Genomic DNA, 70882 nt, shown 5'->3' on the forward strand with positions numbered 1-70882 from the left:
AATTTAGCTTCCTCCGATATAATTTCAGATTCTTTCTACTTTCTATAACACAATGGCACGTTTTCTGCCGTTGCATCTGTAAGAAAGTTATACATTCAGTAAATCTATACGCATATACACTCCACACATGATGGATGGTGCGGTGTCTTCTCAACTACAAGCGTTACATTGCAGGTCGACACTGAAGGACACTTATGATAAATTACGGCCACTAAGTCATCAAATTATCGACTCCCATTTGATTGTCTGCCGGCTATTCCCGGTGCCATTTAACACAGTGACCATATATCTGAGGAGGACAGGAGTCTTGTGGTTAAAAACACTTGCTGGCAGCGTTCCCATTGGTTTGAATGCCATCAGACCTAATGTCCCTCCAGGCGTCTCGCCGTTGTAAACAATGGGCTGCCAAGCAAACAGATGCCCCACTCTCGGCGCTCTTTGATTGAATCTCCTCATCCTCTCGGATGGACTAATTGAATTAGGTCTCCTAGCAGTACGCGCAGCTTTGCAGCAGGAACCTGTTGAGAGGCCTGCTGCGTGGGCTCTTTATTTGTGATTGTAAGTTAAGCCAAGCGCGGGATACGCAAGACGATTGAAATGGCAACAACACTTGATGAATGATACAACAATCAACTCCAGAAATTACTGGACACGTTTTTACAGGGATGGTCTTAGACGCACGCAATTGGCTGGCAACTAGTCCAGGGTGTACCCCGCCTACTGCCCGAAGACAGCTGGGACAGGCTCCAGCATGCCCGGGACCCTCGTGAGAATCAGAATCAGAATCAGAAATCCCTTTATTGTCATTGTACTCAAGTGTGCAACGAGATTAGAGAGGTGAAGCGGATCGGATGATGGATGGTTTGGAACGCAGCAACCTCTGCCAAATTGATTCAAAGTGATCGAAACTAAGAAGGTACATCTGATATAGGTCAATAAACAATCATGGCATTTTTCCAATCAGTTTCGGGTTCCATTAAAAATTTGGTATGGGACCCAAAATACTGCAACCTTTCACAAATGGATACTATTGGTCAGGCTATACTTATTTTTTACACATTATTAAGCAGTCTTTAGTGTTGAAGATCGCTTGAGAACAAACTGATTAACTCTCTTGAATGTTTGAAGTGTTGTAAAACAACAAATTTTTCCTCATTTTGCAGCCTTGTAGTATTTTGCGGCCTAAAGATCTGAAGCAGGGTTCTTCAATGCTGTTCTTCGTGGACTGGTGTATGTTGTAATGCTTTAATAAAGTAATATGCTAGTAAAGGTTTTATGATGATAGTTTACCCAATCACGCTATTTCCAAGAGAACGTCTTTCCAACTTTTCACAAATCCACACAACTCGGAGCATCTCGGAACAGATTACGTTCAACCTTGTAAGTTCTGTTGTAGCTTATTGATTTGCAAATCATGTTCTGGATTTAACAGAGGCGTCATAAAAAACCTACAGCAAAAAATAAAGAGTCAAGACAGTCTCTGATCAACTTGAGTTGACATACTTTCAATAAATCTGCAATGTCCCAATAAAAATTCAGTCAGTCAGTCAGCACGTTTAATGGTGACACATTTATAGTCGGTCTACAAAGAGGAAGAGGAGGAAGACAGATGGAGAGGAAAATGTGTGATGGTGAAATTGTTAAACAAGTGAGGACATTTCACGAATCAAAAAGTGTAACCAGCATTGTTGATGAAAAAAAAAGATCCTGCTGACTACAGAGGGTTTGTTCTTAACGTCAGCGCGTATAATTATTAGTTCAAGGGGGGGCGAGGGGGGGGGGTCATTATGCAACCAAATAGAGTGGCTCGTGACAAAAGAAAAGCACACCTGTCGACCATCGTGGATACACTGAGGATAATTCATTTGCATCCGTGTGTAAAATCCTTTCATCTGTCGCACCCCTCACAGTGCTAACCCCTTGTCCGGCGGCCTCGGGGCGTGACTGCATCAGGCCTCCTCCCCTCCCCTCGCGTCGCCTTCAAAGCTTTTTACAATCCATCTGACAGAATTGGAGAGCTCCATTCAAGACTCTCAGTGCCGTATTGTGTCTCATGAGCTGCTGGAGGCGAGCGAGTGACCCGTTTCGTAACCAGCCATCCATAAACATGAAGACATACTCTCTTTGCCATCGAGTAGCTTTTCTCCTGCCAGCCACAATGTTATGAAAAAGACACTACATCTGAATGGTGTTCCTGTCCTGTGCCACTTCCCACGACAATACAGGATCAGCTTTATACAAGACTCGGATATATTAAATTACTTGTTTGATTTGAATTATTAATATTAATTATTGATTAATTGGAGCAAAGGGTTTCTGGTCAGATGTCATTCTTGACACCAATCAGCGTTTCAGGACAGGTGACAACTTTTTCCTGAAGTTGAAGAATTGCAGATCAGCGCTAGTCTCGAAAGAAAATCACAAGTCTGGCCAATTCGAGAATGAGACAAGACCAAGACCTGCAAAATGCGGTATCGAGACCAAGACTGGTATTGTGGGTTTTAAGACTGCTAGCAAAGGCCCTCAGATGTTTTTCAAGAATGATAATCGATAATCATGATGGATAATTCAGCAGTGTGGAATATGTTGTAAGTGAATCCCCCCGCCCCCTGATCAGCTCAAAAAGTGACAATAACACAATTGATCTAAAAAGTCTGCATACTCCTGTTCAAATTTTTGTGAACTCAAGATATATCATTCCAATTTTGGGGGGGGGACCATTAATGGGACCTATAATCTGAACCACTCTTTGAAAATCTTCTCAAACTCAAGTTAGAAAGAGTCAGCACACAACTGCCACCTTAAAAGTGACCGAGTAACTCCAAATCAGTTTCTGATGTTCCAGTAGGCTTTTCCTGCCGTGATTTTTTTTGTTGTCAGTTTTAAGCTGCTGCCACCATGCCTTGTTGTATTCATGATTTTATTTTGGTGAAGAGTAGTCATGTTTCGCACTAAACACACTATAAGACCTGTAAGCACACACATTTTTTTATTTGGCACGTGTGGGGTCTAAAAAAAAAAAAAAAAAAAAACTGAAGACAAATAATCTTTCCCATATTCCATTAGAAAAAAGGAGAGTAATTACTAAGTAATTAATTACAGAGCATGCTATCAAGTGCCCCATACTATGTGTTTTTCTTAACCGTCACTTTGTCAATGAAATACGAACCAAACTTCAGACATGTCACTCGATTAAAACAAACGAACAAAAATCAGTCGCCAATGCACTATGAGCTATTTATTGAATGGAACAAGCAGTCAAACACACAAATGTAAGATGAAAACACTCACAAGGAGCATGAAGCAAACGCTAACATCCGACGTCACTCGCGACGCCAACCACTTAAAGGCGCATCAACAAACGAATGTACTTCTGTGTTTGCTTGTTAACATATAGCGAATAGCACTTTGGCATGCTTGCCTGTACATTTGCAGGGTCATGTGCCGGTGAGTAGCTAATAAATATTGGATGTGATTGAGCAGCGTTTCCCATCAGCAGGAGCCAAGGTTCATAACGCTAATAACACACCAAAATTAAACCGGGCCATACGCCTGACTACTTTTAGAGAGGATTTTATGACATACGACTCTTTAATTAAGGGTAGGGTATTCAACTGTGGACGAAAGCTGTCCTTAAATTTGGCAAACCATGAAATATTGGACACAAGTGAAATTTAATTTTGTGCTTTTGTGCTTGTAGCTCATTAAAACGAATGAACATACCATCGAGCGCCCCCTATACAATGTTATTCATTTAAAAAAAATTGTAATAATGTAATTTAGAAAAACATACATGACCAAATTCATTAGAATGTGCAGGATGAAACAGTTTTGGCCACATTTTCGCCACAATTGTGTGCCTTCTTTGGGAATGTAGTTTTGGCCACAAGGGGGCAGTAAAGTTGGGCAGAGACACGCGCGAAAAACAGTTTCACAACTGAGTCCGTAAGCTGCCGGGATATTGTTCACATTTCACAAAGCAAAATATATATATAATAACTGCTAGTATTGGTCGGTGGATGTCGGGCAAATATGTATTCAGGGTTATAACACCGCAACGCCAATGCTATTCGTTTGCCCATTTATGGCTTTTTGTTTCCAAACGGGCTGTTGTAAGTCAAAGGCAACCAACAATTTGGTACGGTAAAAAACTAAGCTAACACCACATCCACCAACAAAGACATACCATAACTGTACTTTTTGGTGAAAACGTGACTAAAGGTCTTATTTTTTTAACGCTTGACAAGCAAGTGGTATGTAAATGTAATTTCAAGTTAATAGAGAGTCGAGATTCAATTGTGTGATGATTGCATAACAACAAAAGTTGTTCCTGTTGACTCTCTCGCTGTCCAGTCCCGAATAAGCCTCATTATGTCGTTGGCCAATGGGGCAGCTATGAATGAGCCCTATGAAGCGTTGTGGAATTTTCATATTGACTTATGCACGACAGTGAGATTTAGTAGCTCGCGCTAATTGCAACTCACACCTCACAAGTGAATCCCCTGCGAGTTAAAGTCAAAAGCTAACGATTTAAGCGCTCACATTGTACGGCCCACCAACCAAGAGCCACAACCTGACTTCTCATTGGCCCGCGTCTCAAAATGTTGCTGAGTGTCCAAACTGTTAGTGCCATAAGTAGATTTTGTGCCGCCACAAAAACAAAATGAATGAACTGTTCTAGTCTTCTCGGTGGATTTGGAATATTAAAGTTAAAAACAATGCTCACAACAAAACTATGCATGCTTTCGTCTGTTCTCAGACCACACATAATTAAACACATGCACAAACTGTATGTGAAGTATGTTCGAAGAGTTCCAGGACTTGTGTCGCAGAAATTATATTTCAAACCCGGACTACAAATTATACGTTTTGTCCTTCAATGTGAGCCAGACGTTCAACCAGCACGTCTACAACAAGATCTTGCGCCATTTTCTTTGTTCATAGCGCGAAAAGAAGCTAGCGTTGTGGCAGGACAACTCATGGCTGCTTCTGCAATACTTCGAGCATCTGACAGTTCCTGGTTGACAAGATCTTTTCTGAGCTGGAACAACCTCCCTACTTACCCGACCTGGCTTAGGCCTGTGTGACTTTGTATATTCATATTCATATTTCCAGTTTTGATATATATATATATATATATATATATATATATATATATATATATATATATATATATATATATAGACACATGTTCCCTGTTCAAATATATACTTCAGAATGCCCAACTAAAAGTCTGTGGACTGTCTTGGTGCCATGACAGTGAGGTCTTGTCCTGTAAACAGTTGGCAAACAGAGTGGATTTTGAATCTAAAATGGTGGACCGCTCCCCTCTGCTGGTGGTTTGGCTCATTAACACTCCTCAAGTACTTAAAATTTTTAAGGACATCAGACCCATAGCAATGTTATCAAATGACATTATACAACATTGCACTCAATGTTTTTGATTGTAATGGCCGACTTAAGAGGTTCATGCCAATTAAGGCGTTAAAAGTACATCGACCAGATAGATATGAAAATACCAACTGTGTTTGCGTTTTATGCTTGCCGTTAAATGTGATTTAAATGAGATTTCCCTTTACTGCTGATTCACTGTACTAGTCGGAAACATTTCTGGCAATCCAGAAGAGCTGTGGCACCACACTCCCTTTCACAGGTCGGTTTTGGTGCGACGACAGACATCTGGTTTAGGGTGGAGACTCAGGATTGCCGTTGAGATATTGTTATTTGTGTAGTGTGCTGTCGGCCACCTCGAGAACACCACATACTACAAAAGCATGAGACAATTTTCCCCTAATGAGTTGGGTGTTGGTTAAGATGTTGAAAATCAGAACATGTGTACTCTGAAGGTCTACATATGTGGCAATGCTCTATTATGGTTCGCGCAGGACAGCTATCGTAGAAGCCACTCATTAACCGACTGGGGAACACTGGAGTCCATTTGAAGAATGGAAATCTCCTTCCTCTCCCGTCGCCTTCCTAACAATGCAGGCTTCCCACTCAGGACAGCCTGTGCAGCCACTCGCCAATCTGTATGAGAAGCACATCTCCTCTCAAGGTGGCACACATACAAACGTAGCGCTGCATGCAAACAAGGCTGTGCGAGGTTAAAAGACATGAGGGAGAAAGCGGGAGAGCAGAACAAGGTAGATGACGTAACATCACATCGGCCCACATCTGTGATGCTGAGTCAAGGTCATTCATTGATAGAATTGGAATGATTCTGCATCACGGAAGCAGGATTGCTCCATGTATATTTTAAAAATTAAATAAATACACATCAGCCTATCGGGACTCCTGCCAAAGTGTCTGCTTTGAGAGACGGAAGTGAGAATGATGGCTGATCACTTAGATTGAGTGACAGACAGATTGACATGATTTAATCTGGGAGCCTCCACACCCCCACAAAAAAAAAATCCAATAAAATAAAGTCATGCTGCATGACACTCATTAGACGACGACGCTTCATTCACAAACACAGAGACTCGAGTGTACAATGTGTCCTGCGTTGGACTCCCTAAGAATTTTGATGCGCCATTTAGGACAGGACCAGAAAAAAAAAAAAAAAACAAGCTCATATCTTTCATATTATTAGAACAAAAACTTTAAACATACACACGGAAATGAAAAGGGAGCCAAGCTGGGCTGTCACTCACCTAACTTTTGCCGCCACAGATGATATCGCGTCGTTTCTCAAATTCCTCCTTTTGGACGCAGCGGTTCCCATGCTGACATGGAAACGATGCAGACGGAAAGCAGATCATTCCCACCACTAATAATACAAAAAAAAATACAAATAAATACAAATGAAAAACACACACTCTCTCTTGCTCTTTCTTGGAATGGAGGAATGCGACAAAGAAGAAATCCACCGGAAAAAAAAGAAAAAGAAGGGAGCACGTGCGCAGGAGTCCGCGTGGAAATACACGCGTGGGATCCTCCTTGCTCTCTGTTCGGCGTTTCATTGACGTGGTCGCGCAAAGACAGAGCCAGAGAGGGAGAGAGAGAGGGAGAGGGAGAGAGAGAGGGAGAGAGAGGGAGGGAGAGAGAGAGAGAGAGAGGGAGAGAGAGGGAGGGAGAGAGAGAGAGAGAGAGAGAGAGAGAGAGAGAGCGGGTGGAGAGATCATCACACCATCACCAGCAGCAGCTGCAGCTGCAGCTGCAGCACAAAGGGGAGGGGCTGTGGAAGTGGCATGTGATGGACACGAGTGGTGGCATTCCCTGCAGGAACCCCTGCAACGTGTGCATTGGTTGGGAGCCCGAGTGTGTAATGCATCATCACGGTGGACGCTGGTTGATTTGATTTGTTTATATTCCCGCACAATTTTCTCCCACAGGAAATAATAAAAAATTGAATTTATCCGCGCCTGGGTCAAGCCATGGCCAGTGTAAAACCTTTATGAGCTGCATGGGCAATGTTGAAAGGCAGAGTTTGCAGAATATATCCTTGCTTCAGTTTAAAGGTGTCAAAACTAATCAATTAATTGACAACTAATCAATTATCAAATTAATTGAAAACTATTTTTGATAATCGAGTAATCGTTTATGGCAATTGTTTAACATGAAATTGTCAAAAACCTCTGATTTCAGCCTCTTAATAGTAATTACTTTCTGATTTCTGGAGTTTTGTTTTGTGTTGAATCAAAATAAGTCATTTGCAAACATCTACTTGGGAAAATAATGACCGAACCAGTAAGTGAATCAATTTCAAAACTGTTTCGGTGAGTAAACATCAATTACTCTGGAGTCGTATTGGTTAATTGCTCAGATGTTATTTTTTTTTAAATCACTAAACAATACCAAATAAACAATAATTCATTAATAAACAGTAATTGGGGGGGGAATTGTGGTGCAATACACTTTAATGCAAACTAAAATTTGACAAAACAATCGATACAACAATCGATTGTAAAAATATTCAATTGTGACAGGCTTACTGCAGTTCTTTCTTTTGTTGCTTCTTTGTTGTTTGCTCCTGTTTGCTAAATGTACATGTTTTTTACTTTTTTGTGTGGGGTGCGCCCATTATACTGTAAGTGTGCCTGCAAGTGCAAGTGCAATTGTCACATCACTGGCCACGCCTTCAGTGTTGGAGTGGTTGCTTTTTTTCAGGCACAATGGTTTCTTAAAAATCTCTTATTGGATGTACAAGATTGGGTCAGAGATGGTGGATTTTTGTCACCTTTTTTTCTGTGCTACTGTCATGTCATACTGATAGTTTATGATATGACAAAAAAAGTTGAATTTGTATTAATTTGGAAAATTGTAATTTCCACCTTTAAGGAAATTTTCAAACATTTCAAACAACCTTCACATGCAATGTTTTAAGTCGCGCCATCATTGTGCATGTGTATGACCACTGAATGACAAAATGAACAACAAAATAACTTTTGAAATACCGTTTGCACGTTTTGCTTAGGTGAGAGACATGCAAAATCACCAAGCCCTGTAGTGGCATAATGAAAAAAAAAACAATATATTGAACAAGAGCGGAAGTTGAGTACAACACTCATTTTTATCCTCCTCTGTAACTGTCAAACAAGTGTAAAAGGTAGATAAAATAAAAAATAAGTAAAACAAATCTATTCAAGTGCAAAAAGAAGTTACTAGCTGTACAATAAACCTATGCACCCTTTGATGTTATAGAAGATGCAAGCTTTGCTTTTTGTTTGTTTTTTAATATATTCTTGACTGTCATACTCATGGAAAAAACAAGTCAGCCAAATGTGCAGGGGTGGTTCATACCTGTACATAGTAGGTAAGGCTCTTCAAATGCACAGACTTTTGAAGCCGGGATTCATCCCCCATCATCCGACACACATACAATGATCTGATCTGGGCGTGTAAAAACAAAACACGTAGCCTATCTTGGCTGCCTCATGGGACCATCTGGGTGGGATTTCTCTGAGTAAATAAAATACAAAAGAATAAAAAAAACATTTTCTGTTGTTGCACGGTGCAGATATAATGACATAAGGGGCTAAAGGCTAAAGATAAACCACAGCTGATTTTTCAGTACATACAGGTAATATTCACACCGCTTCACTTTTTCCACATTTTGGATGAATGCAATACTTTCATTCATCGTGGAGTTCCTTTGGATTCAAAAGAATTGCCGTGACCGCTTAGTCACAAATCAATCATTTAAAATAAGCAAGTGTAGAACTAGAAAACTCTGGAGCAGTTCTTACATTTGGTACGAAAAAAAAAAAAATCCCAAATATGCACACACACACACACACACACACACACACACGTCATGCAAACCGATAACAGCCTGAGCAGGAGACAAATTGCGCCTTAACGGCCGATTAACCTTCGAGCATCAAAGCGAATACTCCTTCAACCCGCGGGTCAATTCAACGGCATCGCAAATTCACAAGATGTCCTTGAGCCTCTTATAGATTTTGCTATGTGCACAGCATGCACACACGCACACACCCACACCCCCACACACACGAAGCTGTACACAGAGACAGAGATGGGAATGAAAATCAATAAATAAAGCAGTCCCATTGGGGTGGTGTGAGCTCCTGTAGGCCATTAAGTAATAAATTATTTCAGGCGAGTTGGACCGAGACCGTGCACCGATGGACTGTAGATGAGGAGGGATGAATGAGGAGGAAAAGCAAGGGGGGAAAAAAAGAAAGAGGAAGAGAAATGTGAATGGGCATCAGGGGGCACAGAAAAGGGAGATGACCGTTTTAGTTTTCCTGCTCAAAATGTGGGCCATATGTGAAAAACAGAGAAAAGGGAAAGCTAGGTGGGAAATTCACATCGACCAAAGATATTCATGTCTCCTTTGACCCTGAGCAGTCAGCGCTTGACTGGTTGCAATACAGATCAATGGCAAAGTCTGCAGCAGTCACGACAGCAGTCAGTCAAGTGTAGCTTTCATTGGTTTGTTTTTATTTTTTCAAGTAACAACATCAACAGCAAAACTATCATTGGAAATGGACAAGTACCATTCAAAGAGGTGTTTTAAATACACTTGTGTGCGCGAGACTTTTTTTTTTTTTGAGTCTTTCACATGTATTATTATTCTACTTTATTGTGAGCAAAGAAAAACTACTAATGGTGTCCAGTGAAAAATTGATAAAATGACAAACTGTAAATACGCACCATTTTTTTTTTTTTTTTTTTTACAACCCACCATTTTTTTTTTTTTTACAAATACAGGCAAACTGCTGTTAAAAAAAAGCTGGATTTCATTTTAACACCCATAGCGGTCAATAAATTAACTTACATAACTCTGACAATAGTAATAGTAACACTAAATGTTGTTTTAATTGTGAGAGCTAAAAGAGTCCCAGTAAAAAAATAAATAATAAATAAGTGGTTGACAAAAATATTGCTGACTTGACTCTGTAGACTGAGTATTTTGTTGCAAAACATAGTGAGACAATTACTGCAAGAATGAAACAATTTCTGCAAATTTCAATAAGACCTACTTTACGTTTTGTGGCCTATTTCACATGAGCAAAGAGCTCGAGTTGTTTCCGGTTTCAAAGCAATCGTCTCCAGACTGTACAGAATGTATAAGCTCTTTCCACAGATGTTCAACAGGGATTGCCAGATTTACTGCATGCTAGTTGTAATTTTGCTAACCATTATTGCTCCTACCAGTCCGTTGAATGTGAATACCAAATCAAAAAAATATATAACCTGTCTCACCTGTCCAACACGGATCTTTGAAGATTTGTGCTATATTTCTGACACAAACATGAGCATGCGCCACTTAAAGTCAACCATTGTCACGCTGAAAGCCATTCTCATGACGAAGGCGGGCTGGAGATGAGGGATGATGCGAAATGATGAGTATTTGCAAGGACACAGTGAAGATTAAAAAAGGCGCAACATGGGCGCGAGGAGGAGTGGCATAGCATTAGGAGACTGATGTCTCGTGTGACTAGAAAGCCGCTGCATATTACAGTGGAAGTGAGGGCACGGTGCACGCTCAGCTGCCAAGGCGGAGGAGGGTCAGGTGAGATGGATGGCGGCCGTAGAGTGACACAAGTGAGGCATAGAAATGAAGTGCGCTGGTGGAAGGAGATGATTGATAGCGTAATCCGTCAGCAGGGTGGAGAAAACGTGTGTTTGTGTGTAGTTTGTCTGAATGCATATATTGTGAAGCTGAATCTGAGTGCTGAATACCCCCTCATAATCTCTATTATGCTAATATTGGGGGGGGATAAGTGAGGTGGGTTGATGTCACGCCGTGACAACGAAGACCATGGCATGAAAATAGCTGCAAGATATTTGTGAATATATTTGGTTTTGTGCATTGGGAAGCCCAAAAAAAGGCAATTCAGCTGGTCAAATAATAACAAAAGCAAAAAAAATAAAAATTCAAAAGGGCCTTCTCACATGCTGTGTTCTGGCTCTAAAAAGCACACATAACTATCCTTTGTCCTATCTCATAAATTCTTCCCTGAACCACTGATTTCTTGTTTTACCAAGCTCCACTCCCACCCATCTAGTCCAGCTGCAGAAGAAAAATCTCAAACAAGGTCAGCCAGCAGACATTTATCCCCTCTGTGTATGAGGACTCGTGCCAGCACATCAATTTTGCCATAAGAAGCGCGAGTGCATACAATTACAAAGGGAAGCCGTGATGGATAAACGGAGCGTGAAAGCGTCCAGAGGCAGGCAGTAAGCAGGCTTGCGAAGAAATAAAGTGCCATACAGGCAGATCCTTATCAAGAACTGCGAGTGGAGTGGGCACACACTTCATGTTTAGTAGAGCAGCTGCCAGCAGAAACCCATTACATGCGTGGACATGGAGCAAAACTTGCAAGGAGGTTAGCGTCTTGGTGAGGGGGCCACTCTCTAATTAATATACAAAGCTCTTACGATCACTTTATCTACCTAGACTGTTTACATTCATTTGCACTCAAATTTCTTCTACTATGTTTGGGCACCCCATTACTTTGAAATTTAGTTCAACCTGGGTTTTTGCTCAATATTTAAAGGTTGTAAAGTTTTCCCACTTTCTATACTGTGACAGGCCATAGGGGAAAGCCTACAGAGTCCAGGAGGCTCATTGGCGTACAAGGCCCGTGATCTACCGCAGCCGGTATGTTTTCTCTCAGCAGCTGATGGTAGCAGCAGAATGAATTCTACAAAAGAATGTTGACTGGTAATTTACAGGAAGGACCTAAAACAAAGAGCCAACACAAAAAGTGACTTCATCAGGGGGGAAAAGTGGAAGGTTTTCGACTGGCCAAGTTAAATGCCAGACCGTAACCCAATCGAGCATGCATTTTAAATCCTGAAGAATAGATTGAAGGGAGAACCCACCAGACACAAACAAGAACTGAATGAGGCTGTAGTAAAGGCTTGGAAAAGCATTTCATATGAAGAAAGGAACAGTCTGCTGAATTCAATGGGTTGCACGCCAGATGGACTTATTGCAATATTCGATGTTATTGAAACCTAAATGTCTTCCATATACAACAAAAACAAAGGAATTGAACTTGCCGTTGCAATACTTTTGGGGGAGGAGGGTGTATGTGCCCTGCGATTGGCTGGCGACTAGTCACGTTCAAAGTCTGCCGTGAGAATCTCCAGCTCACCCGTGACCCAAATTAGGTTAAACGCGACAAAAAAAAAAATGGATGGATGGGTCATGGATAGCTTTGTAGCCAGTAGGTAGGTGACAACAAGCTACTTAGCACAGGAAACTAACATAGCAGTCTACAGCTTCACTCAGGGCTCCTTCTCGTCAAACAGCAAAAACAAATGAGGCTCAACTGCAGCAGCCATCCCCCAAAAAAAAATAAAATAAAATCCCTTCAGTCACCAATAGTTCCAAACCAACTCCAGTCGACAGCTCTAGCAAGCCAACGGGAATGGACAAAACAGAAATTAGAAACCATGCAAAATTAGAGCAATAACAGGACTTAAACAACACTTCTGCCCAATCATTGACATAAGTGGTGGTCATCGCCTACGAGCTTGACACACAAACACTCGCTGGGCAAAAGTACTTGGACAGTGTCAAGTCTTTCTCGTCAAATAAGTCACATTGACGTTTGCTAAATTCTTCTTCTCCTCTTACCACTGCCACAAAAAGCAGTACAGGTGCGTTCTCTAGAACTTCCGGCTTGGGAGGAGAATTACATAAACTGAGATGAGAGAATATACAGTAAATTGAAGTACAGAGTAGGCGTCAACTACGTCCAAAATGCCTCACTCATTCCTCCAGCTTTTCCCATGCAGATCGGGAGCACATCTCGCAGCATTGAATCATTGTAGACAGCCAACCTGAACTCCCTCTCACGGTGGTGACTCATCTCTCTCTCTCTTTTCTCTCCCCTGTGCGTGCCAAAAGTCGGCTGGATGGTAATTGTCATTCCGCCTGGTTAACGGGAATCCCCGCAGTCACGGCGTCCACCCACCCCCGACCGGGTGACATTCAGCCGGCTGCGATAAATGAGCCTTGGAATCCCACAGTTGATGTGGGGGGAATAAAGGGTTTGAATTCGTAGGCATGATGAGGGCGAACACGTCGCAGAGAAAGAAAAAGAGCAGACGTCACCTTGACAATGAACATTAGTTATAGCTGAGATATTCCATTTTACCTTGAGTCCATCTTCCACTTGTGGTCATAAATCTTTCTTTTGTTGATTCCTATGCCGATTTTACTTCTTAAGACACTATGGACCACGAACGGGTTTATGACAGAATCACTAAAATAAAACAAATTCCTGTGGAAATGCTCAAGTCAAATACCCACTGAAATTGTTCAATGCGTAAAGAGAAGAATGCAAGATTAGGAGGAGAAGAAGCAACAGACGCCTCCCACCTGCTACTGGGCATACAATTACAAGAAGGTGGGGCAATACCACAATCCCAATAACATCCATTGTGCGTACTTACTTACGTTGGGCGCGTTCGTGAAGAAGAAGAAGTAAATTAGTCAGACAATGGTGTTTAAATTCATCTCTGCCGTTAGCATCTCGCGGGCGGTGGAGTCATGCAAGGATGCTTTTTTTGGGGTTAACAGGGTTCGGGGGCCGACAATTTTTATGACACCGGAGGGTCGAGGCTCGAACGGAACCGAGATCGTGGCCGGCAGGCGGGGGACTGACCGGCAAAAAAGGGTCAAGTGCCCAGCTGTGCCAATTTCTAAAGTCAAAACCAATTCATAAAATGGGAGAGAACCCACACATGAAGAAACAACTGTCAAGTGTGTTCTTGCTGCTCTTGTCGTGTTTGGTGCACTCAAGATGACCACCGTACAAAGTACGCACATAACAATATCTCAGCCGAAAAATCGTGAATGTCCTCCTCAAATACGACGTCCACCAAGGTTGCCCTGTGACAAGCAGGCCATCCGCATTCACAGAAAAATACAAAAAAGGAAGAGTAGCAGTAGATAATAGAAGAAGCTCGGCTAACGGTTAGCTGATCTGTTAGCATGTTAGCGACATCGCAGTTGCAACATCTTCTCATTTTGATTGTGGTGAAGTGTGACGAGTCCTAATTAAATACTCATTAAATTCTCAGTCAATTTCTACAAACAATGTGTGAACTGAACACATAATTTGTGCAGTGAATATAAACTACTTTGTATGTAGAAAGGAAGAAGAAAGAAAAGCCATCTGATGGGGAAATTGCCATAATTGCAGTTGCCATGGAAGTCGACTAACCCCCTACTTTCTTCCATTTATGTTTTGCTGTAATACAATATGTTCCTCCATAAGACAGTAGTGTATGGCCAAGCATTAGGCCACATATTCTCTTTCAGGCTACAATGTCCTCCCCTGTGTGTACAGTCGGTCATTTTACTTGTCCCCACAAGCACTCCATCTGTGCATGATCGCTGACAGCAAAGCGATGGATGGCCCTCTGGACTACAAAGGCGGCCATTACCGTCTCCTCTGTCATACAGACGCTCGTGGACAAAAGCGAGCTCCGCTCTTCTAAAAAGCTCCTTCAGTGTTAAGGTCAAACAGACGCGTTTCCACGGTGGTGCTTTTGTGATAGCAGAAGCTCTTAATTCACACTGACAGCTCCTGGCTGAATGGGAGGGTCACATGTGAGCTAACTTTGTGTTTATGTGGGTACAACGATTGCATTTCATTTGACCGTGGAAAATATTCTTCTCCATTTCACCCGTTTAACTGTATTTAATCAAATAACAAAGGTTGGATTCAACATGATGGCAAAAGTGGTAGCACTCAAAAGATACTAACAAGACCCTAAGTAGAAAGGCACTCGGCAGAACGCAGACTTTTATCAGTAACTCAAATGAATATGGTCTGCATAGCCGAGAATATTTTTAAAGAAACTTTATTTTTGTTCATTATTACCGGTATAAAAGAGAACTCCTTTCATTAACAAAATGGGCACAAAGGCATGCTGCCAAGTCTAAGGGCCATTTTGAAACAAGCCTTGTCATAGCAAAAGCCAAGGTGCCATCATTGAAAAATGTTTGGAACAGTGAACGTCATTATTTTTGTCTTATGTTGTAGTGTGTCAATGTGTACAAAAAGAAATGAAAATAATCTGCCATTTCCGGGGTGGAATATTTTAAAAGGCCATAATAATATCATTATTAAAGGTCATTTGAACACACACAGAAGTGTGGATCAAACTGGTAGCATTAATCACTTCCCATGAAGTGGCTCTCAGCTTCAAAATGTTGGTGATGTCGAGTCTAAATGAGAACTTCATCTGAATACAACTTCTAAAGCGTATTCATACTCAATTCTTCCAGGTCAAGATGACTGGCACACCTGAATAATCGCTAAGAACAACTGCTGGGTATTTGTTGAACAGTGATGCTATGAACAAAAGTATTGGGACGTGGAACATTTTTTTTTTTTTTATGCTCAAACTCATGTTAAATGGGAGTCAGTACACACCTGCTATGGAAGATTTTGTTATTTTTCAATTGAGTTGTATAGGTAGGTCCCATTAATGGTGGCTGAAGATCTTGGTTAAGGGGTAGACAAACTTCTTACATCAACCGTACATTAACGCAATGGGTCACCTGACCATTTGAACCACATGAAGTGAAATTGAAAAAAATATGGATTTGGTGATCATTTTTCTTTCACTTTGGACAGACTTTCTGAGTGTCTTTCAGAAAAAGGCCCTCCCCTGAATGGAGGACTGGAAGTGACAAAATTAAATAAAGAAATACAATTAAAATTGTCATTAATTAATTCATTGTTTCATCGATTCATTAAATATGGAATTAAATAAATCAGATAAATAAATAAATGCACCATTAAATAAATAAAAGTGTAATTTATTAATTATGTAATTAAATAAATCAATGTCATTAATCTATTGAATTTCCAATTATGATATTTAAATATATATAAATCATTATTTCCATATTTAATTAATTATTTCTGAGTTTAATTAATTATTTCATGGTCCCACGTTGCAGCGTTTCAGGAATATATTTGAACTGGCCCATCAGAGTTAGGGGCGGGGCTAACTCAAATCTTGTCACTTGTCACTTGAGCACTTTCATGAGCTCCCTTGATTGAACAGTCGAGGCATGCATTTAGTTGTTTTCCTTGAGGATTCAATCCAATGTAGAGGTGAATAGCGTCACTCAGTGTATCGAAATATTTTCACTAGACACTCAATCCATTATTCTGGAATTGATTTGCCTTGACTTGATGAGCAGCCCAACTAATCAGGTGTTAGGACCTGACAGATAAAATAAATCAATGAAAGACTGCAACGCGTGCCTATGAATTAATTAATTAAATCTAGAAATAATTATTTCAATTCAGAAATAATTATATATTTTTTTACAAAGAATTATTGGTCATTTAAATAATTGATAACACATTGATTTATTTAATTCCATATTTAATTAATAAATAAAACATTTAATCAATGACACTTTTATTTCATGGAGCATTTAGTTATTAATCTGATTCACTTAATGACTGAATGAAACAATTATTTAATGTAATTGAGGATTTTAATTAAACATTTCATGGTGTACTTATTTATTTAATTTTGGCACTTTCAGTTCTCCATACCCCCGAGCTTGATGATTCCATTGATTAAGTGTCGGGAGTTAATATCGAGTACTTTCACACCCTGAATGAAGCTCTGACTGTCTAATTTATATATTTGTCTGTATTATTGTTGTATTGCACTGGAGAGGGGAGCCCTCTAATCTCGTTGCACACTTGAGTACAATGACAATAAAGGGATTTCTAATTCTAATTCTAATTCTATGCAGTGTAAGGGAATTTGCCTGGTTCGTTAGTGGCGACATAACTCTTTTTAGAGTGGCAGCCCTGCAATCTCATTACTGATCCAGAAGACTAACGACATTGGCATTGGCTCTAGGTTTGACCCGTTGTGCGTGTATGTGTGTTGAGGGAGGCCTTCCTACGTGACAACCATGCCTATCCCCACCTTGACTCACCTTGCTACTCCTTCCAGTTTTCTTCCCCTCATAGCCTCCAACGCCTTCCCTCCCAGCTAGGCGACGTACTCCCGCTATGATTGCATAGCCAAAGGAGTCACTGCTTGAGAGCTTGGTGATAAGAATTTTGAGAAAGTGGATTGAAGCAGACAGAAAGGTGGAAATGACAGGGAGGGATGTTAGGTTGTGCATATAGCAATTCAAGTGGACCATCAAATGAGAACACAAAAGTGACTTTTGGTGATAAACAATCCAGCCATCCATTTTCGGTAAGGCTTGTCCACATTAGATTTATTCCTGAGAGAGAGAAAATCCTATCTGACAGGACCTGAGATTCACATCCTCGGAACTGCGGAGCGGATGTGCAGACCACCATTCCACGGTACTGCCCTTATACCACTTACGCAGTTTTCTGCGACTTTATCAATACCATGCGTTTAAATTGTTGTCCCCAAAGACACATCAATAGTCTCCAAAGCTACAAAATAATTGTTGGTACCATTAAAATGCTGATTTGTTGTATATTTATGACTACACTGTGTTTGTGCTCTTTAGTGATAATATATTTGGTGCAGCGTTAGCAGATAATGCACTGGTAAGACTTTGGGAAACTTCCAGCAGGTTTATTTAAGCTTACGACAGAAGTGGATGAATAAAGGAAGCAAGGCCAGCATTGGCTGTCGTACCTAAGGCGGCAAGATGAAAAGTCTAACGCCGGCCCAGTTGTAATCTTCATTTACTGAAAACAAAACTTACTGGAGTCATTCGTGTCCACTGAGGCCGAGAAAGAGAGTGGCAAATGATGGTGTCACCAGGAATGAGCTGACGTCCGTACACATGCATTCGTTCTACCTGCAATAGCTCACACAATGGTCCGACATTACACGCTATCATACTGACAACTATTTAATATATAAATTCACACACATGCAGCAAATTATGTTCATATAAATGTTGGACTATATTTACTGACAGAGAAATGTGAACAAAATAGCTAAATTTCAGGTCAAGTCAAATTCATTTGTAAAGCCCTTAGAAAGTCTCAAAGGGCTTCACATACCCACAGTCAACATCCGCTGATCTTTACCCCCAGGAGGGCAAGGAAAAACTCAAAACCCCATCTGGGGAAAAGTGAGAAACCTTGAGAAGGGACCACAAATGGGGGAATACCCCTTGCAAAAAATGATCAGGCTGCAATGGATGCAGAGTGGGCACAATCTGGATTTTAAAAAAGGCAAAGTATAAAAATGAGGCTTAAAATAATAATAATAATAAAAATAAATTAAAAAAAAAAAAAACAATCAAGACACTCTCTCTGCTCTAGAATGCTATGGGTGTCCGCTGAATGTGCTGAAATCACAGCCCGTTCATGTGTCAATCAAATATCACAAATGAAAAATAGCCTAAACTACAACTTGGAAAATCATCAAGCATCTTTTGTTTAAGATGTGCAACTCTACGCATTTAAAGCTTCTGGTGACTGGAATACATCCAACCGGGTAGTCTCAGAAATGTTTGACGCCGTGACAATGAGATGTTCCAAAGCAGTAGCATCTCTCATGGAAAACAAAAGCAAGCTTCTATTTGTAACAGAATGATGTTTTCTTGCTTATAGCATAAAAAAAACACTGGAATTATTAATCAACTTTCTAATGAGTTCGTTCAATCTCCTACTTTCCCCGGGGGAATTCCTCATCAGCCAATTATTCAGCACACAGGGGGACAATAAGCCACTGACGGCTGGGCGAAAAGGGTAGCGGTGATGCAAACTTGAATCAATATATCCCAAAATGTTGCTAAAATCCACAATGTGCTCATTATATAAAATTTGCTAAAAATCCCCAGCCGGTCAGTAAACTTGCAGTATTTTGCTGTTTGCAAGTTCATTGTATTCTTGCGGTTTATTTTTATATGAAAATATCAAGTTCCATTTTTATTTTTTAATTGTGTGTCAAATAAGGACATGTCAAATGCACCCTACCGTGATTTTGACTCAGGAGGTGTCAGATTAACAGCGTGTTGGTGGACAATGGCCTGGCCTCACTGCACAATTAGTGCAGACAGATTTGGAAGAATGGAGATGAGTTTGCGACCTTTAGACAGACAGACAACTTGCTTTATAGGTGGTTAAACAGAGCACTGCAAATACACACATAAATATCCCTGTCTCTACTTTTACTTGGCATCCTTTGTCATCCTCCAGCCGTTCCATTGCCTGCCATCCGTCTCCTTCTCCTGCCTTCAGGCTAGATGAGAAACGGACAAAAAGGACTGAAACAGGTAAATGGGTCACTCTTTTGTTCCCGCTTTAATGTAATGTGAGATAGCACAAAAACAACACTAAGTGTGCCTTCTCTGCAGGTTGACACTCCACTAATATAGTCATCTTTTCTGGAGCCCTTATAAATAAAAGCTTGTGACCTTTGTGTAGGAGTGCAGGTTGGATGTTCTGTTTTAAAAGAAAAATGCAATAAGCTCGTTTCGGCACTTCACTCTGGTTCAAACTACGTCACAGAGGGTGCTGACGGACGCTAAAAGGAGCTGAACAGAAATATTCACAGTGACATGAATAGTGCACTTCACAAAGGTGTTGTCAGGATTATTTTCTATAGAACGCAGGTGTCAAACACAAGGCCCGGGGGCCAGATATGGGCCACAGCCTCCTTTTATGAGGCCCGCGAAGGGCAAATCATGTGCATCAACTTCCTGTTGCACGAACATTTTCTTCACTGGCATGTGTTACCAATCCTCCCCTTTTGAAATAAATTGAATTGTTGGACAAAAGATCATTGACTTTCTTGTGATTTTAAAACTGGCTTCCCATCAATTTGTTGTGTGTATATGATAGCGCACATTTATATGGGTTCACAGTCATCCCGGCATAACTACAATGTGTCCCGTCCACAAAAATGAGTTTGATAGAGTGATGGTGTCTAATAAAACACGTTCACAGAGGTGGACTAATCGGAGAAGAGGGCTGAAACGGAATGAATATATATCAAGGCAAAAAACTTTAAAAAATACACGGCAGTGTCCAAACAGTGCAAATGCCAGTCGTGCTGCTCATTACTTCAAGTGAATCATTTATTTATCATAAACATACAAATTGCACACGTGGTTTGTTAGTAACACCTGATTATCTAAGACATAGAATACAACATAAATACTCATCAAGCCATGGAGTGTAGAAGGCATTACTGGTAAACGTTGTGTGCTTATCAATCAAAGCAAAAGGCTGAATGAGGGCACAAGTGGTTGCATTTCAGTTCCAGTCACCTGGCGTGCTTCCACACTTAGCATCAGCGTCTCATCCATCACCGTTTCAAACAAGCGGTGAAATACTCTCTCTGGCCAGACATCAATTTCTTTGTGCTTGGTGTTTTTGGAAACACCCCAAAAGTACAACACACCAAAAGTAACCCCCCTTGGCTCCAATTAAAGTGCATAGCAAAGCCTACACAACCCTGTTCAAATTCAAGAATTAATGTTTTGGATCATTCCAAAAGTTTAGCGTGACCTAACCAGTATCACTCATTGAAAATAACGGGAGTCAATACAACAGGGATGCAGCACTACGGAGTGCATCGTGGTAATCGGGTACCGCACCAAAGAGAAGTGTGTGGTCCGCTGTCGCACCGATGAAAAAGATCATTTCAGTTGTCCATCCCTGCTGTGTTGCATGTCAGTTCGATTTAATTCAGTTCAGTCATTAAAAGAAGAATTAAAGAAGATTTTCAAATGAGTTGTACAGGTCACATTAACTGTGGAAAAAGACTAATTGATCAGACTTGCTCTCATTTTTGTTTTTTTTTAACAAAACCTGGTTGAACAGGGGTGTGTAGACTTTATATCCACTGTAAATATGACATGGTTTTTTTTCAGAGTAAATGCACCTCCAAATTTACACCAAAGTTCAGAGTTTGAGCCGTTGCCATGCAAGAGTTTACACAAAGACGTCAGCATAACTCACAAGATTTCACTTTAGTTGGTTTTGGTGGGCTTTATTGCACTAAGGACTAGCCACAACAAATTAGCCAAGATGCGCATGATGAAGTTGGAGGTCTTCTATCACCGTTGAGGCTAGATTTGGCTCTTACGTTTTGCATTGCTTAATTTCTTTTTACGGCTGACAAATATGAGCTGCAAAAGGCAGCTAAAAGACATTTTGTCGTTGTTTATTTTACAGTAGTTAACCTGTTTGTTCATTCGTATGAAAATTTTTCACTCAAAAAAATGCACACAGTTAAAGATTTTATAAAGTTTGACCTTGTAAAAGATTGTTTTCCACCCTATTGGAATCAGACACGCATCCTATCAGCCTATCAGGGAATTGTATTTCTACTTTCGAGGTTGCTCTGTACTTGCTGTGGGCTCTGGACCCTCAGCATTAAGGCATTTACTTAATGTCAGAGTGATGAAAAATATGCACGTATTTGTTATCGCACTAGATGGACAACGGAATTTTTAAACTTGCATTGACTTAACAACAGCTAGATGTGATAGCGTGCATTAGTTCTCATTTGGACAATTCTAGATTTCCCTCGAATAAGCACAGTTTTGCAATCTACATTCAACTAAATGATTGTGCCAAAACAAATATAAAAAAAAGAGTAACATTGAGAGTTTGGTCAGTCTACAAAACAACAAAAACAAAACATTTGCATTGAAGTGCAGTCTGGAATGATGTGCGAGCTTGCTGTGCATCAAGGTTGAGGTTCGATATGTTCTAGTGCCGTTCGTCCACACTTCCACCATACATTTGTGATGTTGGTTCGGGGGGTGGAACAATAAATCTCGCTTGGCAAGTAGGAGGGGCGCATGCCCGCCAAAGACAGTCAAGAAAATCAAAAGCATTTTTTTCCAGTAACATTGTCAAAACAGCAACTCCATGGAAGCATAAAGGCATTCCGTATCGGAAAGTATCCTTTCGGGTGAGCCCGAACCACTTTGTTCGTTAAGAGGCAAAAGCAAGGCGTTTTTTGCTGGGGTTTTTTCCCATGAATTCTAGGATTAAGAAAAGCGTAAGGTATATTGTGGATCTTCCTATTTTTTTTTATTTTTTTTTAGTGCAACTATTCTGCTCTGTCCACATCGTCTTCAAGTATCAACATACGTTGTAACTTTTCTTTTTTTTTTTTAAATAGTAAATGAAAAGATTAATAGGAGTTATTAAGGCGTTACTGCACAGAAAAATACAAGACAAAATGTCATGAGAATAAAGTTGTTAAGACAAGTATATAATGCTACAAGAATGAAGTATAAGTAGCACTTTTAAAGGAGTTGCTGTGATCGGCTGCCACGCTGAACAGGATAAGCGGCTATGAAAAATGAATGGATGGCCTTTCATCTGTGACAGAAAGTCAACGCTTACAAGTGAAGTGCTCTTGATGTGTTTGGGTTTTTGCTGGACTTGTCAACGCAAAACAAATGTACTGAAGTTTTACAACTTCATTTTGATTCTTTTCTCTTAAGATGACATTCTGATACATCACATTAATAATAAGATAAGATAATATAATAAGATTATTAAGATTATTCTCAAAATTATTTCCTTTTTCTCAAATTAATATTTCAGTCTGGTAAAAATTATGATGACTTTTCTGGTCAACACATTTGTTACATAATTAAGACTTCATTATCCTAATTGTCCAACTTCTCAATGTCAAATTTTCCATCTTTTGAGTGTGGCCCTAATATTCCGTCATATGAATTAACCTGAGGCCACTTTTGCAATTCCTTGGCTTTGTGACTGATGCGATCCATTTAAAGCTCGACTATCTCAATAAGATAAATGATGATGGTTAGGAATGTGCAGGACTTGAAGCTGAATGAAGGTTAAATCATTATGAGTGTAATTGAGGCCAACGGTGGTGTAATGTTCCTTCGATATTGTACTCATTAACGTTTGGAAAGTACTTCCTGGCTGGCTGAGATGTTCAGTGGGTGTTCGTGGCTGGAAAGAGCATCAACACGTCGGATACTTCTATCATCCAGTTCTTCATCCTGAGGATTGCAAGGAAGTTCATTAAAAGGCTAGGTCACCATAAAAGCAGAAACAATTGTCCAATTGGATTCATATTGCATGTCCCATTTACTGTTATTTAAAAAAAAATACTAATCCTTCCAATTGTACAGAGCCCCTAAAGTGACATAGGAAAAAAAAAACAAATAAAATGATTTCTCGTCCAAATGTCTTTTTTTTTTCCCATGTCACTTTAGGGCAGGTGTGGGCAAACTACGGCCCGGGGGCCACATGCGGCCCATTAAACGTTATAATTCGGCCCGCCGAACTTGAAAAAAACTGAATGAATAAACCTTGTTAATGTTTTACTTTCTAAGTATTGTGGTTTTTCAAAGACATATATATTGTTGGAATGCTTTTGTTCACCTTCATTTAAAATGAAATGTATTTTTTTTTTCTTTGATAAGGTGAGGTTACCAAAACACTCCATCCATCTGCTTCTGGTCCGGCCCCTCTGTCAAATTTTAGAACCCATTGTGGCCCGCTAATCAAAAAGTTTGCCCACCCCGGCTTTAGGGGCTCCGTACAATTGGGCCTTTAATTTAAATGTTTTTTTTTTTTTTTATTATACACCATGATAATTAAATTAATATATTTTAAAAGACACAGGAATTAATCAAATAATACTGATTATGATGTGTTAATAGTTAATGAATAAAGTTTAAATATGAGAAATGGTAATACGGGAGAATTTCTTTTTGGATAAATTCCTCATGAAAAATAAATAATGACAGGAAATACTCAGTGGGCCTGAACGAGTTTAGGGAAAAAAATCGTTTCTGACAGATATTGCGATTTCGATACAATTTGCGATCTTCAGCACAATGTACAGTGACCTTTACAAACATGACAGAAAAATCCCATTATACCATTAAAAACAATTAAATCTATTATTGTAATAATGCAAGGACACTAAAGAGGTTTTGGGAGGGGGACAGTTCTTTCTCAAGTTTTTAAAAACTACTTTCTGTCAAGTATAATTTTGTATTTAAGTGTAATTTTGTATAGGAAAATGCATTTTTTAAACCCCAAAATATTTTACATCCCGTACTAATGTACATGTTCTTGGTACATAAATGTCAGACAATTATTCAATAAAACCATTGTCCTTTAGCAAAGTTAAATTGATCACAATATAAAATTTTGAGACCTGTTATTGTGTAGATCTCAAAACTCTGTGGAGCAAAATAGTGCAAATATTATTAATGCGATGATAAATATTTAATATACATCTCACATCAAACCGCTTCGTCATGATAACGTCAGCCGTTTCAGTGTTCCGGACTGAGAGCATCTGCTAAATTGCTAATGTAGCTGTTGTCTCATTTTATGTCTTGATACCTATTGATTTGAAATACAACATTTGTGCTGACTCTCCACCCCAACGTGATTCTAGCCAGACTTCTGTTTAAAGTAGACTGCACACCTAAGCACTTATTTTGGGTCTTTCCCGACGTTGTATTTCACTTAAGCGATTAGCACGCTTAGCGACCTCTTGTTCGCTCCCTCTTTTAAAACACTACTTGTTGGTGGGGTTGTTTATTTGTCATCACTCAGCTGCTGCTGCTGTGCACGGACTTACATATAGTACGAATAAAGTCCATACTGCAGTGGCACAAGATAACTTGGCGCCTAGCATTCAAGCAGCGGAGAAAGAAATTCCTTCTGAGACTACAGAGAGCGCAACACTTTTTTTTTTTAAATCAGTACTGCATGACCTGCTTTGTGAACGTGGGACACAAACCGCAGCTTTGACGATCTTAAAATCGTGCTGGCTGAGATTCTGATTTCAGTCCCAAAACGATAAATCATTCAGTCCTAATACATAGCATAAGCAATATATTAGCACATCTATATTAAAAATATATTTTGAAATGTCAGAAAAAAATTGCCTTATTTACTGCAAAATTTACTGTTTGCGTGAACAAAGCTGTAGAATAGTCATATTACAAGAGTGAATTTGGATTCAAAGAAAAAATGCCATATTTGGAGACTAAAGCCAAAAATTACTGAAAAAAATAACCGAACAAAAAGAACAGACAACCAAAACAATAACTATTCAAGGTTAAGTTGAAAAAGTTTTTAAAGCTTAACTCAAACTTCCAACTCCAAAGGAACTTGCGTTTAAATAAATTTGACATCCAGTACATGTGAGGGACATTTTCTATTTTAGCATAAACCACTTGCTGTTGAATGTGCCTGACAATAGTGAACATGTGACTCAGCGGTTGTAATGCTTGCAAGAGATCACCCGCCGAACGACCGGAGGCCCGCACCGTGTCCGCAGTTTCCTCCCCTTCAGTATGCTCTCCATAGTGACCGTATAGCTCCAGGTCAGACAGTGCGCTCTCCACTGCCTCCTCGTCATAGTCAGTGTGGTAGTCTGACTCCTCTGACGGGGAGGGAGGTGAGGAAAGGAGAAAAAAACAGATCACATTGTGGGGCTGTTGGGGAAGCGTGGAGGAGGGGACAGATGGGAGTGGGCGTGCAAGCGATGAGGTCGGAAGAGCAGAGAGGAATGAGAAACAATCCATGATTGGATGAATGCACACCATTGCTGCAGTGAAACCAAATTTGTCACTTATAGCTTTTGCTTCATTTGGAAGTACAGTGGAACCAAGGGTTGTGGGGGTGCTGGAGCCAATCCCAGCTGTCTTCGGACAGTAGGCGGGGTACACCCTGAACTGGTTGCCAATCATTTTTGAAAATCGATTAGACATTGACTATTTTTTTGGGAAGAAAAAAAAACTAAAACAAAAAAAATATACATATTTTTTGTCCTTTTTTTGCCCTTTGCATTTCTTTCTGACTGTTATGACGCAAACCAGTGACTGACTCTAAATTCATTTCCACATTAATTTTTGTTTTTGCATTATTTGCAGGGGCAATTTGAAATGTTTTTGAAAACATTTGTGTCATCCACACCACTGATTCTGTACAGAGTCGCCAGGGTGCTGGTGCCTATCCCAGCTGAGTATGGGCGAAAGGCGCAACACACCCTGAACTGGTCGCCAGCCAGTCGCAGGGCACACACAGACACAGTGACTGAGTGGGAACCGACCCCACGCTGCACGCACACAACTCGGAAAAGTGTAACCCTACGCCCTCAGTGACTTCTACGTTAGATTAATCGATTCTTAAAATTAAAGCTGGTTATAGCCCTATTTCTTATTTTAGAAACTGTGTAAGAAAATCTGAACCAGTCCAATTCCTCTGAGGCAGCAACAATTCACAATTTCATTGTTCTGGGGAGAAAATTGTTTGGATTGGTTTCCAAGTGACTAACATATTTTTGATCATCAATCTGAAGAATTTATTAAAAATGTATTGCCTGTACTGTCTTTTTAATGACAATACCAGATTAGTCCAATTTTCATAATTTGCAATACAAAAAAATAATATCCCTCCAAAAAAATGTGGCTGATCAACTTCCTGAAAGGGATTGTGTTGGACCAAGGTAGTTCCACTGTAAAAGGTTTCCGGTTATGTCTTTGAGGTACACATTCTGGTTGCAAAAAGCTATAAGTGAAGAGATCAAGCAGTCTATATAAAAAAGGAGGAAATGAGGATACAGAATAGGCATCAGCAAGTGTACTATGAGTGTGTGGGTCTACACATGCTAAAAATAAATAATATAGATAAATAAAACATTAAAAAAAAACAACAACAACAAGAAAAAAAAAACTAAAGCAAAGATGACTTCAGGTGGGGCAGATAGTGTTTGTGTTGCGTGTGTGGTTTTACCATCCACCAGAGCAGGTTTGACAGGCTCAATGCGGGACACGATTTCAGCCAAGTCAGTAAAGGAAGCGTTGGGGCATGTTAACACCTGGTAGAGACAAAGACAACTTTAGTGCATGGGGAATAAATGGCACAAACCTCCACCAAGACTTAAACATGCATTCCATGTACATCCATTAGTGGTGCAACAGATCATCTTTGATCCCTGATCCGTACGGATCAAGCACCTCAGTTGGTGCCTGGTACGATTAGCAAAATTGTTGGTGGGAAGAAAAAAAAATTAAAAATGCGCACGTTGACATTAAGGCAACATGATTACTGTAGTCCACATTCACTATAATAGCAGCAGAGGAAGTTGAAAACCCTCATGGATCACGTAAATCACATGCATGGGAGCATTTTGGTAACCTGGTGTGAAACGAGTCCTCAAATTAGTGACTTCTGCTTTCGACGTTTCAGCTTGCCTTGTCGCAGTAATTGATTGACAAAGTTCTCTTTTTCTTCTATTTATTTTTTTTTTTGTTGCAACATTACAGAGGGAACTGATCGGCCGTTTCTTTTTGGGCGAATGTTTGTTTGTTGCAATTATGACGACAACAGGAGGCTCTTGAGGCATCAGAAAAAGTAGTCCTAAAACTTCAGACATTTGGAACGAACAAGTATATTTTTGGTGCCGTCTTATAGCAGGTCAGATAACAATACTGCTATTGGAGATATAACAGGAAAGAAAAGCCGCAGTGATCCCTAAGCTTGAGAGCCAGGAGGCACTTTTGGTGCAAAAACAGAGTGCAGCATAAAAGCTGATTACAGTTGGTCTCAGAATGATGGAAAAAAGCCAATTATTGATGGAATGCCTCATCATAATGTCAAGTCTGCTTTGTCGTGCCGGAATCCTGTATTAAAGAGCAGCACTAAAAATCCAGCCGTGTCTAAAGGATTGTGATGTAAGACACTGAACGAAAGCCAAGTGACCAAGTGGGTGCTCACATTGTTCTTGCATTGCGTGTTGTGAAACTCCTCCTGGTGTCTGTCTTTCAGTATTTTGTCCACGACTCCACTGCGACTCCACACATCAAACACAGTCTTGCCGTGCTGGTATCCAACCTCCTAACATGACACAAAGTAGAGGTGATTTATTATTTTTTTTTTCAATGAAACAAAACAACGAACGACAGGATGACCGTGTTTCCGGAAACATACAGCAATCTCATCGAACTTCCCAAACTCCAACGTCCGATATCTGTCGATGGGGGGTCGGATATACTCGCAGTAGTCGCTGTTCTTCACTGACTCAAGGTGTCGAACGCAGCACACGTAGGCCAATCGGGTCTGAATCTCCGCCATGTTCAACACCTAAGCACACACAGGCGTGAGAAACCCCTCAAAGACGAACCCGCCTTCTGTGAAAATTGTATTCGATGACTCAAATCCAGCGAAGGTGTAATAAAATTGGTTTTTATTTTGACTCAATCCATTACCTTGACTTTTTCTGCCAGAGGGTTGAGGCGTTTCCATAGCAGCCACCAGCCGGACAGCGAGTCACCATAATTAGTGAGGTTGGTTTCATCGCGGCTCCCAACGTCGATAGCTATCACCACTTTGGCCCCCATGGAGCGCGCCACATCGGCTGGCAGTGACAAAAAAAAAAAAAAACACAAAGAAATGATTTGGAACTGAGTTGAAAGCTGACTAAGTCTCGGAAGATATCTGAAAAACCTGGCAGGTTGTTGATGTAACCTCCATCCATAAGCAGGTGTCCATCTTTCGGGTCACAGAGAGGAGGCAGGTACCCCGAAAGGGACATGCTGGCACGAACATACCTCCATAGAGAACCTCAAACAGCAAACAAAACGGTTTGATGCTTACAACATGTACCGTTGTTCGTCTTGGTTTGGGACTATCAAAAAGAGGAGAACTAGGGTCTCCTGTACTTGCATGCCTTTGCGTGACCAATTAAACACAATCATTGGGTACGCAGCATGCTTGCACCCTAGCTGACCAATTAAAAATAGATAGTACATGATGTTTCCAATTGAAATTTAAAAATGGTGAGTACAACAGCGCACATTTTTTAAATTTATTAATTTTAGACATTTTGGGGAGAAGAAAAAATATGTTTTTGTGTGTACATAGGGACAATAATAAGCTTCTCATGTGGAGTTTGCCTTGTGTTCTGCCTCTTGCCCATCAGGTGGGATAGCAACAATTACTACAGAAAATTGAGTCTTTTTTTTTTGTCTTTGGTCTTCAGAACAACTAGAATGGGTTTACAATGAGCAATAGTAATGCCACCTCTAGGTTTGGCATTATGAATGCATTTTCATGTGGGCAGAGATTGTTTTAATAAAATACTGTTAGTGTGGACACATTTTGTGTACACCTTGGAATGTAGCCTGAGACAAGTGTACACCTACCATCAGTGTGCACTCTCATTGCAGAGGCACTAATGTCAGCTGTGATATTGAAATACGGTATCCAGAGGTCCTGTACGTGCAAATAAAAACAGCTTTAAATTATACATTTACTGATACTGGCAACTAGCCTCCTTTCTGCAATGTATTTGTCATTCTATTGGTGCATCATTGAAATCACCTCAACTCACCTCAATTTGCTTGCTCTTGAAGACATTGCTGATGCTGGAGTTGAAGGCCGCGCCAGAAAACATGGATGTGACCGGGTATGTTAAATCTAGGACTTTCTTGAACACTGAAGTCATTTCCTGCAGCAAGAGAGAGTGAACATTTGTTTTGCTTTCATCCTTTCCTAATACAAACAGCATTTAATTAAGCTCAGTGCTTTCGTTGAAGGTGAAGTAGAATCTGCCAAATTGTTAATGTCATTTTTTTCCCATTTGTATTTCTTTTATCCGATGCACACAACAGCTTACTGTCAGGTTTGTTAGTACACTTTCATTACTTGATTAAAAAAATTCTGCAAAATGTGCATTAAAAAAAATAATTTTTTTTTCCATTTTTTGTGGCTAAGGAAAAACTTGTAAAGTTAGATTACATTCCCTGATCAGAACCTAGGACAGAGCCATGGAGTGAGAGGACAGATAACTGACCCATGTTAGCTCTCATCTTGCAACCCCAATGGAGTGCATATCGCAAAAACCTGAATACAGTTGTATTAAATAAAAAAATCCTCAAGAGAAACAAATTGAACCTTCATATATGATTTGAGATGAAATGATTTCCTGTTCAGAGTCACTTTTACAAAAAGGTACCGTCGACAGGCTGCAGAAAGTTACAAAACCACTTGAAATCATTCTAAAAGAGGAAGAGCTGAATATTAATGTTCTCATTCAACCCACATAAACAATTTGTTTGCTGCATTCATCTTCATGACGATATCTTCAAGTACGACATCAAGAGGGAAAAATCCCCATGGTCTGCAAGTCACCCCGCACAACGCAAATTCCTGAGGACGATGTGATCATCATCAAAGTTTCACCACAAGCGAATTCATTCCAGCATCTTCTCTTAATGAGGATGGAAATGGGGCTTTAAATGGCCTTTTGATGATATCTAGAATATGATTTGTTATACTCTCGGTGCCAAGATTCAAATAAGGCTCCCTCCTGGCTTTATTACATGACAGGGGTCCAAACCCAAGTGTAAATATGATTGTTATTTGACTTTAGTAATTAGGACTACAACACTGTCATGATTCACTATTCACAAATGAACCCTATGTGCATCTTTTATGTGGAACAACCCCCCAGCTAATTGTGAGAAAAACTCACCTATTTGCATTTTTTGTGCGCCAAAGTCCCATCGAAATAAGAAAGTAGTAAAGTAACAAGTATGTCTGTTCTACAGGGCTAGATTCCTCTTGCTACGTGTATTTCTATCTGCAAGTATTTATTATTGCTTCCGTAATCTATTTTAGTTTGCCAGAGTAACTTGTGTTGTAAGAATCTGCTTCTTCAGTACAATGTAATTACTTGTGGCATTTGACACCAATTGACCAATCAAAGACACGCAGGCAGACATGACCACAGCAAATCACATCACAAACTGAGGAACTCTCCCCATCCCCAGATGAAAATCTTTACCATTGCCCATTCTCGTGCCCTCATCCTCATGCGGCTATGGCTGCGATCTTCTGCGTAGAGCGCCCCCAACAGGGAGCCGATAGAAGTGCCGCCGACGAGGTCGACTGGGATGCCAGCTTCGCAGAGGGCTCGCAAGATCCCCACTTGGGAGCAACCTCTACAAAACAGGGAAGAGAACCAAGAGAAAGGGATGATGAAGATGAAAAGATTTTTAAAAATGTAATCCCTTTCAGCAGTTACAATAAAAATTAAATGTCTTAAAAAGCTACATTGACTCGACAGTTAGAGGTATTTTGTAAGGGTGAACACAATGTGATCACTGCCTCCAATCTGCCATCATAAAAACTTTATTCGCTGTACAGGAAATGTAACATTTTAAAATACATGACTAAAGCTAAGTAATAATAGCAATAAAAAGCAAAACACCAGCCCTGTTAACGCTTTAAATCTTGCTGAACTGAGGTCTGCTTTCGTGCACAGAGGTCTCGTGTAACCATCATTTTTGATACAAGTGACAGGGGCGTCCTCGATTTACGACAGAGTATTTAAGTTGTGGCGTGTCACAACCAAGCATTAACCCTAACGCTGCTCCATTTGCATTCCTAGGCATTGAATATAAAACAATGAAATGGAAAAAAAAAACAGTGACTGAGTGTGATTTCTTATGCCGCCTAACAAATTTATTGCGGTCGTAAACCAAGGAACCCCTTTAAAAGGCAAACATGCACTGAGAGCTAATAATTTGATAGTCAAGGGCTCAAGACAGACTAAGTGGTGCCTTGTACAACATCATACATGACAGCAGCTTTTAGGCCAAAATTCCGTGCAACTTTAGAAACATAATTTTCCCAGAGAATTTGGCCAAATTCTGAAATGTAAAACGCCAACTCAAGGGAGCGCTCAGAGCAGAGTGAGCTGTACCTGGCCCCGCCTCCACCCAGGACGAGGGCAATGGCATTTCCAGTGAGGACTCGAGCCAATCGGGAGAAATCTGAGTGACGGTCTGCCGGCTTCTCAAACACGCGCTGATAGAGCTCCAACTAAAAACAAAACAAAACAAAAAAAAACGCTCGACCAAATTAGAATATGAAAAGGATGGTGTGGATGTGAGATAAACGACTGTCTAGTGCATCCACTCTCACCAGTTTGGGCAGGCTCCTCTTGGAGAAGACCCGTCGTGGACATGATAGATGCAGGTGTCTGGAGATCCAACTGCGCATGTTAAGCCAGTCCACCGTGCCCTTGGGAGGGGGGCCGTCTTCTTTGTGCAGCAGCACCAGCTGCTTCTGTGCGCGCACGGCACTCCCTTCCAGCATGCGCTCCAGCTAGAGGGGCACCATCAACATTTTACGGTCACCGCAGTGCTCACATGTGTGGAATTATGACAAGTTACTGTTTGCAGGCAAAGATAGAAGGTGAATAAAATGAAGGAAAGACAGTAATTGCACAGGTGTTACCTGGAACTTAATGTGTGTTTTCGGGGCTAAATTGCGTGTGTAGGTGTGTGTTCGTGTGTGTTCCTGAAAGAGCAAATCCTCAGCTGTGACTCATTCTGTGCCCCAGCAAATATTGATCCGTCTTTCCATCTCTCCCGCCGTCTCAGGTTAAACGTGGACACATTCCTTTATTTTTGTTTGCCCATTTTCCCCCCTGAGAAAGCAATTACTTCTCCATCTGCTAGACGTGCACTTCCTGCCTCTACATCTTCGTAGTAGCCATCCACTGCAGCCTTATATGCCCCAGGGTCAAACACAAACCTGCTGCAGACATTGTTCTGTTACAAAGGCTAAACATGTAATAGGATTCGAGAGATTAGAGGTTATCATATAGGAGTGGTTACCAATTGTGAGGCTAAAAAATAAAATATGCCGGTAATAATCGATTTTCTGTGTCTTATGTCTACAGATTCAATACAAACACTTAAACTTCTCATTTTCGAATGGAAAACGTTTGGAATGGGCCTGTCTGCAACTTTGTCGAGAGGAGGGAACATATCCAACATGGCATCCTGATTTATATGAAGAATTCAAAGAGTGACATGTGACAAATTTCATTGACCTCCCTTCAAATATAAATCAAATGACTGTGAATTATTTTGAGACAAGCAATTGTGAGCTCGACTCGCGACATTTGATCAAGCGATTGATACTGTTTGTAAGCGCAGTAGAGCACACAACTGACTAATTATAGTCATTTGCAATGCAATTCACACATTTGCTAAAAAAAAACAAGATGTATTTAATGTTTACGATGGCAATATAATCATTTTATTATTTTTAACTTCATAAAACCACAAAGAATTGGAAGTTGTTTTCTCTTCTGACTTTTCAGTTCTATTATTGATGTTTTACATTTTTTTTTACCAATGTATCGGGTCAATGCCAGTATCGAAGTGCTATATGCAGATATGTTATGGAAGTCAGAGTTTTGGCACAACACTAGTTTGGAAGCAATTTGAAACGAAAAAATGATTATTAGTCTTTACTACAAATGCAATCCATATCACAAAAAGGCAAACAAATTAAGACTACCGAAGCGTGAAACCAATATTGGAGGAAGAACTACCGGTAATGCTTATCATTGGCTCAGTTTGACGAGGTCATGATAAACCACTGTGGCATGATTGGTATAAAAAATGTTTTTAACAACTGCCTCGAAGGCGATGGCCACCCTTGCACATGAAAAAAGACAACGTTTTGCATTCATTCCCCACTCTCACAACCTCCGTGTCACGTGTCTATCAATATAAATAAAGTTGTATTGGATTGGATTGGATTGGATTCATTTCAACAACATAATTGCATCACAAACGGGATTCAGAAGATTTAAAAAAACATGGATGCTGGCTGCTCTGAGATCTGCGTGACACTGCTAAACGCGGCTGTAAAAGGTTAGATTTCAATTACATTTTTTTATCTTTGGCACCCCGTCACACCTCACCTCTCCGACGGCAGGATCCTGCTCACCAAGGCCCACAATGATGATGCAGTCAGCCTGACGAATGCACCGCTGGGTCCAGGGGGTTAGTGTGTAGTCAGTTTGATAGAGAACTATGCGATGGATGTCTTCCTGTTGGCCCAACCAGCTGGACAAACGATATTCGTGAACACTGACGGGAAAGAAGCAGGACAGGGAGTAAGATAACCGGATGCTTGTCTTGCTATATCCAAAGCTGGGCACTTGACCCTTTTTTGCCAGTCACTCCCCTACCCTCCGACCTTTATCTCACAATCCCTATAAAAATCATTAGCTGGATAATTCACTATACAAATCCTCTTATTATGTCGGGAAGTGTTTCGTCAGAACCAAGTGGGTAAACAGTTTGACTTCCCCTCTGCTCTCTCTGTCTGAGGTGTTGCCACCCCCCTTGTAATAACATGCCCCCAGTAGCAGACGGGAGGCGCAGGTTACGTGTCGTCAGAATAAGGAAATACAGGCACGCTTGAACGCACACTGCTGTCTCACGTCTTCATAGTAGTAGTGGCGCTTTTGACGAGTATGGAGGTAGTTTTTTTTTGCCCATTTCGCGAGTAGGTTCGTCACACGCACGAAGGCCGATTTGTGGACCGGACTATATTCCACCTCCGACCTTCGTTAATCAAACCCTTTTTTTTTTTTTAATTTGTCACCCCCCTCTCCCAAAAATGGCCATCCGGTCGGGACGGACTGGCCAGCACTGGCTATATCTTATATCAATTAAATAACTTTAAAACTGTCATTAAAACAAATAAATAAATAAATATTTACCTACCTGTCTAGTGCTGCAGCTCCAAGGCGTTGTTTAATAATATCACTGGTCAACAGAAGAGTGGGACCTGAAAGTGAAAGAGGTCAACGGGGCATCACATTTTACACTACCGCTACAGAACTTCTGTTTGATTTATTACAAAGTGACGGTATGTCCGTTATTTTTATCCTGAGAGAAACTGAGCACAAAACTGTCACCAAGACTTACAATCAATCAATCGAGACTTTTGAATGACATCTTGATAAGCACAAAAGTAAACACTATATTAAACATTCCTCTATTGGAAGCAGAAAAGGACAACCCCAGCAAAGTCACGTCTTTCATAATCATTGTTTGTACCTATTGCGATGAGTGCGTGCTGCAGCTCCAGTGTAAAGGCGGTGAGCGGCACCTCCTCAGAGACGGGCAAGACAGTCACTGTGGACAAGTTGGAGGCTTGGTTGCCTGCGTCCCATTTACTGCCTGGGGTGTGCAGTGCCAAACTGCGACCTGCATTGGAGTACACACACAATCAGTGTTCGCGATTATCGAAGACTAACAGTTGTTTTTTTTTCCTATCAGGAATAAACACAATATAAAGTGCACACACCAGTTAGAGGAAGATTAACCTGCTGGAGGATCTTCTGGCCAAGCAAATGTATGAGCCTGGTGACAACCTGCAATGCAAAAACATTCCAGAAACGAGTTTCAAATCTAATATGCAAATGACATGCTCATTCCTTTGTTGCTGCAGATTGCAAGATTTTAAGTATTGCTCTTCACACAGAAGCCTGGAACGGACTGGCCGCTGATGAGTCATCGGTTAAAAAAAACTAATTTAAACGCTTGGTCAATTTAGCGTCTTTCAAGAACATAACAAAATAAAAACATATTTACAACTGACAAATTATTACCAACCAACCAGAGAGCTTCCAGAAAATAGAACCCCAGATCAAATATTGTGCAAACAACATTTTGGACGACTAATTTGACCTTTGGGAGACCGTGTGTGATTTAAAGTTCAAAGGCCTTAAGGCTACCTGCGGGAACTTCCTCTTGATGGAGCTGAGGGCGCCCTCAGGCAGTTTGGCGAGTTCAGAGTCCCGTACGGCGTGGACGGTGGTGGCTCTGTTTTGATGGGTTAGGGCCTCCACCTGTGCAGAGAATGGCAAGACTATAAATCCCCATAAAAAGACAAAAACCTTTTTAATGTTACCCCCATATCGTCAGGGGGCATTTTATCCTCATAATTAATATTTGGAAGGTCACATAGTGATTGAAAAAAAGGCTCCTACAACAAGACCCAGTAGCTGTTGCATACTTCAACTCAAGTATTATTAGAACTATCATGGAAGAAAGAAAAAATATGCATATGGCAGTTCATTAATTATGACAGATTTCTGGACATGAACAAATTATACACAAACACCAAAATGTACACCGACGCATTGTATGGCTAAAAAATAAAAAAGAAATGCAAGATATCTTATATTTAAGTTACAAAATTTGTTGCTGTCAAAATGTGGTTGTTTAGATAGAGTCTACAATCTATTCTATAATCTAATTGTTAATATAAATAATATAATTATAATTATAATATATTCTATATTCTACAATCTAATCTTGGGCGGCACGGTGGTCCGACTGGTTAGCACGATGGCCTCACAGTGAGAGACAGCATCGGTCGTTTGTTCAATCCCGGCTCCGGCCATCCTGTGTGGAGTTCGCATGTTCTCCCCGTCCCGGCGTGGGTTTCCTCCGGGTTTCCTCCCACATTCCAAAAACATGCATGGAAGGCCGATTGAACACTCTAAATTGCCCCTAGGTATGAGTGTGAGCGCAGATGGTTGTTCGTCTCTGTGTGCCCTGCGATTGGCTGGCAACCAGTTCAGGGTGTCCCCCCGCCCACTGCCCGAAAATAGCTGGGATAGGCTCCAGCACCCCCCGCGACCCGAGTGAGGAGAAGCGGTACAGAAGATGAAAGGATGGACAATCTAATCTTTAATCTATTCAGTACCATTACCCCTCCCTACCTTTTCGAAGTGGATGTTGATTATTACCTACCACCAAGTGAACATTTTGTTTTTATTGGGAGGATTATGCAAAAAGTACACATCAATTTCCATTTAACTTTGTTGGAGTGGAACAGTATGACCTTGCACGCCATAACTATTCAGGAAATATTTTTAGGATCGGTCGGTTTCGGTAGACGTCTGTGTTCTAATAAGTGCAGTTCTTGTTTAAATTCGTTTAAAGCTTGATTGCTGACCACGCAGTTAATGTGTGGTTGACATTACTGGAAGAGAATGATATTATAAGACGCTTGCTGATCATCAACGAAGAATGTGCATGTGAAGTTGAAGACAATCATCTGTGACTATTGAAGACGTATGCACGTATATCTTATTCTTCTCTCCTCTCCATCTTGGGCCTTACCACTCCAATCAGGTCGCCGCGGCCATACTCTCCGATTAGTTCCTTCTTGCCATCCTCCTTCATGATCACAGAGCGCAGTCGTCCACTGAGGACGATGAAAGTGCTGTCTGATTTTTCTCCCTGCCTGGATAATATACTTCCATTAACAGCAATTCAACGTAACAAGCTTGAGAGCCTAGATCAGTGTATCACTTTGGGAAGGGACAGCAAGACGGAAGGAACGTATTAAGCAGAACTTTGCTAAAAGTACCTGTAGACGGCCCTGCCGGCTTCCACAGCCATCCAATCGAGTGCAAAGTCAATCTGTCTGACAAAAGATGACATCCTCCTCACCACTGTGTGAGCGACATTAAGCACTACCTTTGGCTCCACACGCATTATCCTTAGGGGGAAAAAAAACAAGGGTGTTTGCGTATGATTTTATACATATACACATGTATATATGCACACGCGCGCACAAACAAAAACTAAATTCAGAGGTACTAACTCATAAAAATGGGTTTTGGAAATGGAGAGGAAGCTGCAGTCCCGCTGGGCTCGGACCGTAAATATGAGGGGCTCTCCAGTCAGGACTGCAAGCTGACCGACAAGCTCTCCGGGGTGTGTCACAAAAAGACGCGTGTCTTCCTCGCGGTCGATCATCCTCTGGTAAACATGGAGTAGGCCTGAAATAACAAACTGAATGCTCACTTCCTAGAAAAATAAGAGCAGAGGGCAGAAATGTGAATTTTAAACATTAATATATTTGAGTTCACTCTAAAGCAGGGGTGGAACTCCGGTCCCAAAGGCCGGTATCCTGGACGTTTTATTCGTTTCCCTCCTTCTACACATCCGATTCAAATGATCATTTTGTTGTTATCCAGCTTCTGTAGAGATGATCATTTGAATCAGGTGTGTTGGAGCGGGGAGACAAAACAGGAAATGCCCACCCGTGCTCTAAAGTTAAGAAGACAATCACATTCATCACTGAAATTTCACTTAAGTTACCTGATCTCCTTGACGAGCCACCACCGAACCAGCTTTTACTTGGTGGCGAGTCACTCTTCCCTCAAGAAGGCTGGGATCCTGCAAACAATAAATAGTATACATCTTCAGTCACATTCATAGACATTTATGCGTACGGCTGATTCAAGCAGGCTGGAAAAAGGATGAGCAGTTTGGTGGCAGAATCAATCTCCCTGGGGTGAGATGGAGTCTATCGCACCTGATTTCAGGGAAATGGTACACTCCACCTTCACAAGCAATATATTTGTTTTTGTTCCATTCATTCTAAAGAGTAGGGATTGATTTTTGTTTTGTATTTCAATTATTTTATATGTGATCAATCTAATGGAACGGTCCTTGGAAGACAATCTTGCCACCAATCAGGTTGATTTATCAAAAACTAGAAGCAAGAGGTTGCAACCCAACAAAGCAAATAAACCCTGGTAGATAAAATCAACGAGGCAGACTCAGCTTCTCACCTGCAACTGGATGATCCCTAGCAGGTCTTTTTTAGCAGCCTGGAAGATTGTTCCGCTCTTGCTCAGGTGGATGGCGTCAGACTGCCCCCAGCTGTCCGTGTAGTGAAACACCTCAGAGGGCGTATGCTGCATGGTTACGCTCTTCTTCAGGCTAGACTGAGCGAGCGAAAACAAAGTAGGTGAAAGATGAATACGATTGTAAAAGCGATCTGATCTTTAAAGGTAATCTGATTAAAGTAACGTTTTACTTTCTGAGTGGCAGGACTGGGCGGAGTCTCATCTATGTTGACTCGAGCCCGTTCGCACGCCATAGTCATGTCGCCTGCAGGATGTACACAGGAGGGTGATGATGAGTATTCTGTCAGTGCAACTTCTGTTCATGAGTGCGTACGTTATCGGCCAAAGTTTAAGACAGTGATCAACCTGCGCTGTCAGGGGGTATCGAGATGGATCGCTGCTTCCTGTGGCTGTTCGAAGGACTGTCCTTTACACCATCTGCTTCACATAAAGTGAGTTAGTATTGGATCACACTGAACACCAGAAAAAACAAAACAAAAACAAAAGTGTGTGACAGTGTTGTTTTTAGCAGGCATTTTGGATTTATTCTTAGTCTTTCGAACAAAAATGCTTATTAGTTTTCCTCACATTTAGTCATTCCTGTTCGTGATAGTTTAAGTCTAGTTTTAGTCGACAAAAACTTTTAAGTCCGTTTTAGTTTAAAAATAGGTAAACAAGGTCCCCACCCAAGACCAAAAACTTTTTGATCGACCACTAAGAATTATGCAATATGTTTTGTTGAGCCTGAGCGTGCGACATGTGCGCCCTCCTCTGTGTGCTGTCCCGGTGGAGGGTGTGTAAATTTTGAACGTCTGACGGACCACAAGCTAACAATTTCGTCCTGTCTCGTCTCGTCAAAATTCATGCATGTCACGTCATCTTTTCGTCATCAAAGAGCCACGTTTAGCTTGTGATCGTCTTGTTATCGTCATGAAAACAAGGGGCGTTGACAAAAAACAACACTGGTGTGTGAGACCTGCGTCTGCTGGGCTCTCCGTGGTTCCCGCTGCTAACTCATCTTGGAAATGCAAACGGCGACTCGTCTTGCCAGAGATTGCCTCACTTGCCACGCTGTTCACGTTGGACAAAGGCACTGCATGACTCTCCTGTCCATTCAACAACAAAACAGTTTGCAGCACACATTAGATAGTAATTGTACCGATATGATATGTTACAACTGCAAAACGTTGGTTGTTGATGCCACAATGTACCAAACGGGGCAAATTCCAATTGTTTATGATATCGTATGTATTTCTGTACTGCAAAGCAGGGGTTCCTGGTAACACCTTTGGACCAACATTTCCAAATGTCACTAATTTACCACCTACATTCCATCCATTTTCTATGGTGCGTATTCTCATTTATGGTTGCGGGTGAGCGGGGATATCAGAGTTGACTTTGGGCAAGAGGCGGGGTGCAATATGGCCTGGCCATCAACCAATTGCAGGGCACATGTAGTAAAACAAACAACCATAGGCACTCACATTCACATCTAAGGAAAATTAGGAGTATTCAATGAACCGAACACATTGGGGTGTGAAGTAAAATGAAATACAGTGAACCCTCGCTACTTCGCGGTTCACCTTTCGCGGGTTCAGTGCTTCGCGGGTCTAAAAAATATTCGTGGGCATTGTAGTTTCGTCGAGCGGCACGACGGGGCGCTGGAGCGGTTAGACGGCCGGCGTGCGCCGAAGAAGAGCGTGGGCGAAGAGGAGAGTGGACGAAGAAGAGCACGTTCCCCCGGGCACGATTTGGGGCGACGTTTCGCGCGGTTCGGACCGTACCAGAGCTCCGGCCAGCGTGCGTGGCAGTTAAGCCGAAGAGGAACAACTTCCGCCCGGGCACTAGCGGGGCGACATTTCGCTCCGTTCGGGACCGTGCGAGAGCTCCGGAGGAGACCGGCCGGCGTGCGTGGTAGTTAAGCCGAAGAGGAACACCTTCCGCCCGGGCATGAGCGGAGCGCGAGGCTGTCAGTTATGAATGAATAAATGAACAAATAAATAAATGAAGAATGCCACCTTTCATTTCACAGGGCACACCGGACGGCGTACCAGCAGGTAAAAGTCAAAGTAATTAAATAAATACAAAAAGAAGTAATTGAATAAATACAAAAAGAATGGCTGGGGAATAAAAAAATAAGTTTTAATAATATTTTTTTTTTTTTTGTTAGAACATGAATTTCACTCTCTCTCTACCCGTGTATATATATATATATATATATATATATATATTTTTTTTTTTTTTTTTTTAAGCATTTTTGAAGGCGCGCCGCTACTTCGCGGATTTTCAGTTTTCGCGGGTGGTCTCGGTCCCCATTAACCGCAATAACCGAGGGTTCACTGTATCTAAATTGCACAAATAAATAGTGCCCCTTAAAGATTTTTTTAAACCTGCAGGTCCATTAACCAAATGTGGGCAATTGCGATAAACGTTCATTTTAAAAAAAACACTCAAGTTTCCAATTACAAATGTTAACTGTTCTAAACCTAAAAATGAAGGAACCCACTTCTAACCTTACAGTATGAAAAGGGTTTACATCAAGTAAGGTATTATTTCTACAGCACTATTTAAAACTGAGCTTCACAAACATATCATGCACGTGTAAATTTGATACAGATAGGTTAAAATAAACAGAGATTAAACGGACAAGGAGGCAAAAATAACATTAGCTGGTAAAAAATTATTTTGGTCACAAAAAAAAAATAAAAGACAGGATAAATAAGCGTGACCCGATTAAATCTGATTTTATATGAATTTCTGATTTCATAAAGGGTTTTTTACCATTTAAAATATACATCTGCCTTTTGCCCAAAATTTTGGAAGACTATTAATCTGTACACCAATAGTGCAACCTCTGCTTGTGGGACATATTTTTAGACTTTGGCTGAGGTTTGATTTATATCTAATATCACATCCAATACAATATATTTTAAAGCCTTTAGCAATTGGCTGCCAAAGGCCTTTCAAGCATTCTCTAATAAAAGATATTTCTGGTCATAAAGTTTCCTCTGAAGGGGTTGTTACGGTTAATTCGTTTGGACCCATATGAAGGACAGTGTTATGATGCTGTGCTTAATGTTGTGTGAAATTAGCTTGCATGTGCAGGACAGAGGGTTTATGTCACTTTCCGTAAACGTGCAAAGATGGTTTCTTTCCCAGCAGCTGCTAATGTCAAGGTCTCTGCATGAAAGAGTGTAACACACACACACACGCACGCACACAAATAAATGCATACTAATCACGCTCCCTCATACCGGATTGAAGAGCTCAGTTGTCAGGCCCAGGTAGTTATGTAATGCCAAGAAAGTGACTCTTTGGAGCCGCACCATGATTATCTGAAACACACAACAATCAGGCCCAGGTAAGCAGAGAAGATGAAATTAAATAAATGGAGTCGCATTAAAATTTTTCCGATCCAATAACATTTTGACACTACGTTACCTGAATGACGCGTACAAGTGTCTCTGGGTATTTCTTAAACACAGACTCAAAGGCGGATGCAGGTAAACTCAAGATGGTGGAGCGTGTGGCTGCACGAGCAGAAACAGTCTTGTAAGGAGCTGGAAAACCCTGAATAAGAAGCAAAGAATAGTCCAAATGTGATTTTTTTTTTCCCAGGAAAGTTAAACTGTCACAATTTGCGTACAGGTTGTTCTGGTTTTAGTGGCAAAAAAGGTGGACTCGAATACAGGCAAGGAAGAAAGAATGAACTCAAAACAAAAAGGTATTTATTTTTGCAAAAATCTAACAAAAAAATGCTTTTTTTTTTTCAAACCGGTGGGATGCATTTATAGTTAAAATTCAAAGTTTCCATGCGAGCCTATCTAGTGAGAAACATACAGGGCAATACCAAAGGGGCATTAGAACCCCATTACTTCATAGCATAACCTATTGGACAATCAAATAAAAACTAATTATTCATGCCCATCCTTTGTAACTACTTTAATCCTCCAATTTGGAGTCATAAGAAAATACATTTAGAGAAATGAAATGAAATTAGGACATTTCATTTGCATGGCTGGGGATAGAGAGAAAGCCTGGCAAAAATACATCAATGAACTCTTTGACTGGGAAAGCAGTGACTGCGAAATGAAGTCACTCACCGTGATGATGTCCAGAATACTGAGCAAGCTGTGTACGCTGTCGCCGGCAAGAACATCCTTCACTGCCACTTCTGTTCCATCCTGCAAAGCAGAAAAGGAGACAACGTCACAGTAAAGCATCGTGTGCATTCAGTCGTTCTGCCTGCTTTGAGAAAAATATTCAAGACAAATTCAGCGGTTTATTTTTCAATGTTACAAGGGGGGAAGTCAATCCCAAAATGTTCTTTCCAATAATGTTCTAGTCTAAACATGGAACTCTGTGTTTGTTATTAACACTGCTAACATTGTGTTTGTGCAATCCACCCGTTTTTAGACTCCGAGGGCAGCCATTTTGTCACTTCTCCCAACTGAAAATGACATCAGAGTCACTCAGGGCTCAGTTAATGACTAATCACGGCGGTTCACCTGTTTTCTGAAGGTTAGTCATGATTGGTCGTTATCTAAGGTCTGAGCAACTGTGATGTCATTTTTAGCCAACAGAATGAGATAGCTAAAAACGGATGGATTTCGCTGATTAACGCTTATTCCGTAAACGCAAAACTAATCATAATGCCATTTTTAGACCAGGGAAGGCACATAGAACATTTTATTGCAAATAAAATTTTGGAGTAGACTTCCCCTTTAAGAAAATGACAAAACTATGAGTCAACAAACGTTCTCAAAGATGCAGAGCTCAAGTCTTCCATCCTGGACCACATAGATGCTGTCGTCATCATCTCCGGGCTTGAAAAGACCCTCACCTTCCTGCAGCTCAACAAATACCATGTGGCGACACAGCTCGAGGAAGAGGGGCTTGTCAAAATGGCCCAAAACCCTACAAAAAACATCGCTGTATTTGAATGCCGCTGAAGTTGTACAAATCCTACAACATTGTCAGGAGTGATAAAACTCTTAAGACACACAAACGCCACATCCAAATGTTTTGAAAGACCCATCCTTAGTTAGTGAAACTTCTGCTTGGCGAGCATCGAAAGGAACTCTACATTCCTGTTTTGCTCCCCGCCCCCATCAAGCTAACTAAGATGGCCACCACTTAGAGAAGAAAAAATAGATGACCGTAGAACAGGAAATTGAACTTTTGGAGAGGTACCAGTGGCGCAAAAAGTGATACAAGTGTCCTTGTCCTGGCTGAGAAGATGAAAATAAAGTGAGCTACATCCTCCCGCCCTTTCATTGCATGTTCAGCATTGCTGAGTAAACATTTTATTAGTTAACAACCTTTTTTTAAACTTCTTTGATAGTAAAGATGGTTCTATTGGTGAAATTGTATAAATACAGATCACTTCAAACCCACCTGACATTCTTCAGCATGTAGAGAACCTCAGACGGCAGATTGGAGCTCTGCACGTCAAACTCAGTCAGGTCAGCCTCCAGCAGAGAGGGTGGCGGTTCTTTGGGCTGAAGAGTAGGAGGATCCTTACGAATACGGAGGATTCTGTAAAGAGGATCGTGTTCACTTAACCAAACTAGACGGCACACATCATTAAAATGCTTTTCACTTCCACTCCTGTAGACCATACTTGCGAGCAATGCTAAGAACTTTGGTTCTCTTGCGCACTCGCTGCGGTTGCTTTGACACTGAGGTAACTGATGAAGAAGGAGGGATTGAGGACAGAGTCTGGACCTTTAAAAAAAAACTGCAACTTTAGAAATTAAGTCAGAATGGTAGCATTGTGGGAGAAAAAGTGAATACCTTGCGCATTATTTTCCGACCGTAGAAGAGCACTTTATCTCGTTTTCTGAAGCGATAATGAGGTACACCAGGCTGCTGTTCACCTTAACAGAGAATCCAAAGACCAAAATTGTTATAACTGTAGACATTATTGACATTGGGACTTAAAATATCCTCAATATAAAAACATGAGACTCACGAGCATGCTTGAACCTCCTGTACAAGAAGAGCACCACAATCCCGATCATTGCGACTGCAACGGCGGCGCCTATCAATACACCTGTGAGCTAGAGGATAAACACACAAAGCAGAAAAGTCTCACGTTTACTGTACATAATAACATAATAAAGCACAGACAAAACTTATTTTTCAAAAATATTAGCAATTGTGCGGCAGATTGTATTGCATTGTTTCGTCAGCTTTGTCTCCCAGAATGAGTAGCCGGTAATGTTGCTCCATTTTTAACTCGATAGCCATTACGAAGCCATGGACAATGGTATCACAGATGAAATTCTTTTAAAATCAAGGAAGCTAACAGCAGATGCTTAGTCTGAAGTGATTTAAGATTTTTTTTTCAAATTAAAATGGAAGGTCAATGGGTTGTGACATCAAAACAGGTTAAGATTCTTGAAAAAAAAAGGGAGGAAACCACAAGAGGGCGCTGCTGACTCCATTTCAACCTGTTTGCTGGATAAATTAGCAAGACAGCAGGAAAAAAGGGGACATCTAGCCAAAAGCAGCAATTGAGTCTCAGGTAGTTCGCTAACAAAAGAAGTACCTGCAGATAATGGCATCAAAACTGAAGTTCAGAACGGAAGATTGCATTTTTTTTGTTTGGGTTTTGTGTTTATTATGGAATGGTTAGGAGAAAAATGCTTTCCATAGGACAGCGATGACTCAGTAAAACCTAGCCTTCACTACTAAAAACCAAAGCATAGATAAGAGCTATAGATTAAGTTATATTTATCAAATTGACATTCAATTAATTCCATTTCAATGTAGTGATAAAAGAGTCCATGTAAGTTTTGTTACTTAGCAAATGTTCATAACACGCAAATGGTAACAATATTGCGTCACACTTACCATCGTAGTCTGCATCCTCTCCTCCACAAACTGTTGCACTCGTGATGTCACTGCTGTGATGTCATTTTTGCCATGTACCAGCATCTACACACATTAATGACCACCATCTTTGTGAAAACAACACAACCCACTGTGACAACTGATTGGTAATCATTGTGTGTGTCGTTACATAAGTGCTTTTTACACCCTTTCTTCAATTTGGCTCTTTATGTCTATTTGAGTCCATCTATTTGGTTTGTTAGACAAGAAGGAGCAGCGAGTGAAGTGGGAGACTCTTATGTTAGCCTCTTGAACTAACCATGAACTAGTTAGCTGTCACGTGTGTGACTTGTGTCCAACAGATGTTTTTGTTTTGTTTTTTTTACGTTACATTGTTGGTTCAGTTTGTTTTCAAATGTGCTTGTGCAACATGGCATCATTGCCCCTCATCATTAATCATTAAAGTCAAAAGAGTGCTTTCATGTTTGATTAATGGTGACACTGGCTAACTTGGGCTTTTAGTTGTGGTTAAATACTACTTGAAACATTTTCTGTACAGTCAGAAGGTTTTACAACAGTGACAGTTTGGAGCCTGGAAGAATCTGATCCAATTAAAATTTATCGCAATGGGAAATGTTTTGGAACTCAACCAATCCAAGGAATATCAGTGGTGCGGAACAGACGGTTTTCTTGCTTTGAGGTTACACTACACAGAAACTCTTCTATAATTTACAAAAATAAAAAATGCAGTTTGACCTGCTTGACTCTTACTCGAGTTACGTGGCATGCCTAAGCTCAAAAGAAATCAACATTTGTTTCTAGGCTCACAGCCTCTGGATTTACACTGCTGGTGCAAATGTGCAATTCTTATTTAATGCCTATATCCAAAATATATCTCAAAAAATTTTTTACCGTCTATTTCATTGTCATTTCAAGTGATATTTATCGACTGTGCCAAATGCGGCTGTGTTTGTGCTCCCTTGACATACCGTAAATTCCAGCTGCCACTCGATAGCCAACAAATCTGAATTGTGTCACAGTGTCACTTGAATGCTGTCAATATAGCCTAAGAAAATTTTGCACTGAAAATGTGTCACGGAAGCCAGAAAAAAAGAGATGCAAGATCTTATCTATACTTTAGCAGGAGTTTAGATTTACATTGGGACTTTTTTTTATGTGATTACATGTTGTAGGTGAGTTTTTGTCTCTAACCAGTCACTGTGCCTCATTTGTGTGTTACACTCCCAGGGTATTAGCAAATATTCAATACATATCTGATTCATTTCCAGATTGGGAAGAGGCCACGTTCCAAACAGAAAAAAAATCAGGATACACGCATTTGTTTGGTTGCATTTTTTTCCGTTTACCCTGCCATGACACAATAGTGTCCCTTGAGAAAAACAAAATACGAATTGCACCATTTGACTGATGCAGTGTAAATCCAGCCAAGATTGTGTCTGGGTCAGAGTCAGGGACAAAAATAGAGAAATAAGAAGGGGAAACGCTCCCCGTAAGAAAGACTTGAGTGGCGACTATCTTTTACAACAAGACGTGATGCAGCACATCACAAATACACGCTTATATCGACTGTAAAACTTACTGAACTGGCCCATCCGCAGACGTCTCCATCGTCACCTTCTGCGCGGCAATTCATCCTGCATCATATTAATACCACAGTCACATGCGTTTGCATGGAAAAAAAATTCATTTACGAAACCCATTTAGTGACATACTCGGTCTCTGACAAGTAGAGCATCACGCTGGAGTGGCTTGTTTGTATCTGCACTACGGGGGGAAAAAACATTTTACGTGAAATTAAAACACAACGCCAATCATTGACAACACCTTAATTAATGTTTATTATATTGAAATGCAATTTAGCATTACAAGTCAACCGGGGACAACTATAGCTGGAAAACACGGTGACTCTCTCACAGACGCAACGGAACGTAAGCAATAATATTAGCGAGCTAGCTAATAGCTAACAGCTCAAACTCATCCCTGGAGAGCCACTAATAGATGTCAATGAACGTAGTCAAAACGGTATCTGAGAATGGTATATGAATGTAAAAGACCACACTTACTTTACGGTGTCTCGCAGCGAAAGTGTGTTACATTTACGGCATTGTCAAAACTGGTGAGGGAGCAAAATAAGCTGGTAGCTAACAAAGTTTTCGATGCGGTGTCGCTTGCTTTAGCCCCGCCCATGTTATTGTGTTCACCAATGGGCAAACACATTTGCTGTTGCCATAGTACCGCAGAATCAAGGCATCCAATCAAAGAAGCCTTGGCACTTCCGTGTCTTCCTGTTTTGTCGGTCGTTAATTTAACAGTAAAATAACCTCGAGCCTCTTTCTCTTTCTTAATTTTGTATTGTACTTATGTAAATAAGTAAATAATAAATAAATATATCTTTCACTTACTCGTGCTTCAGGGAGCACAAACCTGCACAGCATGTCTTGAATTGTCACGCCAGTGCGCGTATGGTCATTTTTGTTTTTTGTTTTGTGTTCATGTTACTTGATTAATACAAACTATTTTAGAGTGGGGAAAATATAGTGATTGGGAATGTGTATATATTACTGCAGAAAACATTTTATTTCCATTCATTAAAAAAACGAAAAGAAAAACTATTACGGTCGCTAAAATGAAATAAAAACAAATTAACTAATTAGATGATGAAAATCATACGCCTTTCAAATAAAAAAAATAGCATTATTATATCATCTTCATCAGATGATTATGTCTTTGTTAGAGTCAGTAACAGATTTGATGTTAAAATGTTTTTCAGGTCAGTCGTCAAAAAAGAGACAAGCAAGGTTTTGGTTAATTCAGGGGTTTTTTTTCTTACATTTTATTTGTAGGGACAGAAAATTGGGTGGAATTGAGACAACAGAATACAGATCACTTACTGTTTAAAGTACTAATAGCTACATATATTTGTATAAGAGGTATTGCTTTCTCTCCAATATGTACAAATGCGTTGAGAAAAAGGTGCTATGAGATCAAAAACGGATGTTACAAGAAACGTGAGTACGTTAAGCTTTTGAGATTTATATTCAAATGTGTTCGTTCATTGCAGTTTACATTAAGTAAATGCCTAATACATTCTGTGGATACATTTACAAATAATACGCAGGTGCACAATGGCACGGGACATGAATATTCTGTGGCTAAAGGAGTGCTTCCATGCTCTTTCAAAGGGCTGTATAAGAATGCCACAGAAATAACACCATAGGATTTAATAGACAATGCAGCATGTACATAAGACATTTAAAATAGCTCTGTGGATTTTGAAGATAAACTGACATTTGTAACCATTATCTTACAAAGGGTGTCCTAAAAGTCTTTACTGTAAATACTTTTTTTTTTTTTCTCGTTCCAGGTATCATTCAGACAGAAGTGCAGCTATCAGTCTTTGATAGCTTAGGCTTTACTTTGCCTATGACCTGCCCAATGGAGAAGTGTTGCAAAACTTTTCTGTCCCATCTTCATTTTAGCACTCGTTCTGAGCCGATCACACTGCTCCAACAAATTTCTCTAAACGAGATCTGTTCTTAATAAACTGTGTAGCAAAAAGCCTGCAACTACACCGCAGATGAAAAAACTGAACTAGTGGAGAAGGACGCTTGTGCAAAGCAAGAGAAAGTCTATCCAAAGGAACTCAGGAACAACAAAAGCTCAATTCGAAGAGTCAAAAAGCTTTGCCCATACTGACTTTTGTCTTTTTTTTTAAGTGGAAAATTAAGCTGCTCACCAACATGATCATGAAGTTTTATCACACTCTGAAACATCCACACACTGTTCACATGCTGAGTTCCAGTGCGCTAGACTTTCCCTTGCTTTGTGTGAATGCCTGCAGTGGCAGTTTGGTGTTTTCATTCAATCCTTCCACTGTGTGGTTTGTCAAGAACAGATCCTGTTTCAAGAAACCCACCACGGATAATGTAAATTGTGCTACACGTGAGAATTGCACCGCTGCTCCAATGTCAACTGCTGAGCCATGGTCGAGCTAAAGGTTTGCTTTGAAACTGTCAAGTGCAGATGACCACAAATTTATAAAGGATGTACATATTGACTTTTGGGATGCCCTGTATAAATCTTTAGCCGTTCATCTATTTATTGAGATACTTGGCCACAGATTGGTACGCGATGATGATCTCTGTGTCCTTTGGGCAACTCAAGCGAAACTCATCCCTTTTGTAGGCGTTGTCCAGGTAACGTGTGAGGCCTTTCAGCTCGTCAGGGATGTCAAAGTTGCGGTACTTCTTGCACACCACCTGGGGATGATAGAGGCTTTAAAGATTTGCTTGCAGAAAGACTTGCATTGAAATTTGCAGCAGTGGATAAGCGAAGGGAAGGGCAAAAGAGGCTGTCAATTTTTATCCACCCATCTAGCCATTTTTTTTTTTCCACACTTGTCTTCATTCATGTCCGGAGTAAGAGGCGGGGTTAAGTGTTATATTCACGTTAAGTTAATTCAGTGCTTCTCAAATAGTGGGGCGCCCCCCCCCCTAGGGGGCGTGTGGTGTGATGCTGAGGGGGGCGCGTTTGACCCAGGGGAATGTGCTTTTCTTCCTCACCGCATGTGCAATAAGTGTAATTGCACATCCACTCCACTAGTTGGCAGTGGCGCTCTCACTGCTCATTGTGTTCAGTGAGTATTAACTACGGTGTAGGTTTGTTTCGCAAAGAAAACGCTATTACTTATAGATGCGGTGGAGAGTGGGTGGGCGCTAATAATTTTCTTCTTGCTAGGGGGAGGCGCAACAGAAAATAATCGAGAAGCACTGAGTTAATTTAATGATGTCTGTTCCAATACTTTTGCTCACTTGAAAAGTGGGTGTGTTCAAACAATAAGTGCTCTGTCCTGAGTTGTTTAACACATCCTCACGTCAAATAAAAGGTAAAATTTTACTTTAGTCTTGTATTCATCTTTTGATCTGAAACCTAAAGGTCTTGAGTAAGCGACAATGAAAAAAAATAAATAAATTAAAAAAAAAGCAAGTGACCTTCCCGTTCCAATACTTTTGGAGGGGAATGATTCATTCATGTGGTTTCTGCATTGTACCCTGCTCGCTGGGGGCTACCAAATTACAGTGTGGCCCGTGTTGTGAACAAGTTTGACATTCTAGCTCTAAAGGGACCAAAGACTGTGGACCAATGAGTGAGTACAAAAATGTCTCACCTTGACAATGTTGAGTTTGGGAAGCAGGTTGCAGTCGGCCAAAGTGAGAGAGTCGCCATCCAGGTAGAGACGTGAAGACTCTTTAGCGTTCGGGTTCTGGTCCAACTCGTAAGGAAGCGGCGTTTCAAAGTACATGTTGAGCTTCACCAGGGTGGATAGGAATTTCTTCTCTAGCACTGAAACACCACAGGTTGTTATTATTAGTAAGACACAAGGAACAAGCGTGTGCATAGTCCGCCCTTTTTTGCAACTCTAAATATAATCAACACACCTAAACATCCAATCATTCATTTCCTTCTGTTTATACAGGATCAGGTGAAAGTGGGGCATTCTCAGAACAATTCAGCAGAAAGGCATCCAGAAAGCATCCAAACAGGATGCCCAAGTCACCTCATGTGGAAGCTGTTCGTTTTAATAACCAAAACGACAGCGAATAAAACACATTAACACAGTGGCTGCTGATGGCCTCAACTCACGCCCACACGCTCCACGTTCGGACTGACTGCCCAAGCCAATCTTCCCTAACCTGGCTCGTCCCCTCTCAATGACGTCACCCTCTACTCAATTGACGCCACCCTCACATACACCAAACAATGAGCAGATATTACAATACAATGGAAAATTCATTCTCCCGAGGCACAAAACTCGTTCCAAAAATGAAAGAAACATGGCCAAAAACTGAGAGACGGATCCTACCTGAACCATTCCACCCCTTTAAGACAGCCTGCAAAGGAAACTTTTTTCCACTGCTTGCATCCATGATTTTGTTCTTTGTGTCATGGCCCACAGCTCTTGACCAAAAGTGGGGGTAGCAACGTATATTAACCGGAAAATCCACAACCGACACAAACACAGCCCGCGTCACTATATTCACTGCACAAATCCGAGTGTCCATGTCCTGCTCAATTCTTTCTTCACCAGTGAACAAGACCCCAAGGTAGTTGAACTACTCGACTTGGGGCAGGATCGCATCCCCAATCTGGAGTGCGCACTCGTCCCGACTGAGTTTGGAGGTGCTGATTCACAACAGCAGACTTGCATACAAAACGTGATAAACTTTCATTCTTACCACATGCTGGCAAGTGAGTATAAAGTACATTAACCGCCGATATTACATATCACAGAATGCGCTTTACCAATGTCCATCCCCCCCTAATGCATGAAAGACATTTGCTATTTATATTTCTTATTTTATTATTATTTTTTTTATTTTATGCTATTTTACTTCTAAAAAATACATGATACAAATATTTGTATAATATAGGCTGGGATGATTAAATGGCATTTTTGTTTCATTTCAATAGGAACTGACAATTTGTGATTCAAGTGTTTTGAGTTATGAGTATGGTCTCGGCACAACTGTACTGTATTTTTTTTTTTACTCTTATACACATCATTGTGATGTGGTCCTAATTTACTACATTTGTCAAAGGTTATAGAGGCGGCACATATTCGAAAAATTAATGAATTGAAAAAGGAGTGAATTTGAAAATGTACTTTTGAAAAAGTACTACTTTTTCAAATTTTTTTGCAGTGAATTTGAAAATGTACATTTGAAAAAGTACTACATTTTCAAATTCACGTCACGAAAAGTATTTCATTATTAAAAGTTCTTGTTTTATTAAAACACGGCATCTCAGTATTTTGGAGATTTCGGGGTTACAACTGTTGCGCAATGAACTACATAGTTTGCGTCATGTGGCACAAGAAAACACGGCCAGTTACCACTGGATTCATTTCACTTGGCTTATTTTATATTCGTGGCCTACAAATACTTGTGATACAAATTCTGACTGTAATTACTAGCAGGTTCAAAAGTCGAAAAAAAATTGGGCCACCACCAAATCAACAGGCAAGACAACTAGTGTAATCCTAGGATTCCCTGTGTCCCAAAAGTTCAGCCAGTGGAAAGGAAAAAAAACTACAATTATGCCTTTGTGTATATCTTACTGTCATTTAATCCGGGGATGGGATTCTTAATATATGCTGAGAATTTACGGAAGATGTCTTCTCCAGTTGACAGGGACTCCTTGTATCGACAGCACAACTTGGGGTACCTGTCATGGCAACGTGAAATAAGAAATCCAAGTGTGGCTAAATAATGGCAAATGTTTTTTGAAGAATCAAAGCTGAGTGCCATGCGATTGTCTCACTTGGGAGGCGCTAATTTCTCCTCCAGGAACTCTTCGATCTTGTTAACGTCTGTTTTGACTTCATCGTTGAAGAGCAGAAATGGAGGCTGAGAGCCCGGAGCCAAGTCCTTGAGCACATCCGGGGCTCTGTCATGCAACAAAGCTGATTACGTTCATCACACAATTCAATGAAAAACATACCTGGCAGTGACGTTAACCAGAGACAAAAAAAAACAATATATAATGAAATGGTGTTAGTTACAAGCACAATCTATAGCAGCTTCAAAAGGGAGAGTAGCGTGTATATTTTAGACGTTTTTTTTTTTTTGTCCACGTTTCATGTATTCTTCATTTGTGGGTGTGTCATTCTACAGCAATGCGGTCAACGATTTGAGGCTTTGGATAGCAGGTCCTATGGTTTATTTGTTCTTATTTGTACCCTTTTGCAACTTTGCACTACGCGGCTGCACTTACGTCACTGCACTGTCTGCTATTTGTTTGTTTTTTTCATCTATTGACCAAAGTTTTTATGCAGAACCTTCTTTGACATCTTTTATTTTACGTCACCGTTGTGTGGTTTTAATAAAACTTGCTTTTATATAATTTATATTAATTGTATTTTTTTTGCGTCAATGGTTATTTTTAAACGTATAAAACACAACTTTGTACAGTTAATTGCCATTTCTGAGGTCTTTTCTCGCCAAAAGATACTCATGCAACAATTAAAACTTCACTTCAACTCCGTATTTTGTCATGATATGAATGTTGTTGGTACTAGAAGTGTACGTACGCTACAGCACTCACAAAAAGCTAGGGAGATATTTGGCTTAAGGGTGAAATTCCAAATTGAATCTTTTTTTAACCTCTAAACTTTTGCATGCATGTTTAATTGTTTTCTAGCAAAGAGCTGAATGAACTGCCAGGACGAGGACATTAGAAAGGGTGTCCACTACTATGCAATTCTGTGACACTTCTCTCCTCTTGTTATCGTTGACGAAACCTGCCAATGATGCAACTCAACCATTTATTGAGCAAGACAATCTACACTTCCCGCTGAGAACATCCTGTTTAAAGTCTAGATGATTTCGGTGTAGAAAAGAGTCCAAATCTTTCACTTGGTGGTTTCTGTGTTTACCAAATTATTAAATACAATATTTAGTAAGACTTGAAAGATCAGTCAGAATGCTCTAAATTGGCTGGCACTCAAGAGGTTGTACCTCTATTTTTTTTTTTTTAATGGTGGAATGTTCCAACTGTAAAGCAGAACTGACATAACATCTACCTTAATGTGAACATTCTTAGCTACTTTTGTTCTCATTTGGTCTCTCAGCCTTGTGTAAGTTTAGCGTTGTTTTATGTAATTATTATAAGTCATTCGGCTGTCTTTCTGACCACCTTGTAAGGTAGTACGGATGTAACGATATCCAAACATTACGATAATATATCACGATATTTTCCTCACGATATAATAATTAATCGCTGTGAGAATTACTGCCGTTACAATCACAATATGGTGGGGAAGTTGACAAAAAATCTCACGATAATGTAAAAAAAAAAAAAAACTTTTAAAGTCACACACGTTCAAAGTTGCGAATAATACTCCAGCGTATAACGTGAGGATGGCGACTTCAAGTAACAAAAATACCTTGACCGCACATATATATTTTACATTGCTATTATACAAAATGATTTTTGGTGAGGGGCAGCATGGTGGACATCTGGTTAGCGCAATGGCCTCACAGTGCAGAGGTCATAGGTCGAGCCTTCCTGTGTGAAGTTTGCATGTTCTCTCCGTGCCTGCGTGGGTTTCCTCCGGGTACTCCAGTTTCCTCCCACATTCCAAAAACATGCATGGCAGGATGATTGGACTCTAGAAATTGCCCCTAGGTATGAGTTTGAGCTGGGATGGTTGTTCGTCTATGTGTGCCCTCTGATTGGCTGGCAACCAGTTCCCGCACTACTGCCTAAAGATCGCTGGGATAGGCTCCAGCACCCCCGCGACCCATTTGAGGAGAAGCAGTACGGATAACGGATGGATGGATGACTCAAAATAACATTCTTTTTTAAATGGTGCTTACCTTTTCATGTCGACTGTGGTGAGTAGAAATTTCACTCTTTTAAGCCAGAGAATCATGAAGAGTCTCTGAGCAAAAGGGCAGTTACCCACACTTTCCGCATCATTGCTGGCCTGGGAGCAGAAAATACAAAATACCGTTTTTACACAGCAATTTGTTGTCAATATCATGATGATAGGAGAAGCGCTATAGGAACTCCTGTTTCCATGTTGTATTGCTGGCATTATAGTGTTGTTCGACTCAGAGTGGATATAAAAACTTTAGACATCCCTTTCCAAATGCCATTTTTGTGATGTAAAAAAAAAATGAGAACAGCATAAATACAAAAAGAAAATCCACCATTGTGACCTATAATCGGTACCACCCAATTGAAAAAAAATGAAGTGTAATGAAAAATAAACAACTGAGGTAGTGTGGTTGCACAAATGTGCACACCGTCTTATAACTAGGGATGTGGCCTGGCTCAGAATAAATAATCATCTTTCAAACTTCGTTTAAATGGGAGTCAGCACATAAGTGCCACCCTGGAGAAACTTCAAATAAATCAAAGTTATTCTAGTAGGCTTTTCCTGACATTGTTTTGAATTCTAGTAAAGAAATGCTGAAAGGTTTTTGTGCTGATACCAACTTGTATTTGGATCTGTTCATAATTCCCTCCACTTTGTCAAAAGTCAGTTTTGGTGATGAGCAGTTCTGCTTTTGCTCCTAAACACCTTTTGGAATCACGGCCAAATGGTTGGCGTAAACACAGTACTGCTCATCCTCAAAAGAACACCAGACCTACAGACATTGAAACGAGGTCATGGCAGGATCATGCTTTGAGGTTGTTTTTCATTTAGCTGCAAAAGGCATCTTTGTCAGCATTGATGGCATTATGAAAAGTTCCAAATATGAGGCAACGTTGGCACAAAACGTGCAGGATTCTGAAAAATGCGGAAAATCTTTTTTGTGTTTGGTCTTGGTGACTCTGAGTGGGAGTTTGCTTCCAGTTTATGGAGCCTTTATTCACATTTCCTTGCATTATATTCTTGGAATGAATTCCATTTGAATATTTGAACTTTACTTGGGGTTATTCAGAGGCGTTTCAAATTGTGGCAGAGGTCTGCTGAACACAGCCACATTCAGTTATATGAGGGTGAACACACTTGCGCAACCACGTTAATTGCTGCTTATGTTTAGTGACCCTGATGGCAAGTTTTATTTTCAATTAAATTGTGCAGGTTGAAGGTCATAAAAATGGTGTAAAACGTTTTTAAATGATTTATCTTGGTCCCGTTTTTTTTTTTACACTATATAAAAAAAACTGGCATTTGAAGAAGGGTGTATAGACTTCTTATTTCAACAGTTTTAAACAGCACAAACTAATTGAAACTGAATCAAAGGCACCTCTGCACGGGAAGCCTGTGAGCGCATCACAATTTGCCCCAGTTGTTTAAGAACACTATTTATCATCATTACATGCAATCGGCGGACTCTTTAACTAACAATTAACCAATTATGCCCATCCCCAACCACTGCAGCACACGCTCACAAAGCATGGGGCTGACAAGCCATAAATTAGAATGTGCTGTCTGGATGGACGAACCGCAGTGAGCATGTCTGCCTCATTTGAGAGCTTCTGTCCTGTGCGGAGTTTATAAATTCTCCTCAAGCCAGCGTGTTTTCTCAGCGTAGAAAATAGATAAATGGCTGGTGAGTATTCATGAATAACAAACTTAATTGTATCAGAGGTTAATCCGAATCAACACATTTATGGTAATAATTGCAATCAATATAGTAGCGTGATGAATGACATTGCAGGACTCATGTTTTTAGTTTTTTAAGTATTTCCCCGATAGTTTATTGCTTATAAATGTAAGCCGCCGAGCAACTACAACAAAACATCAAATGGATTTTTTTTTTTTTGGCAGCATTTCAATGTTTTTTATTACTTCAGCCGTAACGCTTAGTAAGGGAGGTGCCATTGTGATGTGAAATGAATTACCGAAAACACGGTCACAAATATAATTATAGGGTGTCCCACTTGAAACAAATTGATGTGCGCTGCATTGGCAAAAAGAAATGAAAGCACCATAGAAGTGGCCTCACCAATTCCGGTCCTCGAGGGGCCCCTATCCATCCTGTTTAAGATATCGCCTTCCTCCAACTCACCTGATTCAAATCATCAGCGCATCAGCAAAGGCTCTGAGAAGCCTGATAACGATCCTGATCATTTGAATCAGGTGTGTTGGAGGAGGGAAACTTCTAAAATTTGCAGGCTAGTTACCCTCAAGCACCAGACTTGCATGCTGACCACTGGTCTTGGTTTGGAAAAGTCTAAAAAAAAAAAAAAAATTCTTAATTGGTAAACATTTTTAAAGGTTTACCCGTGTCTTTTACAACTTGGAGCAACTTTTTAACCATTGAGCAATGACCAATGATTTCATTGGAGTTCAAAATGTCGTAGCATACGTGGGACTGCAGACAAACCAACAGTATCAATGCTTAAATCTCTGTGCGGAAGTATTATAAAATAGTTTTGAAATGGCACGCCAGCCTAAAAGTCGCTTCAGGCTGGTGCGTCCAACCAAAATAAGATTACATCTCGCAGAGCCTGCTCCGCTCGACTCAGACTGTCGAGAGTTCAACATGTGCGGAATTTCAAGTGGAGGGACAACACGCCCACGATTGATAAAGATGACAACCTAAACAATCTTAGTCAAGTCTCTCGGTTTGCTCTCTACATGGAAGATGCATGACGTCGGATTTAGCCATCAGCTTTTCTGTTTGAGGATGACGCAACTGTACGCATTAAAAAAAAAAAAAAAGTAGATAATGTAAAACTATGAACGATATGTAGCATAACTCAGACTCAAAGAGGTGAAGTGAAGTTATTTTGTGTCTTCAAGGTTGTGATTTGTGTCCTCATTAAAATCAAACTAATTAATATTTCCCATTAATATGCAACAATTATTTTACGTAGAATTTTTGTATTCAACATTTCTGTCAAACCAACTAATATGCAAATGCCAATTCCAGTCAAGGTAACCTCATTTCTTTCATGCATTCCAATAATTTTTGAATCAGTGAATGCATTTAAGACTAAATTAAGAAAAAAGAAAAAACAATGCAGGGCTCACCTTGACAAAGAGTTCAATCTTTGGAACATCCACCTTACTTTCCTCCCTTTTTTGGGCCATCTGTCCCCTCTGCATGCGCAATTCTTTTGTTCCTGCAGATACATCATTTTTCAAATTGCCACTGCAAAATCCCCCAGAGATTTGATGAACTGTTGTACTCACAGTGGATGTCGCACTTGGCACGGGATTGATATTTTGCTTGATTTTACTCCACTTGTAACGTTTCAAGGTAACTTTCCACCTTTCTCCACTGTTGACTGTCGTCTGTGTGCTGCTGGTATTTGGTTAGTGGCAAACCACACCTGACAATCCACAGCTCCTCCCAGCTGCACCTGTGTGACCTGTAAATCTGGTTCTCTCTTCTCCTCTTTACAGCGTATTCAGAAAAATAAATCTCATCCCGTGTCTCAGGCTTATTCTTTTCTATCGCAAACTGCGATCATTAACATCACTGAGCTCCAAAGTTCAACGTGCAGCAATCCAAAATTCCAAAAGGTATTTTGTGTTGCCAATATCTGTCATGGCGGCCCCCATTTTCGACAGCGCTTTTCCACATTATGGTCGCAGGTGAGAGCTGCAACCTATCCGAATGAAAAGGAGGACAAAAGGCAGGATAAACCTGGGCTGGTCGAGAGTCAATTACAGCGCACATAGTTGGTTGTCCCCCAGTGGCCATGGTAATGAAAAGCGTAAACGTCGACAGAATAAACTTCAAATGCTGATTCAGACTTTCTGCAAAAATGTGTAGGAAACATTTCACTGGCGGACGTGTGACTCATTGTGACACATCTCAAACATTTGCCAACAGCCAGCCAGCCTTCCTGCATAGCAGGTAGTGTGACTCAGCAAGAAACACGAAGATTACAATCAGATTGAACTTTTCCAGCAACATGAGCGTCAATGTGCACCAGAAATGGAACCGACTAGTGGACTTGACGATTTCACTACTGCGTAATGAGGCTTGTGACTTGAAGTTGATTACCGACACGTTGGTCAAAAGCTCATTTCAATCAGAGCGTTGTAATTTATTGCAATGTTTTCAAAGAAAAAAAAGCCACTTCACACTATTTTGCCCTTGCCAAATGTACATCATCTGCCCATGGAGGTCTGTAAATCAGTTTCTGCTTCCATGCCAAGTATGAAAGGGGATGAGAGGAGCCGCGTCGGTTGCCGGCAAATTAAGGGTTCTCACCTAGAATGGTGAAAAGGCCTGTTTTAAATTGCGGCTAGCTGCGTTCAGCTCCGAAAATACCAAAACTTGGTTTGGCCTGCACCTGCGGCGATTTCCACCAAGCCTCGAGGTACACTTTAAGATACTTCTGTTTGTCTTCAAAGCTTTAAATGGCCTCGCCCCGCGTAACTCTCGACCCGTGGTACGTGACCAAATGCTGGTGTAGGTGCCGAGGACTAAGCGCAGCCTCAGAGGGGATCGCGGCTTTTCTGTTGCCGGACCTTCCCTATGGAATTATCTCCCATTAAATGTTTGGCAAGCCCCCTCTGTGTCCACTTTTAAAACTCGCAATTTTATTCTTTAGGTTTCGACACGTGACACTGTCACTGTCCTGCTGTTCTTCTGGTATCTATTGTATATGTGTTTTAATTGGTGTTCTAATTACCCGCTAATTTATACTACACCATATGGAAAGCACATTGTTTCAGCTCCAGCAGTTGTGAAATGTGCTATATAAATAAAGTTGTAATGTATTGTATTGTACTTACTCGGCACATGAAAATAGTGCCCATGGTTTCGAGTCAGGAGGAGTAGGAAGACAGCCACATTCTTTGAAGATTTCTTCAAATCAGCAATATCAAGTGTATGAATGAAGCGGCCTCATACACTTTATTTTTGCTCTGATGCAATAACCGCAAATGTAAATCAAATACAAGTGTAATTATAGTTTGTCCCATTTTATCAGACAATTGATGGGTGTTGGCAGTGACAAAAAGGAAGGAAGAAAACATTAAATGTCTGTAGATTCTTATGCGCTGATCAGCGTCAGTGATACCAATAAATGTACACACTGTCCAACGGCAACAGGTCATTACTCAAATCATCTAACTGGCCTAACATAACCAAAAATCATCATCATCATATTTATGATGAATGTTTACCTCATTTTATATATATATATATATAATATGTGTGTGTGTGTAGCCGTGGGCATTTGTTTAAGTCGGACTAAGTAGGGCTTCACTGAAGGCCTAAGTGTGAAATGCATGGCCCGCTACTGACTCATATACATTTTGGTACTCGCCCCAATTTGGAAGATCCTCTCCCTCAGCATCCCACTCTGCCCCCGCTCCGCCCTAAAGTGCTTTCTCATTATGGAAAAAGAATACTTACTCATATCGAGCAATTTCCCAAGAAATTGTCCATTATAATTTCTCGGGGCAATCAATGGTTTTATTGGAGGTTTTGTTTTTGTTTTGTTTTCAGAGCAGGCTGCATCAGTTCTTGCAACATGGTTTAGTTAGGACAGCACACGCCTGAGTGGGTGTGGAAAAACGCAACTTTTTCTGCTCTAGGTGCAGTTGTGATGATTTCTATGGCCTGAGAATGAAATGACCTGGAATAAGAATATTCACAGGCATGTGTCAATGGTGATTTCTTTGTGTGCACTACAAACGGCTACAGCGTAGTTCTCTATGCACCACCACCTTACGTCCAAAAGTGCCATTTCCCACTTTGACTTCCTCCACGCTTCCTCTTTGGCCACCAACAGCCTCTCAGTTTCTGCGCATACAAGACACCGGGTGGAAAAAGTGTACCATTGGCTGGAAGCTTCTGAAGCAGAAGGATGCCTGGCAATGCAATGCATTTGATGTACAAAAGAGGCCACACCCCTTCCTTAAAAGTGGCTGCACTTTTTCAAAGCGTGCAAAGATGCTCTCAGAAAGGGCAGAGGAATGGAGCCCACCTCTCAGCTCATTGTCAGTTCAGTGGAGCGGAGGGTGCTGTGCATGCGTCCATCTCTATGGCTGCTTAATAGAATACTGAGGAAGGAATGAAGGCTGTGTGACATTGGGGACTTACGAACCGCAAAGGCAAGTGATACATGGGTGCCACTGCCAACATAAATCTCTCACCACATCCTGTTGAAAATTTCTAGACAAGTCTTCAATTGTATAGTGTCACTGGTCGTGCATGATTTTTAATAATGAGAATGGTAATAATATGTCACTTCTAGTAAGCTATTTTTTTCTTCATGGGTGCTTGAAGATGAGGGAACATCCTTATCACGAGAATATTTAAGATGATAACGCAATACTCTTGCATTATATGCATTATAGATTAAGATTGCATTATAACGCAATACGTTTGGTGTTCTGATCACTGTTAAAGAAATTGTTCACATTCATTTAAAAATATTAAAGGTTTTCCAGCATTTATTGTGAACTTTTACAAAGACAACACACACTTCATATATGCAAAACATATTAAATGATTTAGGACAAAGAATCGGAGTCAAACTCAAGGCCCAGGGGCCAGATCTGGCGCGCAACATCATTTTATGTGGCCCGCAAAGGCAAATCGTGGGTCGACTTGACATCTTTCTTTCAAATTGTCTTCGTTTTTTGAACTACATGAACGAGACATATTTGTTGCTAATCCCTCCATTGAAATAAATTTGAAAATAGTTGAACAAACTATTTGCTGGCTTTGGATTTCAAAACTAGTTATCCATCAATTTGTTGTGTGTATGTGTTAATATAAGGCAATTGTAAATTTATTCAGGTCCGTAGCTCTAACGGCGTTCCGAGGGACGCCAAAACCATGATGTGGCCAACGACAAAGATGAATTTGATACCCCTGGTTTACAGTAATGCTTTAAGCTTCTCCGTCAGAGACATATACAGGTCTAGGTGTCGTGACATATTAATGTATCAGTTGCTGTTCAGTTGCTATGGTCCTTTTCTGCTTTGTTCTTTTATTATGTCGTATTGGCTTGATGCTTTAGAGCAGGCATCCGGACCGCGGGATGGTTCGGACCGGACCCATGGCCAATCTATGATTAATTTTTTTCAGGGCGCATTCGCAAACGTTGGCGCTGCAATTCTCGTAAATACGGAAAAGGCGTCACTGATTTGAGCCAATCAAATGTTTTGTTTACGATCCACTGCCAATTGCGCAGCAGACCGAAAGAGAGCGCTGCCTTCCTAAAAAGTTAGCGAGGTCGATGCGTCTTGTTTTAAATGAATGGACTGAGAAATTTTGTTTCGTTCTGGCTGCAGCCAATTCAAAACCAGTGTGCGTCATATACTCAGAAACCGTCGCAACATTGCGAAGCGCCACTACGAAACAAAACACCGCCCTTTTGTGCACAGTTATCCGCTGACGTTTGAGGTGAGCGCACGCAAAAACATCGAACTTCGAGTGCAGTACAACAGATTTTTACATTTTCGTTTACATCCCAGCGGCATGCAAACGAATATTCAGTAAAAGTATCATGGATTTTGGGGAAACATAGAAAAAACATTCAGTTATGGGGAAGTTGTGAAGGAGTGCTTAAATGTGGTTGCACAAACATTATTTAAAGGAAAACACTAAAACCAGATGTGTGAAATGATCTACCAAATCCCAAAGGCCCTGACTCCGTTCCAACCCAGATTTAAGTCACTGGCAGGGCAGTCACAAACTCATTTTTCCTCATTAAGAGAAGTTAAAAAAAATATTCAAAAGAAAAAGTGGTGTCAAAGCTCATTTTGAATTATTTTTTCATGAGGACAGCCATTTTTATTGATTGTGTACTGAACATGTTGACCTGGTTTACTTGGATAATTAGGCTTTCCGTTTTTTTTAGGCTGATAACTCTTTGATTTAAAAAAAAAAAAAAAAAAAAGGTAAAAGATGTTAACTCAATGCTTAGCACTTGATATATTTCTGCAGGAGATATTTTACTGTTTTTTTTCTGGAAGTGGCACCCTTAAATTCCTGGAGCCACATTTTCTTGAATGTGAAATAAACGCCTTATATTTGTTTGACTGGCAAAGGTGTTTAATGGGAACGTTGCTAAATATTTAGTATATAGGTGTGCTCTTTTGAAAAGGACTAAATATTGAAACTATATAAAAATGCGAACATAGGCTAGACATTTCGGGAAGTTGGACTTTGGTTCGGACCTTTTCATTGGAAGAAATTTTCGTCGTGGACCTCTGTGACTTTTAATTGAATACCTCTGCTTTAGAGTATTTAAGTGGGAGTTACTCAGTGACACATTGTCAGTACATCAAGCTTTCTTTGAGTGAGGATCTCAGCTTTCTTCCATGTGTTCTGAATCCACGCCTGCTTGTTCTTACTTGGAATTTTTGTATATAAAGACTTTTTAGTCGCCACTTCCGTCTCCCGTCTGCTTCCGGGTCCGAATCCCGATCCTCAGGTGACACTAAGGTTTGTTACTCATCAGATGGTATTGACAAGTTGAACTGTCATCAGGATGTTTCACAGTTCGTAGACATCTGTATCACAAGGTAGTGAATGTCGAAAAGTACATCTTGTTCCGCACAATTGCTGGTTATCATTACCAACTGGAGAAAAGTAGTGTCGCGTTCCATAGAGTGCTGGCAGCTAATACATCACAATGGGTTGACCACTGGGAACATTCGGGTTTGGAGAAGGGCTGATGTTGTGTGCATTCCAAAGCTGGACCGTGTCAAACAACTCATCTTGTAAAAATATATTCAGCTAGTTATTTATGTTGGCAGAAATGTGATCATGTCAAATTTTAAAAAGCTGCCAAAATCAGTGGAGGTGTGAGCAAGTTATGTATTGGAAGCAATGCTTATTACTAGTGCTGTCAAGTGATTAATTTGTTTTAACTAATTAATCACCAAAAAAATTCCATGATTAATGACATTTTTCAACTACAATTTTTTTGCAAAGCTTGTAACAGATATTTACTTAAATAATATCTTGGAATTGATGCAACATCACTAAATATGAAGTATATTTAATTCAAAGTCTGTTTGAATAGCTTTCTTTGATTCTTGAATACCATCTAAATGGAGACATCATTTTTCTTTGAGACATGGGGTGGGGGGGAACCGGAGCCTATCCCAGCTATCTTCAGGGAGTAGGCGGGGTACACCCTGAACTGTTTGCCAGCCAATCGCAGGGCACACATAGACGAACAACCATCCGCATTCACACTCATACCTAAGGACAATTTAGAGTATCCAAAAAAACTCCTAATATTACACTCTTTTTCTCATGAAAATTTTTAAAATAACTATTACTTGCTCCCTTGTAAAATTGTACTTCTTTTTTCTTGTAGTATGACTCCTAAAAAATGTGTTTAATGGAGAAACTGAAACATGTAAGAAGTCGCGTCCATTTAAAAGAATGGCATTAAGAAATTATTCTACGGCGCGCACAGACAAATAGGCTTTTTCAATGTTCATTTCTGGCCTGCGTGATATAACAAAAATACAAAAATATCTCCAGAAAAGTCCAACGACTCTTTGGCATAATGAGATTAGAAGCAACTGAACGGCTGACATCCTCTTCAAAATTAGTGACAATGCATTAAAAAAAGGCTTTTTTTTTTTTTTGCATGGATTGTTGTCATTTTTTTGAAGAGAACTGTCACCTCTAGTTCCTCTTTTCGTGTTGGGTAAAAGCAAGACATTGTGGTTTGGAGTGTGCTATCCGCTTTTCTTCCCTGGTAATCTTTGCAATTTTCTTACTTTGCTAAGTCATCCAATCAAGACTAGATAAATATAAGTCAAGGAACAACCAGTCACAACAAATTGAATGATATCCACTGTGGCTTTCAACAGTTGCAACTACTGTCAAATTATTAACTTTTTGATTTACCGTATTTTCGCAGTCATAAGGCGCACTTAAAAGTCCCAAATCTTCCCCTATACTAACACAGTCGCCTTGTAAGGCGACTGCGCTCATTATATGGACAAAGTATCACTCGCGCCCATCAACCCTTTTACTCATTGGGCTGTTCGGGGTGCATGTTCGCACACCCTGCTGGACAAAGTGTGAGTCATCTATGCTTCAAAGTGACCATGACTATACATTATGTGACTATGGTGTTTGGGTGATGGTGTGGGAGAAAGCTGGACAAAAGGGCATCTGTCCACAATGTTGTAGTCTGTCTTATCATTTATGTTATTGCAAGCAAGAAACGTCCCAGGTTTAGACAACAGACAAAAAGCCCAAAGCATAACAGCACATCTCTTTAGACAGCCATACAAATCTCTCTAAACAGTCATGTGATTGGCTGAGTCTGAGTGGCTCCCTTAAATGCCCTTTAAGTTACCCCTGCCTGGCTTCCCTGCATTTGGATCCCCACCTACCTCAACCCGGACCGTGACACCTCATCCATATTGATGATGGATTTAAAAACTATATGCAAATGATTATTCATGTCAGAATAATGCTTTATAAACGATTAGTTCAGTATTTACAAATGCTTATTAGTGTGTACTTATTGTTGGCAGAGTGGTACTACGCAGCAGTAGTATCGCATCCAACTATTTTCAGGATCAGAAAGCCAGAATTTCTGTATTGACAGAGGAATAACTACACACAACCTGTCTCATCTGACAGTGTGGAAGAAGTGAAGATTTTATTGTGAGGCTACAAAGGATTTCTCTATTTTTTTGTTCGGACTCCGATTTGTTCGAACTCAGAGTCGTTCGAGAACCGAGGTTCCACTGTATTAGACTTTGAGAGCACATCTTTAACACTTATTATAAAGTGTTACCAAATAAAGTTGTATTGTATGTGCTTCTTCAGGATCTTTCAGCGATCTAAGCCAAATATTTAACGTCGAGGTTCATCGATTAAACAGGATGGCAGCCGACGGGACCCCCTCTCTTGCATGTTGTGATACCCACGCGACTCCTTCAATAATTCAGGTACCTTAAATAAAAAAATTATAGAGGATTTTTTCTGCCTCCGCTGACAGTTCACTTGCAGCGTGCACCTTGCCACCGTCATTTAGACATGTCACGAAAGCTGCCAAAATATTCGTAATGTAACACTCCGCCAACGCAAAGGTTAATTTCAAAATAAACGCTTTCCAATTAATACATTGACACCAATGCAATAGCCTTATACAGCTTTTAGTTTGAAGTTGGTCTCGATGGTGCCGTGCCGGATAGCTTAACTTATCTTTCATTTCGACATTTCGGCTTGGCGAGGTGGCATACAGTACAAAGTAATTGCGACCAACATCAGCACACCAACCCGAAATCATATTCAATAGCTAATTTAGGACACTAAGAGACTACAAATTAAGTTACTATTATTACGTTTGCCGTCATTGTGTGATTTATCATCAGTTTTTCCCTCCTTCGGCCATTGTGGTTTAAAAAAGCAAGAATATATTTTAGATTTTCGAATGGTCGCCAGTTACAACTTTCGGGTGTGTTGATTCCACATAGCGCCGCCCCCTCGCGAGTGAGTATCCAATCACAAAACGCGTTCATCACCACCCTAAGGCCAGCGAGAAGGCTCACTGTAACCAACTCGTGATCTGATTGGCTATCGCAACTTTCTATCAAATCTGAAAGTATTACAAATGCCCGCATGATTGTGTCTGTAGGTCTCAGAAAGAATAGTGCATGCTCCTGGTATTGTCAAACCAGCCTGGCAACATAAGCTAGCGGAATTCTGATTGGATATAAACGCACGCCTAAAAAGACAACACTGGCATATAACAAGACATCAATACAAAGAATATATTTTTTCTTGATTATGTTAGGCCAACAAAGAAGGCCTCCGTCCACCACTGCGCTCTACAAAGATTCAAATCAAATTACTAGTTTGTCACATACCACAAACAAATGCAATACTACAACGAGGAGACAATACTGTGGTAGCTGTTTGTTTCAAGCCTAGTTGCTTAAAAAAAACTTGATTCTCTCTTTCAGAAGTGTAACCATACCAACAAGAGCATACTTGACTCGAGGAGGAAATTCCAAATCTTCACCTTCCTCGGTGTCTTACTGCTGACTGTTCTTCATGTCTGTCTCAGTGAATTCATGTTTGACTCCAACCATCATAAGAAAGTGACAATTCTGATGTGGCACCTACCTAACCTCCATCCCACTGAACTGAACAAGGACGCCGACTTGGTCCACAGTTGCACCCCGCGCTGCAAGATCGTGAGGCAGAAGGCCTTGTTTCCCATAGCAGACGTGGTGGTGTTTCACAACACAGAGCTCCAGTACGGATGGGTGAAACTCCCTCTACACCTTCCCAGGCCACCGGGCCAGAGGTGGGTTTGGTTTACCTTAGAGTCCCCTGTTCACAATGGAGACCTGAGGCGATTTGCAGGTATCTTCAACTTGACTATGAACTACAGGAGGGATGCAGATATTCCCATGCCCTATGGAGAGCGGCTAGCCAAAGAGGCTGAAGAAGATAATCCGCTGCAGGATATGTCACAAAATAAAAGCTTCCTGGCATGTTGGGTAGTCAGCAACTACAGGGATTACTACAGAAGAAGCAAAGTATACAAAGAACTCAGCGCCATAATTCCTGTGAAGGTCTACGGGAAGTGGACAAAAAATGACCTCAGCTCAGAAGCATTGCTGCCCACCATTTCTCGCTGCTACTTCTATTTGGCCTTTGAGAATTCAGAGGCCAAAGATTACATCACAGAGAAGCTGTGGAGGAACTCTTACCAGTCCAGAGCAGTTCCCGTCATCTTGGGAGCGCCGGTTCAGGATTACAAGGACGTGGCTCCGCCTCACTCCTTCATCCACGTTGATGAATTTGCGTCGGTAAAAGAGCTGGCTGAGTATATGCTGCAGGTGGCAGGGGACCAGAAGCGCTACAGCGAATATTTTCAGTGGAAGCGAAAGTGGAAAGTGAATATGGTTGATACCTGGCTAGGCAGAGTGTGTAGGATCTGCACTCACTTTGACCATTTTCCTCCCAACAAGGTTTACACCGACCTGGCTTCATGGGACCAAGCTTCACGCAGAGATCATCCGAATTGATCTGCCTGTGACATACACACAACCCAGCTGCGACAGGTTATGACGTAACCGTGTGTGCTTATGTCTTATTTCTCATCTTATCCCTTCGTACTTACATTTTTTTTCCCCACACGCAAAGTCATCAAATAAAGTGCACGTACCTGTATAAAGTTTGGGAAAACTTGACCCAACACGTTGAAATATCTGCAAAATGATTCATGCCAACCGAGCAGATAGGCGGGATCAAATACATCAATGGGTGACCATTGACGGTGTAAAATAATTGCCCAAAAGAGTTACAATTCAGTTACTATTTTTGAAGATCTTTAGACACAACAAAAAACAAATATACTGTATTGTGAGAGCAAGGGTCAACTACTGAGAGAAGACCAAAATTAATTGTACTGATCCTTCTATTCTGAAAACAAATGCATTTTTTCCAGACTAACAAATTTATGTACCATATAAATCAATCATGCCCACAGATTACTTTTTCTCTTGAGTGAAAGGCAGGATTGAAGAGAATTTAACATTGAACACGCTTTACAAACTATGAAATAAAACTATGAAATACCATACACTGCTTTCATTCTTCTTCCTTGAAGTTCGGTGTGCCTCCATCTAGTGGTTTAAAGTGGAATTACACGCATAATAGGATGAACAAAATAGTTACGAACAGTACCAAAAAAATCCCGATATTCGCAGGACCACCAACCTTGATTCTACAAAGTATGGAGGCTTGCTGTACTGCATGTACGATTGTATTATACTGCCCCCTTGTGGCATACATTAAATGAGGAATACAAACGCTATGGAGCAGTCTTTAGCTGGCTACTGATAAAACGTCTTGCATTTATGCAACATCATCAACAAAATGTGATGAATTGGCTACCTCACCAGTTATTTTTTTTCGTCCATAATCATTATTTTGTTCAAGTTTGACTAGCATTGTTGACGCATGATCAGGAGATGAGGTTTGGATGCCTGGAGAAGTTATTATATAGCAAGTAATTATACAAAGTATGTGTGTATTAATGTATTAGATATGGAAATAGATACTGCACATACTGTAATGTTTGCAAAAAGTAATTTTAAAAATGTCTCAAACATTGTTGCGGACACAATTGAGGCAAACAGAACTGATCAAAGTAACACGCACACAAATTGACAGAAATGTAAACATTTACTATGAGAAGGAAACAATTCATACTATCTAAAACAAAACAGGAAAAAAAAATACAAGGAGAAAAAAAAAAATCTGACTTGGTTTGAAGATGAACTATGTCAAAATGCCAACCTTTAAATTAATTATAATGCATTTACATGATAGAATGTTTCCTATTGAGATTGGCTAAAATGATTGGTCAACTGATGTATTGCATATTTCCAAAGTAATACTCTCAAAACAGGGCACACAAGTAAAATTACTCTTAATGTATTCAATTTGCATTAGGTCAACTGGCATTGGTGGTGTAAAAAGCATAGGAGAAACATGTCAACACTTGTTAGAAATTAGCCATGGACGCTTTGACCCAAGATAAAATGTGGAAAATGTGCAATAAAAGCAGAAAATTAGCAGCAAGGTCCATTTTGTTATCAAAATATTGCATTCAGTTTAAAATCGAAAAAAGGCAATCACATCAAAGAAACAATTAGATGATTAAGTTTACAATTCTTTAAAAAAATAATAACTTGTTAGAAAGGCACTTTTTACAGAATGACAATGTTGCTTTTTTTTTTTGGTCGTGCACTAATCCCCCACCACCAGTCTTTACATCAAAATACCATCCGAAAGAGGTAAAACAACTTAAACCACAGCGCCCCTCATTTACTGTCAAATTAGTTTTCTCAACTAAAAAAAAAAAAAAAAAAAAAAATGTATTCATCATCGGCACGACAAAAACTAAAAGCTGCCTTGCGTCAAATGCACTTTGGTAATCCGGCCTACTGAATAACTTAACATGCATTAGCAAAACACTTCAAGTTGTTGGCGTGGAGTGATCAGTCACACAGTCACATACACACCTGCAGCAATGAAAGCAAACCTTGAACTGTCCCACAACCCTTGAAGGCAGATCAGGCTCGGACCAAGTGGTTCATCCATGGCCTCTATCCTGTCAGGTGACTGAGCAGTCCGGGGTGCAGAGCTTGCTTCAGGACATCGGGCCGATGAAGCGACGGCATGTAAAGCGTTGGCGGCGGGACTCCGGGGTAGCCGGACGGCGGGGGGTAGCCCTGGCCGGGGATGGGAGAGGTGGCCATGTCGAGGGGCGAAGGGCTCGGCTCGTAGAACTGCCCATCACACTCTTCATCCAGAGGCAGAGCCAGACGCTTGCCCTTCTGTCGCCGGTTGCAGAACCACACTCTGACCACCTGCGTGGAACAAGGTTGGGTACGTAACTGAGCGTGGAAAGCATGCTTGCGTTTATGCTGAGTATGATTTGTTTGTCGAAGGTTGAGCTTGACGCTAGAGGTGGGAGTAAGTCACATGAGCAAGTCGCAACTACGGTAAGACTCAAGCGTGACCATAGTTAATGCGGGGGAGGAGACGAGAAAGGAAAAGTAAGTCAGCAGGTAACTACCAAATTCCAAATGTGTCAAGTAGTGTGACCCATGGTGGTGATATGCTCCCAACCCAAGTACATTTTTTTTATTTTATAATGTTATGCATGTGAATGT

At 40.5% G+C, this 70882-nt stretch overlaps 5 protein-coding genes across 11 annotated transcripts in view; 1 reads left to right on the forward strand and 4 right to left on the reverse strand.

Moving 5' to 3' along the window:
- nsmfa (NMDA receptor synaptonuclear signaling and neuronal migration factor a) overlaps window positions 1-7010 on the reverse strand; it is a 37061-nt gene extending 30051 nt beyond the window's left edge. Inside the window, exon 1 of the mRNA XM_088281286.1 lies at window positions 6654-7010. Within this exon, the coding sequence (XP_088137412.1) occupies window positions 6654-6724 (71 nt within the window). The 5' untranslated portion in view covers window positions 6725-7010. The remainder of the gene's footprint in view (window positions 1-6653) is intronic.
- A 13467-nt stretch (window positions 7011-20477) lies between these two features.
- On the reverse strand, window positions 20478-47952 carry pnpla7a (patatin-like phospholipase domain containing 7a). 3 transcript variants are annotated; one of them, XR_015839753.1, is made up of 37 exons: window positions 47832-47952; window positions 47481-47532; window positions 47348-47402; window positions 45769-45852; window positions 44885-44972; window positions 44707-44789; window positions 44534-44637; window positions 44308-44448; window positions 43668-43827; window positions 43014-43094; window positions 42352-42480; window positions 42165-42245; window positions 39887-40016; window positions 39277-39348; window positions 39102-39175; window positions 38854-39009; window positions 38378-38455; window positions 37878-38083; window positions 37641-37772; window positions 37391-37514; window positions 35995-36108; window positions 35565-35631; window positions 35315-35464; window positions 34979-35042; window positions 34168-34336; window positions 32370-32552; window positions 32149-32267; window positions 31228-31384; window positions 29773-29889; window positions 29585-29654; window positions 28887-29003; window positions 28649-28797; window positions 28371-28523; window positions 28158-28277; window positions 27174-27258; window positions 25706-25873; window positions 20478-23410 (listed from the first exon to the last, which is right to left on the reverse strand). XR_015839753.1 is itself a non-coding variant. In XM_088281396.1 (37 exons), coding segments are annotated over exons 1-37 (4086 nt in total). In that variant the 5' UTR covers window positions 47833-47952; the 3' UTR covers window positions 20478-23305. The 3 variants fall into 3 exon arrangements, 2 of the variants coding, with proteins under 2 accessions (XP_088137522.1, XP_088137523.1); XM_088281396.1 differs by having other exon boundaries at window positions 25706-25821; XM_088281397.1 differs by lacking the exon at window positions 25706-25873.
- Window positions 47953-48567: 615 nt separating this feature from the next.
- Window positions 48568-58582, reverse strand: clic3 (CLIC family member 3). Of its 3 annotated transcripts, XM_088280736.1 has the most exons (8): window positions 58424-58526; window positions 58262-58353; window positions 57409-57458; window positions 55146-55255; window positions 53089-53214; window positions 52886-52992; window positions 50936-51111; window positions 48568-50027 (listed from the first exon to the last, which is right to left on the reverse strand). In XM_088280736.1, the coding sequence occupies exons 3-8, from the start codon at window positions 57427-57429 to the stop codon at window positions 49863-49865; spliced, it is 705 nt and encodes a 234-aa protein (XP_088136862.1). In that variant the 5' UTR covers window positions 57430-57458; window positions 58262-58353; window positions 58424-58526; the 3' UTR covers window positions 48568-49862. The 3 variants fall into 3 exon arrangements, with proteins under 3 accessions (XP_088136862.1, XP_088136860.1, XP_088136861.1); XM_088280734.1 differs by lacking the exon at window positions 57409-57458 and having other exon boundaries at window positions 58424-58582; XM_088280735.1 differs by lacking the exon at window positions 57409-57458 and having other exon boundaries at window positions 58262-58344; window positions 58424-58563.
- A 2572-nt stretch (window positions 58583-61154) lies between these two features.
- fut7 (fucosyltransferase 7 (alpha (1,3) fucosyltransferase)) lies at window positions 61155-70701 on the forward strand. 3 transcript variants are annotated; one of them, XR_015839700.1, is made up of 4 exons: window positions 61155-61306; window positions 66012-66133; window positions 67151-68274; window positions 70325-70701. XR_015839700.1 is itself a non-coding variant. In XM_088280732.1 (3 exons), the coding sequence occupies exons 2-3, from the start codon at window positions 66068-66070 to the stop codon at window positions 68222-68224; spliced, it is 1140 nt and encodes a 379-aa protein (XP_088136858.1). In that variant the 5' UTR covers window positions 61155-61306; window positions 66012-66067; the 3' UTR covers window positions 68225-68536. The 3 variants fall into 3 exon arrangements, 2 of the variants coding, with proteins under 2 accessions (XP_088136858.1, XP_088136859.1); XM_088280732.1 differs by lacking the exon at window positions 70325-70701 and having other exon boundaries at window positions 67151-68536; XM_088280733.1 differs by lacking the exons at window positions 61155-61306; window positions 66012-66133; window positions 70325-70701 and adding an exon at window positions 63518-63639 and having other exon boundaries at window positions 67151-68536.
- pou5f3 (POU domain, class 5, transcription factor 3) overlaps window positions 69274-70882 on the reverse strand; it is a 6726-nt gene continuing 5117 nt past the window's right edge. The window contains exon 5 of the mRNA XM_088280731.1: window positions 69274-70576. Within this exon, the coding sequence (XP_088136857.1) occupies window positions 70313-70576 (264 nt within the window). The 3' untranslated portion in view covers window positions 69274-70312. The remainder of the gene's footprint in view (window positions 70577-70882) is intronic.

Source organism: Idiotropiscis lumnitzeri, chromosome 18 (genome assembly GCF_059441095.1).
Source record: "Idiotropiscis lumnitzeri isolate Australia: NSW breed Sydney's pygmy pipehorse chromosome 18, RoL_Ilum_1.0, whole genome shotgun sequence".
Lineage (NCBI taxonomy): Eukaryota > Metazoa > Chordata > Actinopteri > Syngnathiformes > Syngnathidae > Idiotropiscis > Idiotropiscis lumnitzeri.

Excerpts from the sequence above, each read along its gene's own strand:
- pnpla7a (XM_088281396.1), bottom strand. Across the intron at positions 43,095-43,667 it reads AGCTCTGCATCTTTGAGAAC|GATGGAACAGAAGTGGCAGT; the intron begins GTTTGTTGACTC and ends TCTGCTTTGCAG. Across the intron at positions 29,890-31,227 it reads GGGCACGAGAATGGGCAATG|GAAATGACTTCAGTGTTCAA; the intron begins GTAAAGATTTTC and ends CTCTTGCTGCAG.
- clic3 (XM_088280734.1), bottom strand. The coding sequence starts at position 58,336 with ATGCAGAGGGGACAGATGGCCCAAAAAAGGGAGGAAAGTAAGGTGGAT. Across the intron at positions 52,993-53,088 it reads GAGAAATTAGCGCCTCCCAA|GTACCCCAAGTTGTGCTGTC; the intron begins GTGAGACAATCG and ends TTGCCATGACAG. Across the intron at positions 51,112-52,885 it reads CATCCCCGGATTAAATGACA|TGCTAGAGAAGAAATTCCTA; the intron begins GTAAGATATACA and ends GTGGTGTTTCAG.
- fut7 (XM_088280732.1), top strand. The coding sequence starts at position 66,068 with ATGGCAGCCGACGGGACCCCCTCTCTTGCATGTTGTGATACCCACGCG. Across the intron at positions 66,134-67,150 it reads CGACTCCTTCAATAATTCAG|AAGTGTAACCATACCAACAA; the intron begins GTACCTTAAATA and ends TCTCTCTTTCAG.